The 70,767-nt window shown below is 44.5% G+C and overlaps 4 protein-coding genes across 4 annotated transcripts in view; all 4 read left to right on the top strand.

Annotated features, from left to right (window-relative positions):
• The window catches only part of LOC129343461 (phospholipase A2 inhibitor and Ly6/PLAUR domain-containing protein-like), a 22,096-nt gene extending 16,377 nt beyond the window's left edge, over positions 1-5,719 (top strand). The window contains exon 5 of the mRNA XM_054999661.1: positions 5,219-5,719. Coding sequence (XP_054855636.1) covers positions 5,219-5,355 — 137 coding nt within the window. The 3' untranslated portion in view covers positions 5,356-5,719. The remainder of the gene's footprint in view (positions 1-5,218) is intronic.
• Positions 5,720-13,894: 8,175 nt separating this feature from the next.
• On the top strand, positions 13,895-22,499 carry LOC129343553 (phospholipase A2 inhibitor and Ly6/PLAUR domain-containing protein-like). Its single transcript, XM_054999821.1, has 5 exons — positions 13,895-13,982; positions 17,272-17,388; positions 18,988-19,140; positions 19,782-19,910; positions 21,707-22,499. Exons 1-5 carry the CDS (start codon positions 13,922-13,924, stop codon positions 21,940-21,942), a joined length of 696 nt encoding a protein of 231 aa, XP_054855796.1. The 5' UTR covers positions 13,895-13,921; the 3' UTR covers positions 21,943-22,499.
• A 12,490-nt stretch (positions 22,500-34,989) lies between these two features.
• LOC129343454 (phospholipase A2 inhibitor and Ly6/PLAUR domain-containing protein-like) lies at positions 34,990-41,160 on the top strand. The gene is made up of 5 exons (XM_054999652.1): positions 34,990-35,095; positions 36,029-36,151; positions 36,731-36,883; positions 38,149-38,277; positions 40,667-41,160. Exons 1-5 carry the CDS (start codon positions 35,038-35,040, stop codon positions 40,801-40,803), a joined length of 600 nt encoding a protein of 199 aa, XP_054855627.1. The 5' UTR covers positions 34,990-35,037; the 3' UTR covers positions 40,804-41,160.
• A 4,961-nt stretch (positions 41,161-46,121) lies between these two features.
• On the top strand, positions 46,122-56,252 carry LOC129342820 (phospholipase A2 inhibitor and Ly6/PLAUR domain-containing protein-like). Its single transcript, XM_054998727.1, has 5 exons — positions 46,122-46,305; positions 50,272-50,388; positions 52,352-52,504; positions 53,854-54,009; positions 55,438-56,252. The coding sequence occupies exons 1-5, from the start codon at positions 46,257-46,259 to the stop codon at positions 55,689-55,691; spliced, it is 729 nt and encodes a 242-aa protein (XP_054854702.1). The 5' UTR covers positions 46,122-46,256; the 3' UTR covers positions 55,692-56,252.
• The last annotated feature ends 14,515 nt before the right edge of the window (positions 56,253-70,767 follow it).

Raw genomic sequence — 70,767 nt, 5'->3', positions numbered from 1 at the left:
CTAGATGGCAACAAGGGCTGTGTTTGCAATGCGGACAAGCCGGTCACTTTGCAGCACAATGCCCCTACAGGCCTGTGCAAAGACCTCCGCTTCAACTGCGGCGCCCAACCCTTGCTCCATTTCCTACTCTCCAACGCCCGATTCCCGCGCCACGCGCGAACAGAGGCCGCGGCGCTTCCCAAAGGCCCGCCTCAGAGAGAGGACTGGAAGCGGAAGAAGTTATGGAATACGACCCCGCTTCCCCAAACGCAGAAGTCAATCCAGAAAGCCCCCAGTCGGGAAACGAGATGGATCTGTCGTAAAAGGGCCCAAACGACAGATCCGCCCCAAGCCCGTCCCTGCACGGAACCGGCCGCCTGGGTCCATCTTATTCATGCCAGTAACTCTAATCAACCCAGAGAGAAAAATGCACATCCGAGTGCAAGCCCTGATTGACTCGGGCTGTTCGAGAGACATCATCACCCCAGCTTTAGTCAATGGACTAGTCTTACCAACCCGGGAATTACAAAATCCAGTAATCTTTGAACAAATGGATGGCACCAATATGAACCCCGTTACCACTGAGACCATCCCAGTGATCACAGGCATGGGACAACATTGGGAAAAGAGGTCTTTTGTCATCAGCTCCACTGCCAAATACCCGTTAATTCTAGGCAGCAAGTGGCTATGTGATCACAATCCCTACATAGACTGGGCACAAGGATGTATCACCTTCAGTCATGCCAACTGCAAAAATCACCGTTGGAACCAAAACTGGGGCAATGATCCAACTCATACTGAAAAGGCCCTTCTTACTCAAGAAGAAATCAACCAAATACCCGAACCGTATTGGCCTTTTCTAAACGCTTTTTCCGAGGAGGAAGCTGATACTCTACCCCCGCACCGACGAACGGACTGTGCGGTGGAAATTTTACCCGGAGCCTCACTGCCCAAAGGACGACTCTATCCCATGAGTCTCCATGAACGAGAAGAGCTCCGGAAATTCATCGACACCAACCCCCAACGAGGGTTCATCCGCCCAGCCAACAGCCCCCACGCCGCTCCGGTTCTCTTCGTGAAAAAGAAGGATGGGGGACTACGACTGTGCACGGACTTTCGAGGACTTAATGCAGTGTCCACCAACAACGCCTATCCTATACCACTCATCCGAGACCTTCTCAACGTCGTGGCCCAAGGTAAGATCTTTACAAAATTAGACTTAAAAGATGCTTACTTCCACGTCCGTATCAAGGCAGGGGATGAGTGGAAAACCGCGTTTAATACGCCCCTCGGACAATATGAATACCTAGTTATGCCTTTTGGATTAACGGGAGCCCCGTCTGTATTTATGTCCATGATAAACGAAGTTCTGCACGAATTTCTGTACAAAGGGGTGGTGGTGTACCTTGATGATGTCTTAATTTATTCAGACACAGAGGAAGAACATATTCAAATGGTACAAAAGGTCCTGGCCACCTTGATGAATAATAAACTACCCATCAAGTTGTCCAAATGTGAATTCCATAAAACCGAACTCACTTACCTTGGGTATTGCATCTCCCAAGAGGGTTTAAAAATGGATCCAACCAAAATACAAGCGATTCAAGAATGGCAAACACCCACCACCCGTAAAGAACTACAATCCTTCCTGGGTTTTGCCAACTTCTATAGAGACTTTATAGCAAATTTCGCCCAAATCACGCTCCCCTTAACAGAATTGTTGAAAACAAAAGATAAAGGGGACCAAGCTAAAAAACCCTCCTCCAAACTACAATGGACCTCCAATTGCCAAACTGCTTTCGAATGCCTGAAAAGGCAATTTGTAACGGAACCCATCCTCGCCCACCCCGACGAACAGTCCCCTTTCGTAGTGCAAGTCGACGCCAGCGATACGGCAATAGGGGGAGTTTTACTGCAGAAGGGGGAGGATGGAAAGTTGCGGCCTTGTGCGTTCTTGTCTAGAAAATTTTCGGAGGCGGAAAGGAATTGGAATGTGTGGGAGAAGGAGGCTTTTGCAGTAAAAGCAGCCCTTACTAATTGGAGACATTGGCTGGAGGGGGCGCGATACCCCTTCGAGGTTTGGACAGATCATAAAAATCTGGAGGCCCTCCGAAGCCCACGCAGACTGAATGCCAAACAATTGCGATGGGCGGAATTCTTTTCCAAATTCAACTTCACCCTAAATTATCTCCCGGGCAAGACTAACTTTTTGGCGGATGCCCTATCGCGCATGCCCCAACACAGGAGCAAACGGGAGGAGACTGTCGACACGGTCTTCTCGCCTACGCAACTTGGGGGCGTGGTGACTACTCGCAGTCGAGCCAAACAGCCCCTCCCGGCCAACCAGGAGTGGAAATCGAAACTTAAAACTGAGGTGGAAAAGGAGGGGGATAAAGCTCCGCGAAACAAGCTGATCCAATCCCCACAGGGGGATTGGCTAGCGGGGAACAAGTTTTATGTCCCAGACAGCCTCCGGCTGGAGGTTTTGCAGCGCTGTCATGATGCTCCCACTGCTGGTCATTATGGGTATCTGAAAACATTGCATCTAATCCAAAGGCAGTTCTGGTGGCCGGGCATGCGCAAAGACATTTCCCAATATGTTAGTTCCTGCCCCGTTTGCCTCAGCGCCAAAACCAGAAAAGGAAAACCTCCGGGTCTCCTGCAACCATTGGAAACACCCAACAGACCTTGGGAAATAATATCTATGGACTTTATCACTGATCTACCTGTTTCAAAAGGACATAATTGCATTTTAGTCGTGGTAGATCTGTTCTCCAAACAAGCTCATTTTATTCCCTGTACTGCTATACCCACCGCTCGAAAACTAGCAGATTTATTTTTAAAACACATCGTAAAATTACATTCTTTTCCGTCCAAGGTGATTTCGGATCGCGGCGGACAGTTCGTTGCCAACTTCTGGCGGGAGCTTTTGAGAATGTTGAATATTGAGCAAGGCATCAGTTCAAGCCACCACCCACAAACCGACGGACAATCCGAAAAAACAAACCAGATACTAGAACAGTTTCTTCGTTGCTACATTAATTTCCAACAAGATAATTGGGTGGACCTTCTCCCTCTGGCCGAATTCTCATATAACAACAGTGTACACGCTTCAACTGGAGAGGCCCCTTTCAAAATTGTCTATGGAGCTCACTTCAATCCCTTCCCGTTGGACGCTCCCCCTCTCCATTCCTCTAATTTGCCAGATGTATCTTCGTGGTGGGGGGAGGCGGCGCAACAATGGACTCTTATTAAGAAACATCTTGAAAAAGCCAAACTGGATTACAAAAAATACGCAGATCGCCATCGTGCGGCCGAATGGGATTTACAACCTGGAGATCATGTGTATATTTCCACAAAGAACCTGAAACTAGCTCAGACAAGCCGCAAACTCGCTCTGAAATTCCTAGGACCTTTCCCTGTGCGCAAAATAATAAATAAAGTGACTGTTGCTGTAACTTTGCCCAAGAACTTACACCACGTACACGATACGTTCCATGTCAGTCTTTTAAAAAGAGCTCCTACCGATGACAAGTGGCACATCAAAGCTCCACCCATTCCAACTTTGATTGACGACCAAATACACTATGAGGTGCAACAAATTTTGGACTCTAAACTCAAACGAAATCAGCTTTTTTACCTCATTAGATGGAAGGACTTTGATTCTGGGTACGATGAGTGGGTGAACTCTGTACATGTGCATGCTCCTAAGTTAACCAAAGCTTTTCATTCTCGCTACCCATATAAACCAGGGGGGGATCTGTTTTAAGGGGGGCAGAATGTCAGGTCCAGTGTATATCTAAACTGTACTGACTCCATTTTCTAATGCTTCTAGTGTTTAAGTGCTTTCTTCCCAGGTGCACCAGTTCCCAGGCAGCATTCCCATCGGAGGCGACTGTTTTGTCTAACACCGTTCCACCAAGCATTGGCCTTGAAGGAGAGCAGCTTCCCAGGACTGAGAGATGTTGTTATGAGAACTGTGGGGGGAGGCAAATCCAGATGGGTATTGTTACTTTGTACCTCATGCTTTGCCCTTCATTGGTAACAATGACTGTGTACCATCCTGAGTCTCCTATTCAGGACTGTGGACTATAATGGACCTTTTCTGCAGTAAAGTTTCCTTATTCAATCAATGGACTCCTGTTTGCTTTTGAAAGGGAACCTGTAGGAAGAGCCTTATCTAGCCACAAGCTGACACAGAGGAACTGATCTCTATAGTGTGGAGCACAGGTCATTTTGTAGAAAAAGAGCTGGAGGAACTCATTAGCGTAACTCATTAGCATATGCCACGCCTCTTGCCATCACCAGAAGTGTATCATTGGTATAACTGATTTGCATATGCCACACCCCCTGACATCACCTATTCTGGCTGTTTTGGACCCAATCCTGGCCATTCGGGGCCGAAATTGGCCCCAAAATGGCAAAAAGGGGCTGAAAATGGCTGAAAAGGGGCACAAAATGGTCAGGATCGGGCCGTTGATGAGCAGGAGAGTGATCCACCACCCATCAGAGGCCCAATCCGGGCCATTTCGGCCCCAATCCAGGCCAAAACAGGCCCCAAATGGCCAAGAGTCAGGTGGGTGGGGCCACCTGACATGTGACCTCTTTGGGGAACTGCCGGAACTGCATTCCTGTGCGTTCCCCCTCAAAATGAGTCCTGCTCTGGAGAATTCTGGGAGAACAGGCTTCTGGAGGTTGGCAACTCTTTATACATTGGCAGGCACCATTTGGGGGAGCACTGGATTAGGGAGATGGGAGTGGTGTGAGTAGAGATCCCATTTCCCTGGTGGGGGCAGGGATCCCCTATCCCAGTGTTGCCCCCCCCTGCCAATATTACCAGGCCAGTAGTGAGAAAAAGGTGCGAGGAATGGACTTGAGAGCTCTGGAGCGATCCCCTGTGCATTCCGGAGGTCTTTCTTTTCATGCTGGGAATGATGTCATTCTCGGTGCAACACGGAAGTGAAGGCCCCAACACTAGTTCCCCCCATGTGCACCCCTCTACCATCCCCTGATTTGGGCCCTGAGGGACCAGGCAACCCTAGCTGTGAGGATAGGCTCAGGAAGAGACCAGATGGGTAAAGAGAGTGCGAGAAAGAAGGGATGAAAAAAGGAAACCTGAAGAAACTGTAGTTGCTAGAAATATACAGAACTTCGATTCTTTTGCTGTTTTATGCTTGCTAACTTGATGTCCAACGGGGCTTCATAGCTCTCCTAAGAAACTCTCAACTATTTCTTGTAGGTCCCATTATCCACATGGGCTGTGCCACTGAATCTTTCTGCAATAATTCCGTACAAACCGGGATCACCATTACGGACTCGCTCGGGGTGCTGCTGAGCAGTCAGCACGTAGAATGCGTACCGGCACACAGAGGTTAACGTTGGAGTTGAAAATGCAGTTCCTGATAAACACAAGAAGAAGCCGAAACGATTTGTAAAGCTTTTATAGTTGCTGCCTAGTTGAGAGATGTGGTACATCTGGCCAAATAAAATGCCACTGAAATCGATTCCAACCAGCTTACCAAAACGCTCGTGTTAATTTGTACCATTGAATGGAGAGACAACCATCTACAATATATAGAAGGGCTCGGTCTTCATGCTGATAATTTTGCCACTTTATGCATGTCTGCATTCTTTTCTTCTTGCACAATTTTGAAATCCTTTTTCTTTGATCTCAAAGCTTCTGTCTTTTTGTGACTTGTACAATCATTTAATGCAAATAAATATATTATGCAAAAGCAGGCGAGAGAGCTCTAGAGAGTTATGGTGTTCCGGTTACCTTTTTAAAATTTACAAATATAATAGTGTATACAACTGTCTCAAGACTGCACATATGAGGAGTAGACAGAGACGCCTTCCACTGGCAGCAAATACTCCACAGCTAAGGTTGCCAACCTCTAGGTGGAAAGTGGAGATTTCCTGGAATTAAAACTGATATCCAGATGGCAGAGATCCATCTCCCTGCAGAAAGGGGCTGCTTAGGAGGGTAGACTCTGTGGGCCAAGTGACGAATGACACTTGAACGGCAAGTGGATTGAGTGGAGAGCAAGTGAACAGGGAGAAATACACTTGCCGTTCAAGTGTCATTCGTCACTTGTAGCTTCGCCCTATGACATTATACCCCATTGAGGTATTTGACTCCTAAGAAACTAGCAATCAACAACAATCAAATGTCGGATAAATGCTGGAAATGTAAGCAGCACGAAGGTTCCTTCTATCATATGTGGTGGACTTGCGATAAAGCTAAGGCTTGGGGGAAAGTTAAAAACTACTTAGAGAAAAAATGGGACCTAAGGGGAAAGCTATGGTCTTTGGAGAATTATTAAAATGGGAAGCTATAAATATCTTTACCTGTGGATAAGGGGGAGTATAAAGATAAAAGTGGTAGGGGATATAAGTAAACAAAGAGTAGCCAGGGGGGATACAATGCTGTTGGAAGTCTAATATGAAAAGGGAGGTTAGTGTAGGAAAATATAGCAGAATTTGTGCAAAGATTGCGCATTGGAAGTAATGAGAATAGATTCACACACACACTCCAGTGTAGCTCTGTAAAATTACTAAAGGATAAAAATTAGGGTTACATTTGGAGAAAATAATAAATTGCTAAGCTGACTACATCTTGCTAGATAAGTGACTTAGAGTAGAGATGAAGTGAAGAGGAGCGAACAAAGAGCAATAAAACTTCAGTATATAGCATCAATTAATTGCCCCTAATAAAATGGGACCTAAGGGGAAAGCTATGGTCTTTGGAGAATTATTAAAATGGGAAGCTATAAATATCTTTACCTGTGGATAAGGGGGTGCTAACTTGTATTCTGTATCTATCTCTATAATGTGAGGATAGGGGGACCTGGTTTGGGGGGCCATAACATGGCCCCCCAAAGTCCAATCGGTCTGAAACTTGGGGGGTTGTTAGAGAGGAAGGTCCCCACCAATTTTGGCTTGATTCGGTGGGAAAATGCCTCCCCCAGGCGTCTGGGAAGATGGAGGCATTTTCCCATTGAAAAAACCAGAAACAACCTGAAACGTTTTGGGTTATTTTGTTTCGGATAACCCGAAATGTTTCGGGTTTCCCAAAATGTTTCAGAAACCCGAATTGCACATCCCTAGTTTTGGGGTTTAGGATTCTGTACCCTCTTTTGCATAACCCACAAGGATTCCCAGTTCTGCTCCGGGTTCCAACTTGCCCCTTCTTTCCCTAGGGATGAATGAATAAGCTTTAGCACCAAATGATTTAATATGCTTTAATCCTGGATTTTCCCCATACCAGTGGAAAAATGGAGTTTGTCCAGTTACTCTGTGTAGTGTTCTGTTATACAAGTAAGCTGCAGTCATTACTGCTTCTGACTAGCACAAGTCAGGGATCTTTGATTGAAATAAAAGACTTCTGCCCATGTTTTGCAGAGACCTATTAAATCTCTCTATTGCCCCATTTTGGTATGGGCTAAATGGAACAGTTCTCTCATGTTTTATTCCTTCTTGCTCTAGAAATTTCGGGAATTCAGTATTTACAGTATTCACTTCCATTATCAGTATGCAAGATTTCTGGAGCTTTCCCAAATTGATTTCTCACAGTAGCCACAAAGTTCATAAATTTATCTATTGTTTGATCTTTAGTTTTTAACAGGTAAACACTTGCAAAACAACTGTGGTCATCCAAAAAGGTTAAAATATATCTGTGTCCATCTATTGAACTCTTAAATGGACCAATTAAGTCTGAATGAACTCTCTGTAGGTGTCTGGTAGTCTCAATTTTCTGATGAGGTTTGCTCTTTGGCTTGGTAGCCTTTGCCTGTAGGCAAATCTCACAGGTTTCCTCAATAGCCTTGCAATCATCGTATACAATTCCATTGTTCTCTAATAGCCTTTGAATAGAGTTAACATTCTTATGGGCGAAACGATGATGCCAACCAAAAATGCAGTTTCTATGCTGACAATCTTTCTCTTTCAGGCTTGCAACTTTATCAACTTCTGTTCTCAAGTACAAACAATTTTTCAATTTCACAATAGGAATCTCAGCATCATGTCCCTTTAAAATGACCTTTGAGGTTCCGGTACTGTTTGTTTCTATCCGGATCCCGGCATTGAGCATCTTGCCAAGGGAAATTATTCGCTCGGTAGCTTTGGGCACATATAGGCAGTCTTTGAGAGTTAGGAAATTAACATGCCCATTAAGATCAATTAGCTTTAAATTCACCGTACCAGTGCCTTCCACTTGGAGCGCACTTCCATCAACTTGGTGGAGACTAACTTTAGGTTGATTATTAAAATTAATAAAGCAATCAAAGTCTGGACATAAGTGATATCCAGATCCACTGTTGAGTGACCAAAAATGATTCAAATCTGCATCATATTCATCATTAATCATACAAACATTGTGTCTAGAATTAGAATTCCATCTTTCTTTGCTCATAGAAAAGCTTTCTCTGCTTGTCCCTCTGCCAGCACTGCGACTTCTAGCTCTGAACAACCCCCGACCACGTGGTCCTTTGTGGTGATAATGGCTGCCTCTTTGTTCTCTGGGCGCATCTTGGCCTCTGGGCAAATTGTCTCTCATCCTGCATTCTCTTGCAAAATGCCCTTTTCTTTTGCAGACATTACAAATTACATCACCTGTTTCCTCTCTCTGATACTCTGAAAGCACGAAAACTTTCGCTCAAGCTACTAGCTTCTTTTTTCCTTGCTGCATCCATCAGACTCTTAGTAAGAGATGGAATGGTCAAATTTGGAATACTTTTCAAGACTGTAATATGGCTCTCATATGATTCAGGGAGACTTCCCATTATAGCTGCAAAAATTTCAGATTTAGGCACAGTACTACCCGCAGATTGGAGCTGACTGACAATTTGGAGTATTCTGTTAATATGTGACTCCATGTCTTCTCCATGTTTATATCTGATCGTGTACAAACTTAATCTCAGGTCTCTAATTTGATCATCAGTTTTGCCAAGATTTTTCTCTCGGATTGCTTCATACAGCTCTTTTGCAGTTTCATACTGATCAACCAATGGACTGTAAGTCTCATTTAGGGAGGTAACAATCATAAACATCACTTTTGCATTTTGCGTTGAGTATTGCGTTGGTTCAGATCTCGACGCAAAGAATTGTTGCTTTGGCAGAGCTGAGCAATAGATCGTCTGCTGCAATCTGAAGTCACCAAGAGACCTCTCAAGCTAGTGGGGTGGAGAGAGAATGAGACAAGCGCAGAAAGAAACGGAGAAGATTATTGGAATTACTGAGCAACTCCTCTAACAACTCTCTGGGTGATATATAAATCACAATAAAAATGTGTGACTTTTCATTCTCTGTGGAGCCTGTTCCTTTATGGAATAGTCTGCCTGGGGCTATTAGCCCCCCCCCCCCAATGCTTCCATCATTTTTCAAGATGTGCAAAACAGAATCGTTCAGAAGGGATTTCTTGTAGAGGGAGCAAAGCTGGGGTTTAATGGATCAGCTAAGAAGGTGACATGAGGGATAAAGTCTTGCCTGCACTGATAGTTTGGTTGCTTGAAACAGACATGGTTAGATTAAGAGCCAAGCTACAAGTGACGCCTTACACAGGTTGGACACTTGTCAGCTTCCCTCAAGTTTTGATGGGAAATGTAGGCGTCCTGGTTTTACAGCTTGGCTCTTCATTACAGCTTCAAGACCAGAGGCTCTGACACTCTAACCGCAACACCACACTGGCTCTCACTCAGTTGATTCTCTTTTCTTCTTTGAACAGGCACGGAGGCATCTTTGGGCATCTTGAAGTCCTGTACGGAATACAGAGCTTGCAAAGCTGGCGTCAGGACTATGACTGTTGGGGCTCAGGTAACGCTGAGGAGGAGTGCCTTGTGCTGTCAAGGAGAGAGGTGCAGAAATGAATCGGTTATATGTGCGTATCTCATATTGACATTTGGCCTCCAGGCACTGTATTTAATGACATGGCTGCTGTAGAGTTATGGGTCTCTAGAGACAGAAGACTAGAGTGACGTATGCATGATGTGTGCCTTAGCATCCATCCCCAAATTCAAAGCTAGTGTTTGAAGGAGAGCCACAGTGTCTCCTTATCTCTCTGTTTCTCAGCCTTTTTTGCTTAGTCTGCAGCAGATCCTTCCACTGTCGCTGCGGCTGAAGCTTCACTGACGCGGCTGCTTTCTCCAGAGATCTCTACTGATACTCCTGGGCTGTAAAGGTAACTGTGAAGACAGATGCTGGCCACTAGGGGGATGCTGTCACTTATAGTTAAAACCAATGATGCTCAATTGTGGTTTCAGGGCCTGTCCCGGAATTGCATTTCCTGTACAGTTTGCCACTTCCCCATCTGACATCACATCAATGATAATAATATTTTTAAAATGGTACTTCTCAAATGCAAGGACGGAAAGACAAGAGTCATGCATACTGCCCGGTTGCATTTCATTTCATGCTTAATGCAAGTAAGAGAAAAGGCAGGCGAAGAAGAGGAGCAGGGGGTTAATCAGACATCCCATCTGGCTATATCAGCCTTCTGCCAAAGAGTCTGATAACCTAGCAGTAATCTAGAGACTACATTTTATCCCATCTTTCCTCCAATGAGCTCTGAGAAGCACAAGTGGATCTCTTTTCCTCTGTAAGGTAGGTTAGGCTGCAAGTGTACGACTTGCCCATGGGCCCTCTACAAATTTCATAGCAGAATGAGGAACTGACACTCAGATCTTAGTCTGAGAGCCAGGCTACAAGTGACGCCTTACACAGGTTGGACACTTGTCAGCTTACATCAAGTTTTGATGGGAAATGTAGGCGTGCTGGTTTTACTGACTGTCTTGCTGCCCAGTGGTGAGGGCAGATGCCCATGTGGGGAAACCCCTGGGCAAGCCAGTCCTCCCCCAGCTTTGTGGTGGTGGTGGGAGCTTTGTGGTGGGGGGAGCTTTAAAGGGGTGAACCACATCGCCTGGCTGGGGCACAACAATATGATGAATGGCTTACACCCGTAGCAGAGGGTGGCTCGCCCAGACAGGTCAGGGCGCAGGTCCAAGAACAACCCCAGAGCCTGACAAATTATGTTGTCGTTATTCAATAAACGGCCCTGTATATCCCAACTCTGGAGTCTGCCTCTTCATTCTGACGGGGGCGGGGGAAGACTCAGCTCCCTCCCTTCCCCGTTACACATAGCAGCTGGATATTCCCTCTACACAACCCAACAAACCTTCGCTGTCAGTCACAGAGAGAACTGTGCTTGCATTTCCATTCCCCACTGAAAGGTTCTCAGTTCAGGGTGATTTCATTTGGATGGTTGGAATTTCCCACTTAAACCCCAGCTTGAAGAAGAAACCAACCCCATCTCTTCCTCATCAAGAGACCTCCCTTTGCCTCCCCTCTTTTGAAAATTTTCCCCAGAATTGCTTTCTTTCCCTTCTTCCACCAGTCCAGTGACTTTACTTGATCCGCCTTCTCTCCACACTTGGAGACAGAAGTGCCTTTTGTGCAACTTGAGCACGGGCCACCTGATATTATGGTCTTATTCAGGGCTTTTTTTTCTGGGAAAAGAGGTGGTGGAACTCAGTGGTGGAACTCAGGACCGCACAATGATATCACTTTGGGTCAGCAGGAACAAGGGGGGAGTTTTTTAAAGTTTAAATCGCCCTTGGTGAAAAGGGTCATATGGCCGGTGGCCCCGCCCCCTGATCTCCAGACAGAGGGGAGTTGAGATTGCCCTCTGCTCCAGTGGCGCAGAGGGCAATCTAAACTCCCCTCTGTCTGGAGATCAGGGGGCGGGGCCACTGGCCATGTGACCATTTTCAGAGGTGCCAGAACTCCGTTCCACCGTGTTCCTGCTGGAAAAAAACACTGGTCTTATTTGTTTGTTTGTTTGTTTGTTTACTTACTTATGTCATTTACAGTCCACCTTTTTCACTAAGATACAAGGCTGATGGGGCAGTGTGAGTCACCACAGTCAATATCAAAGACATTTCAATAAACATGTAGATACATGCAAACTTGCAAAGATTAAAAACCAGCAAAAATCCAATACAGAGCTGAAGTAATGTTGGGATGAAGCATAAGCAATTCCATGACTGGCATATTAAACAATGTAGGAACTCCTCGGTAGGATCATAGTTCTAGAAGTCTATGGTCCTTTAATGTTTACAGCAATAGTAATAAAATCTGTGTTCCCTCCCTTTTCCTTTACTTATGAATTCCTATTCCTGTACTGATGGATCTTTTGAGACCACTTCCTTACAGTAGAGCCCTCCTATCTGAGCAAAAAGTCCTCTTGAATAATTCAGTCTTGCATTGTTTGTAGAAGGCCAGGAGACTGGGAAGTTTTCTAACCTCCTCAGATAGACGATTCCATAAAGTGGGGGCCACCACAGAGAATGCCTGTGTACATGAAGCAGGATTGTTTTTAATGCTGCCACTGCCCCGTTACCCTTTTGCCCATTACCTTCTTCAGATCCAGCCATGATGTGCACCCGCTGATACCCGCCTTCTTCAGAGTCCATTGTGAAAAGGATTCTGGGAATAACATCTGCCACAAGGCTTAAGCCAATGCAGTTTTCATGTGAAAGCAGCATCAGCATTCTTTACTTTCTGTGCATCAGCAGAAGTTGCTGTTCTTGTCAAGTATAGTAACAGAAGCTTCAGTATAACAGAACTTCTATATTATTTGAGTGTGAAAAGGTACCTGCTGCTGTTTTTCTTCTATAAAACCTGTGTTAAAACATGGCTCGAGCAGTTCACCTTCACAAAGGGGGGAACTCTAGCTACAGCTGTCTGTTTTTAAAAATAAACTTGCCATTTTTACTTTTCCAAAATTACCTTGTTGGAGTTTTCCTTAACAGCTGTTATTTGTTTGTGTAGTACAACTGAAGAAAAACTCCGAGGACCGATGGCTTAGAGGAAGGGTTGTTTTCTTTGCTATTTTGGTGCCGTCCAGTGCAAAAAACAGCTCCCCCAAAGAGCCTGGGACTCTGGGAGTCCTCATCGCAAAAAACAGGGTTGTCATGACAACAACAACAACAATAACAAATCCCAAACAGATTAGATCAGAGCTAGCAACGCCCCATCTGGAAGAAAACAATAATGGTGCATAGTTCCTTCAGAAACCCCAGATCCAAAACTGAAAATGGAAATTTTTTCAGCGCACCTTCCTACTGGCTTGCTTTTCCACTGAAGTTCACTTAATTCCCTTCCCTTCTTCAGACTACCCCATAATATTTTATACCTGCAGTTCCAAAATTCCCTGCTAGCTTTTGTGGGTGGTCAAAAGGGATCACTCCAATTTCCTTTCTTAACAGCAGAATAGGAGCTGGATCCAACCTGAAGTATCTTTCTCACACAGGGTCCCCTCAGATTTATACTGCCACCACTAGTTTAAGGGCCCTTTCAAATCTCCTTCAAGGAAAGCCTCATGTAGAATGTGTGACAGGGGTCTAATCTGGCATTTTCTAAAGCAAGTGTGATGATTATGGCTGTCAAGTTCCAACTGGGAGTGGGGGATCTCCTGCCCCCAGTTGACCCTTCCTGCCGCCACTCAGGTGGGCAGCAGGAGAAAAATAAAATGGAAAGGGGGGGGGGTCATTAGCATTCTGACACATTAGTGTTATTTCAAACATGACCTGAAGCCAGAAATAATGGGGTGGTGGTGGTAGACCTCATCTTAAAATAATAGGGATGCTTCTAATATTAATGATTTAATGATATCCCTTCAATGGGGCCCCTTCTTCAACTATGCTACATTGTTTGGATTTGTGCAGGGTTTGTCTATAAGGTTACTAAGGCACATTGCTGTGGTTATTTGTACCAATAAAAATGCCTTCTACAATAGGCAGGCCTTTATTTTCAAATAGGCACCCAGTACCTTTATTGACTCACACCCACCTAGCACAGATCTTCACCTGCATATAAAATCCCTTCACTGAAAAGATCTCAAGATTAGAGAATCTAGCCTAGCCTGACTCCATCTCATACTGTTAGTGGCATGATGAGAACTTCCGTCACCCTTTTCATCTTTGCTGTTCTACTTGCTGTCGCTAAGCCAGGTACGTTTGCACAGTTTTCATTCAATTTTTTTTAATTTCATTTTTTGTTTCCAAAATGTCATTCATATATCTCTATCTTGGAACTGAGAGAAACGTAGGTGTGATTTCATGGAAACGATGGATCAAAAAAGATGTTTTATTTTTCAATCACTTGAATAATTTTCAGGATGAATTCTGCATCTCAGGCAGTGGTCCCAGGGAAGGCAGCTCCTAGGCTAGCCTGTGCAAACTAGGCGCAGAACTCGGGCAGAACTGGGGGTCTAGATTGCTCCTTCTCCTTCTGCTCCTCTGTTGACCGGGGGGGGGGGGCTTTTTTCTCTGCAAGTATGATGGCAGAGGGCACCTTGTTCGGGAGCCTGTAAAATTGGACCCCTTGGTCTAATTTACTTGAAACTAGTGGACAGGCAGCACTAGAACCCCTGCAATTTTTGTGATGCTTGATCGAAGAACAGTCACTCCAGCTTCTCCCCCACCCCCTGCAAGTTCCTTATAGGGAATAATGGCAGATCTGTGGGATGGGATTTTTTCTGCAAAGAAAGCCTTTCATCTATAAAAAGCCTTTCTACATGAAAGGAAGCAAATAACAGACTAAAACAAGGAAGAATTGCAAATGCAGAGTTTTCAGCAGAAAGGTAAAAACCTTTTATTATCAGTCAGTCACTGTAGGGGTAGGGAAATGAAATGCAGGAAGCTTTTTGGTAAAACCTGGTGGGTGGACAGTACTTTCCTCTATGCAGCTGCTTGATCGTCATTCCCCCTCCCATAGGAATTAGTAGAGAGAAGTGCTCCTGGAATTACAGCTGATCTCCAGGTGACAGAAATAAGTTCCCTTGGAGAAAATTGCCGCTTTGGAAGGTGGACTCTATAGCATTATACCCTGTTGAGGTCTCTCCCTTCTCCAAATCCTGCCCTCCTCAGGCTCCACCCCTCAATCTCCAGGAATTTCCCAGCCTGGATCTGGCAACCCAAGAGGGAGGGCATGAAGGGTTACATCAGTGCTTAGTTCTTGTGGCCCCTTCTTACACGCGCAGGGTAATGCTGATCACCACTTTGGGGTCAGGAAGCAATGTTCCCCAGACCAGTTTGGCTAGGGATCCTGATGGTATTTTGCCATCTTCTAGGCATGGAGCAGGGGGCGCTGGGCATGTGGTGGGGGGGAGATAGTTGTGTACAGGGGGTTGGACTAGATGACCCTGGAGGTCCCTCCCAACTCTATGATTCTATGAGTTACTTGCAAATTCATTTAAGACCTCCACCTAGAGAGCTGCCTGGTCTAGATGCATTTGGGGTCACCCAGATCCTAATCCAGCACTCTAACCACTACGCAACACTGTGAAGTCCACAAGATCTCCGCACACAATGAAAATAAAACCTCGATATGGATCTTTAAAAATAAATGCATTCACGGGGGAAAACCATTTCTCTTATAATTCCTTCTTGTAATTATTTTTCATGAGCAAAGTTCAGATCCAGTAGCACCTTAAAAACCAACCAGGTTTCCAGGGGATGAGCTTTCGAGAGCTCCGACAAAGGGAGCTCTGACTCTCAAAAGCTCATGCCCAGGAAATCATAACCCGAAGCTATCTTTTTTCATGGAATCCCTTCTCCTGCAGATGCTATGTTATTTCATCTCCAGCAGCCCCCTCTGCTTTTGTCTAGACTAGCATTTATTGTTGGAAGATGTTAACTTTACTTTATTGTAAGGCTCACGTTACTGAACATGTATGAAATGTATTGTCGAAGGCTTTCACGGCCGGAGAACGATGGTTGTTGTGGGTTTTCCGGGCTGTACTGCCGTGGTCTTGGCATTGTAGTTCCTGACGTTCCGCCAGCCGCTGTGGCTGGCATCTTCAGAGGTGTAGCACCAAAAGACAGAGATCTCTCAGTGTCACAGTATGACATCTCAGGCAGATGTGAGGAAGAGATCTCTGTCTTTTGGTGCTACACCTCTGAAGATGCCAGCCACAGCTGCTGGCAAAACGTCAGGAACTACAATGCCAAGACCACGGCAATACAGCCCGGAAAACCCACAACCACCATGTATGAAATGTTTGCCGTTTTTTCAAAGAAAAAATTTAAATGGGAAACTGTAAAACCCACGGCTTTAGGAGTACAGAATGCATTTTCATTAAACCATTGAGGGCAACCCCCTTGAAAAACTGATTTTTTCCCCTCACAAAATAAAAATCAGTGAAAATGAAGGTAGATTTGGGACCTGCGAAACAATTTGCATCGATTTCATATGTTCAATAAGAGCCCCATGGCGCAGAGTGATAAGCTGCAGTACTTCAGCCCAAGCTCTGCTCACAAGTCAACCTGATCTCTGCAGAAGCTGGGTTCAGGTAGCCAGCTCAAGGTTGACTTAGGGCCAAGCTACAAGTGACAAATGACACTTGAACGGCAAGTGTATTTCTCCCTGTTCACTTGCCCTCCACTCAATTCACTTGCTGTTCAAGTGTCATTCATCACTTGTAGCTTGGCCCTCAGCCTTCCATCCTTCCAAGGTCAGTAAAATGAGTAGCCAGTTTCCTGGGGGTAAAGTGTAGATGACCGGGGAAGGCAATGGCAAACCACCCCGTAAAAAGTCTGCCAAGAAAATGTCCAGATGTGACGTCCCCCCATGGGTCAGTAATGACTCGATGCTTGCACAGGGGACTGACTACCTTTACCTACCACATGTTCAATATCAAGGCATTTTTTCTAATCCTACATCTGAAATCATTTACATTTTGCTTTGCCTGAAATTTAATTAGATTATCCCTCTCTCTGGCTAAGTATGATTCCCATGTACCTGTTGTTTCCTTCCTTAAAAAAACTGCCAGAGAGAGCTGTGACTGGATCTCCTAGGGTCATGTCTAGTCTGGCCCTTAATGTGCAAGTATAAGAATTACTCGCCAGCTCTTGAACCAGGGTAGACTGGCCATTTAACTTGCAGAGAAATTTTCCAGTGGGACACTGCCCTATAGGGCCACTGGTAGCCAGGAGAAAGCATAGCCAAGCTCTAGCAACTCTATCTGAGCCTCAGGCATTGTTTGGTTCGGACCTTCATCAACCATGGCTGTTTGGGTCTGCTCACCAGCTGTCTCCTCTTGAGCTTCTTCCAGCTGGGAGGGAGGATACATTAAGAAAGCTGATGCCTACTGCCAGCCCTATTGAGCACAGCAGCCCTGCAATACTGGCTTGTAGCACAACAGGGGCTGCTCTGCTTGACTTGCTCCAGGGCCATTTTCACCTCACCCCTGCAGATGAGTTTCTCTTTCTCTCAACCTCTTTCTGTGTGCTCCTTCAGGGTTTGCCATTCAGTGCCGGACCTGCACAGGCATAAATCTAGACTGTTTCGGCTCCCTCATGAACTGCGCCTCTGAATATGATATCTGTGGTTCACTTTTCATTGAAGCTACACTGTGTAAGTAACAACAGCTCAAGTTCACAACTCACACTCACCCACGAACTTGTTAGGCATTCCATTAGTGCATCAGTAAAGAAGGAAATTCAACAGTTGCCTTTATAGTTTTGTGACTGTTACAGCCATGCACAGTGAAAAAATAAATAAATTCTAACAACAAGGGGAGGGAAATCCTGTTTCCATTAGCAAAACAGAGTGGAGGTGGAAGGGTTAAACTTCTTCCCCTTTCCCCACGTGGCTCCAATGCAAATTGAGGCTGCAAGAACTTTAACATTTCCATTTTAAGGTCTGGAGGAAAAATGACATGCATGTCATGTCTGGGCTGTTTCCACACGTCTCATCTGCCTGCGGAACATCACGTGAAAGACCCGGAAGGCACCATCTTCTCGCATGAAATCGTGCCAGGAAGACGCTGTTAACCGGGAGCTTTGTGCGAAAATCGCATAAAACTCCCGGATAACAGCATCTCCCTGGCACGATTTCGTGCGAGAAGATAGTGCCTTCCGGGTCTTTCACGTGATGTTCTGCAGACAGGTAAGATGTGTGGAAACAGCCCTGGTTTGGCCTAAGTAAAATTTAACGTGTTTATTTTCAATTTTTTTTTTAAGAATGGGGGAGCCACTCATTGAAAAGTGATAGAATTTGGAGTAACTCTGTTATCAGGAAAGGCTTTTCTGTGGAATTTCTCTGTTGCTGAACAAGGAATACGAAGCAGGAAGAAAATTCCCTGGGCATGTGCTGAATATCCCTTTTGGAAATGAGTGGGTTAGATTCTGAGGATTAATTCTTCTAGTAAGGGCAATTTGTTCCAGTGGAAGGAGACTTTCCCAGATGCCGGATTCTCTTCTAAGTTATCTTACTTCAAGTGAAGGCCCCTTCCAAAGGAGGAAAGTGCCTCTACTAGGAGAATGGCTCTGCAGAGGCTTACTTGCATTTTCTCTCAAATATTCAAAACGTTTCTCAAGTTTAAAGTTTGTATTTTTATAGGACACGTTTGCTTCTAACATTTAAATATTAATTGCTTTAGTTTAGAATTATTTCTTCACGGTTTAGGGCTAGGTTTTCCAGTCCCTACCTGGTGGCTGGAGATCTCCCAGAATTGCAATCTAACTCCAGATGAAAAAGATCAGAAAATGGCAGCTTCAGAAGGCGGAGTCTATGGCATTGTACCCTGATGATGTCTCTTTCATTCCCAAACCCTGCCCTCTCCAGGCTCTACCACTAAAATCTCCAGGAATTTCACAGCTTGGACCTGGCAACCCTATTGGGCAGGCTTCAAACACCACATGTCACGCTCACCACATGTCACAAACACTGAATGCCATTGACTGCCATCTATTAAATATTGTCAGATAGCAAAACTTGAAAGGAAGCGTCAGCAGTTGCCTTTTTAAAAAATGAGTATCTGAACGGCAGAGCAGAATTTTGGGGAGCTAGTTGATGCTAGTTGATAGGACATTTTGGAGGGCTTTCATTCATAGGTCGGAGGTGACTTAATGGCACACAATACACACACACGCAGTTGATGCCAATTCTAGTGGATTCTTTGTGAAAATTCTGTTTCACACTAATGACTTCCCATTTTATTCTAATGTACAGTAGGAAAGACAGTGACAACTACAAAAAGATCATGTACGACACAAAAGAGCTGTGTTCCTGGGGATATATTTATGCATCTTGCAAATGGATATCTGGAGACTGGGAGCAGCATTTGCTGTACAACCGATGACTGCAACGCAGCAAATCTTACAGGTACTTGTCCTGTGGGCATATAAAGGTGACTTATACTAAGTAGCGCATTGATTTGTGTGGTCACCTAATGTCTTTCCTACTAGGAAATGGCTCTTCCTAAACTCAGCTAGTAGAAAGCCGTTTTCACAGTCCCTAACCCTCCAGAACATCACGCAAAACTCACGGCATGAAGGGTCTTCCTAGCGCGATTTCCCGACACGATCCTGTTTAATGGCACAACTTCTGACATCATCACACCATTAAAAGGGATCATGTCAGGAAATCGCACTAGGAAGACGCTTCATGCCGTGAGTTTTGCACGATTTTCCAGAGTGTTATGGGGATGAGTGAAGATGGCCGAAGTCCTTTTAGCTGAAGAGCAGAGATCAGACTCTTATACATAAAAAAGCAGATTACATCCATGCATTTTTTTGATCTGGGACTGTCTCATCTGAGACTAGAAACCAATGTTTCAAGTTAGATAATTTTAAACTCTGGCCTTTTGCTCCCTTTGTAGGGCAATATATACTTTAAATGCTCTGGGGTCCCGGTCAGACTTCAAAACAAATTTCAGTCTAAAATACAGAATTTGTTCAGTGCCCCTTCTTTACTTTCTTATTAGTCTTAGCCCTCAAATCTTTACAATTTTTTCTTGGTCCTAGTACCAGCACGGAATGAAACCCTGAACGGAATACAGTGCCCTTACTGTGTCGCTGAGGGCTCCCAGACATGCAAAGACGAGACCATCAATTGCACTGGGTTGGAAACTCAATGCTTCACCAGGCAGATCGGTAATTATGATTCGTCCACTCTTTTGTCCTATCAGAAGTTCAGGTGCAGGCCTGTGGTTCATTTCTAAAGAGACATTTCTGACAGATTTGAAAACCAGCACCAAGAACTGAATAGTCTATGTGTTCTTACTGGAGAGCAGCAAATTTTCTTTATATACTCCAAATAACTCTTTTTCTAACATTACTCCCCATGGTCCAGAGCTAATCTTGCTCATATTAAGAAGCAAAGGGGTCCTAAAATATGCAGGTCTAGATTCCTATTGTATGACATGCTGAACAGTGAGTTTCCCAGTAATAAGGAAGCCAATGTGTGGAGCGCCCAGTAAGGCCACAGAGAGGCAAGCTGGGGCCCGGGACATAACATAGATTTGAAGACCCTCTTCCTAATCCCCCCTGCCCATAAACACTATCAGTAGATAGAACAGTGCATTGAAGTATATGGAATCTCAACATCATAAAGTTTTATATAGTTCAATATAATTTTTTTAAATAATAAAAGTTTTATTTAAAAAGAAAAGATTGAAATGACAGTAGAAGATGGAGGAGCCGGCCTGCGGGCCCTTCTGAGGCTGCAGAGGCTCACCCTGACTGCGCCTGCTCCAGTGAGTCGTCAGAAACGCGCTTACTGAATTATGTTATAGGATACAAAGCGCTGCATTTGAGTTACATTTGAGCTACAACAAAAAGTATATTCAAAATATGTAACTTCACAACTAGCTTATATACTAATTCTCTTCCCCTCTCCTTGATTGTTTATACGCAGACTTTAATATCAATAATTTTTAATCAGTCATCTCTTCCATATTTTATCTCTATGATTACCTTAATATCTTAGTTTTGACCTAAGTAATCAAAGAAATCTTTCAATTTTTTCTGGAATTCCAATATTGGTCTATTGTGCACATAGGAAGTTACATTAATGCGTATTCATACAGAATATAAAATCTTTAATGACCATAAATGCTGATGCACTAGATAGGAAAATATTAGACTTCTGTTGCCCTGAGGGTCAAAAGCGAAAGCACAAATGTGATGAGCACAAATGTGGATGGCCGTTAACCTTACCCAATAGGAATCAATATGTTGGAGGTTTTCAACATCATGGGACCCCAGGGCGTTTTGCCCTCCAGGTGCAAGGTGGGTGAGGTGGAGCAGAGTAGGAAATGGACTTGAGAAAGAAGAACATAAAAGAAAGGGTAGGTGGAAGAGAATGAGAAGGAGATTTGTGGAGTGGACAAGTAGGAGAAGAAAATGGGGTGATTGGTCTCAAAAGAAACCTTACAGCCCTTAAGGTCCAGAGGGGATATATACTATGGAAATGAGGGAGGGCGAACAGAATGCTGAAGAGATTGGTGAGGAGAAAGCTAAATATATGTGTGGTAGAGCTGTGTGTTTTATGTATGAGAAGGAAGGAGCATCTCTTCCCTTCTTCTGATGTTACCAGGCATCCTTAAAAAAAGGTGAAGGTAGTCCTCTGTGCAAGCACTGAGTCATTACTGACCCATGGGGGATGTTGCATCACAACATTTTCTTGGCAGACTTTTTACGGGGTGGTTTGCCATTGCCTTCCCCAGTCATCTACACTTTACCCCCAGGAAACTGTGGGTACTCATTTTACCAACCTCAGAAGGGTGGAAGGTTGAGTCAGCCTTGAGCCAGCTACCTAAACCCAGGTGGCATAATGTCTGCAGTGTACATAGGCTATCTATGCACAGTTGATTTCCTGGATTTAATGCTAATCTCATTGATATCTGGTTGGGGTTTTGTCTTATTTAATTCTGTACTGGCTTGTGTAGGTTCCATCACCCACAAGGGCTGCGCCTCCAAATCTTTCTGTGCTAATAGTCAATCAATTGTCATTACTGAAAAGCTTTATACGGTAATATCTTCTCAATGGATAAGCTGTAAAGCAGCTTCTGAAGAACAAGATGTCCCAGGAAGAGCAAGTAAAGTGCTGCAATCAACCCAGATCTACCTCCAAATCTTTGTTGGATTTCTGATCGCAAATAGTTTCTTCCAGTGTCTTTTTTAGTGTCTGTTACCATGAGGACCTTTTGCAAACCTTGTGTGTTTCTCATTTGATTTTCCTTTGTTTTAGATGGCCCCTTCTTCCCTTCTTTTGGGGGTTTGCTAAAGTCTGAATCCGTGCCTTTTCTGGAAATATTCTGAGGGTATCTTTAAGTAATACTGAAAGATTTTTTAAAAAAATTCTGTAGATTTAATAAGAATGTAAAATGTAATTTGGCTAGACTATGCATTCTCAATTCCCATTTTTATCTTGCCCTAAAACAATGGGTGAAAAATGACCACCCCGATTGCACTTTCGGGCGCAGAATGCAGAGAAGCATTCTTCCAGGAGAACAACTTCTTCCTGTACATTCTTCCTGTATATTGTCACCCGCACATTATTACATAGCTTCCTCAAAATAACAGCCACTTACAGTTTAGTTTTCTTTGGATGAGAGACCGCAGAAAAATTGCCTTCCAAACATGGCAGCTTCCTCTATCCATTTCAATTAATTTATAACATGAAATGAAACTTGTCATATATATAATGGATTAACTGTTTACAATAATAAACGTGCATGATTGGACATCACTTAAACTTTCTGTATATGTCTGTATTCTTTTTGTACACAAGATTAATCCCCCTGCCCCAGTCTGGGATCATCCTCTATTTCTCATGCACACCTATGCCAAGCATTCGTTTTAGATGCCAGTTATAAAAGAAATATTATTATAGATTTCCTACTAGGTAGAGCTGACAACAGCTTTCCTAGACCCTGCAAAAAGATTCTCTCTGTCTGCTACTGCACGCATTTGGGGGGGGGGGGAGATCGACTTCAGCAATATTTAACAGGTCTGAAGAGCAGAAGAATGCCTTTTAGGAACCCCCACAATCTCTCACTAAAATCTTTCACTTCACCAGAAAACAGAGCAAGTGTTCTCTTTCGTATCAAGCAGGGATCACACCTGTTTGCTTCCTTGCCCTTGCAAATGAATAATCTAAGGAGTATTTAACTTGTATTCTTGTACTATTCATTGTCAGCAAAATGGTTCAGCTATCCTAGTCTGCAATCTGCATGCCCCGGAAGAACATGTCCTTCTCTTTCTCACACAGCCATCCAGTGGCTAAAAAATGCACAGCTGTCTATCCAAGGAAAACAATCATGCTTTATTGGCAGACAGCTTTCTCCAAAAGGATCCCAGGATGCACACAGGTTTTGTACACTCAGATAAAGTCCAAAACCCAGGTGGGTTGCCTAACATTTCTGGTATGGCCTCTACACATTATTACACAAGCTTGCAAATGTTTTTGCAAGCCCAGACTGACAGTTAAACAGTTTGTGGAGTGGTAATGCCCACTAGGGGTGTGCATTGAGAAAATTTTCGCTGTGCTTTTGGACCTGGTGCTGTTGAGTGCAATGTTCAATGGGGTTTGGTAGTTTTTCATTGGGGTATTGTTGGCCTGAGGCTGAAATTTGTTAGTTCCCCCCCCCCATTCTTATGATTTTTGTAGTTGTTCTTTTTCTATGGGGAAGGGGGACCAGCTAGAGGGTCTGGACACTATTTTTTCACTTAACAGCATCAAAATTGCACAGAACACAGTCTTTCCTATAATCTACAGAAGTGCTAAGTTTCAAGCAGATTGAACAAAAGGGGGTGATTTTGTAGAGCTCCCAAAGTAGGTCCCTCTCTGCACAGGTGCTAGGGTTGCTAGGTCCCCTTGCCCTCCAGGTGGGAGGGGGAACTGGCACTCACCTTAATCTTTCTCTTTGTATGTGTGCAAAGCATGTGCATGCTTCCAGGGCTGTGTGATGAGGTCACTTCCAGGAAGTGATGTCATCACCACTCAGGTTTGGGACTGTGCATGAGCGCTTCACAGTGGGCTGATATGGGCCTCAACTGGACCCGATTTGGCCCATTTGGGGCCCAAACCAGACTACTGCGAAGCAAGGGAGCGCTCTTGGGTCAGCGCAATGAGGAGTGATGTCATCCTGCCACCCCAGGAGGGTGCTCAGGATGCCTATTCCCCTGCCTTTCCCCCTTGCCAGCCAGGTGAGTGATGGCGGAGGTGGAGGATGGCACAGGGGATCTCTCACCCCCACCAGGGGAACAGCAATCCTAACAGCTGCACTAAGAGCCAAACTTACAAGTGATGCCTGACACAGGTTGGACACTTGTCAGCTTCCCTCAAGTTCTGATGGGAAATGTAGGCAGCTTGGCATAATGTTGGACAAGTGGCAGTTGAAAAGTCTATTGGACAGCAGTTGGAGAGCCAAGCTGCAAGACCAGGATGCCTACATTTCCCATCAAAACTTGAGGGAAGCTGACAAACGTCCAGCCTGTGTCAGGCATCACTGTAGTTTGGCTCTAAGTTCTCTTTACTAATTCCTAAAATGACTGTCAAGCAACAACCAGCCGCCAGCATTTAAAACAACAAAGCCCTGTCTTCATTCACTTCATTTCTGTACTCTTACAGTGACTTTTTTTTAAACCTTTTAACTGAAAAATTTGTGTTTTTGTTCCTTTCTTGTAGTGTTTTTTTGCTAGTTTCCTTTCAAAAAGTAAGCAAGGTTTCTTCACCATGGTTGTTGTGGATTTTCCGGGCTGTATTGCCATGGTCGTGCCAAGACCACGGCAATACAGCCCAGAAAATCCACAACAACCATCGTTCTCCAGCCGTGAAAGCCTTCGACAATATTTCTTCACCATCTTTGCACTGTCATTATTTTCTATGGAGACTTTCGGGGGGTGGGGGGAGCTGGAGTTGACATCTTTCAACCAAATGTCACCAAAATTGCAGTGAAGTATGTTTTGCCCATCCTTCAAAGAAACCCCTGGTTGCAAGCAAATTGGACAAAGTGTTTGAATTTTACAGGTCTCTGAGCAAGCCCCCCCCCCCGCACTATTAGGCTTTCCAACTTTCACAAGAAAAAACATTTCTTTCTATGAGAAGGGGTGAAAGGGGGATGGAGGAGAATGGGAGCGATCTTTGGGATTGGTTAGGAGTGCTCTTTGCTCCTCCCTTGCAACAAACCATGTTCAGAGGCAGAGTACCACTGAATACCAGGTCCTGTGGAGAATTTCTGGGGGAGACTTTAGCACCCATGTTCTGCTGATAGGCCTCATTGACAACATAAGATTGACTCTTGACCAACAGAAAGCTCAAACATCAACGGTGGCAGATAAGCATTAAAAAAATATCCCGTAGGGCTCATCTTATGTTCTTAATAAGTGTCACCAACATTTTTGTGTCTTTGATGAGAAGGAGTATTTTCTACTACACACAAAATGACATTAACTACGTGCTGAATATAAAATGTTGTGGAGATGTTAGTGCCTGACTGTTACATCCCACCGTCCATTTGGTAAGAGGCATTCCTAGCGACCTCTACTATTTGTTTATCTGAGAATAGCCCAGAAAAATCTGTGAACTGGGTCTTTCTGAGAGAGTATAACTCCTCCAGAGGAGTTTGTCCTCCTTGTGATGCCATTACATCTGATCCCCAATAGATTAGTTGCCTCTGTATATATTGACATTTGGCTCTCACAGCGGCTATCAAATTCTTAAGGTGCTTCCCCACTGTACCAGCATCAGGAAGTTGGCACACAAATAACTGGAGATATCTTGATTACTAGAAAAGCCTGGCATGGTGACATTTGGAGCAGATTTGCATGTTCACTGTAGAGTTGTCATCATTTCCTTTCCAAATGCCGCTGCTGGAGCTGATTTTGGGAAACGACCATGAGATTGAGTGGAGGGTCTCTTTAACTCTTTCTACCCCTGTCATTTCCCCACCCAATGCCATCCCTAAGACACTTCCTCTCCTCTGGAGAAAATCTTTCAGGTATCTATTTTACTTCTGACTTTTACATATCTCCCTCAAAACTGGGGACATGAAGAGTATTCCCAAATAGTTAAAGTACTTCCAGGTCACTTGGATAGTGGAATTTTGGTACAATCATGGAGCAGAGTGGTAAGCTGCAGTACTACAGCCCAAGCTCTGCTCCCGACCTGAGTTCAATCCTGGTGGAAGCTGGGTTCAGGTAGCTGGCTCAAGGTTGACTCAGCCTTCCATCCTTCCAAGGTTGGTAAAACGAGTACCCAGTTTCCTGGGGGTAAAGTGTAGATGACTGGGGAAGGCAATGGCAAACTACCCTGTAAAAAGTCTGCCAAGAAAATGTGATGCGACGTCCCCCCATGGGTCAGTAATGATGACTCATTGCTTGCACAGGGGACTACCTTTACCTTTACCTTACATGGCTCAGGATACATAATAAGGAAGCTATAGAATAAAACTGTAGACCTAGTAATAATCTAGCCAAAATGAGTTACAACGAAGTCCCAATAAAAGCAACAGGGCCTAAATTACTCATGATTGTCCCATTAGTTTCAGGAGGGCGTTAGTCATGAGCAACTTTAGCTGGATCAGGGCCATTCCATTTATTTCAACCCAGAGACTCATGAATTTGAAAAGCATGTCCATTGTGGGGGAGATATTTCCTGGACAAGGAGGAGAATCCCAAGCCAGGAGTATTAACCTGAAAACAGGACAATGCATATGAGATAGAATGTGAAGACAGGTTTAGCAGTTTCCCTTCACTCACTTAAGGCAGCCCTGGAATGGAGGGTGGTGGTCAATGACAACCAATCTATGCTTAAAGACTGCAAGATTCTGCCACAGCACAGTGAAATCCTAAAAAGAGTTACTCCAATCGAAGCCAATTGAAATCAATGGGCTTAGACTGGAGTTACTCTGGTTAGGATTACACTGTTAGCTTCTAAGTACTCCAGTCCTGTTCATTTTGTCTGATTTCCAAAACGGAGTGCATTTGTAGCAATGCAATAATGTCCTACATTGGATCGCAAATGCTTTTTGTGTTCTCATGCTGCTACCCTGGAAGTGTAGTTCAATTCTGCAAAATTTCGAGCATACACGAACATCCCAGTTAATTCTGTACATGCACACAATGCCTCTAACTGCACAGGTGCAAATACGGTACATGCACTGAAAATGTAGCTGATTTTAAATGATGTGGATCCTGCCAATAAGAGTCAGGCATAATCCAAGAAAGCTCACAAATAGCGAGCACGCACCCACGATAGCCATACAGAATGCCATTAACTGCTCAGATTTGAAACGACTTGAAATATGGACCATATTAAGTTGTGAGTAAGTGATCAGCGCAATTGTATCATGTGCTCAATGTCGGGGAAATGGGCATGGCAAGCAGGGTGAATTTGATTTTCAAATGTCTCCTTTGTGAAAATGGAATAATCTCATTTCACAAGTGAGCCAGAAAAGAGCTTCTATGATCATGGGCCTTTGCTTAGAGACAAACTGAACTATCATTTAAAGAAAGGGTTCATGAACTAATTAAAACGTCTGAATGTTCTTTTCCAGCCTGCACATTTCTGATGCTAGCAGCAATGCCTGTGTATTAAAATAAATATCCCTCTGTTTGGATTTTCTTTTAATAGGTTCATAAAGGGCCATGTCAGTCGCTAGTAAATTTCTGGTACTCATTTCATTGCTTTTAAATGACACCAAGAAATTTGATAGCCCAAGAAAGAGAAGAAGGCGGCCTATAGCCTATTCCATCCCATTACATTTTCCATGGCTGTGAAGTTTCAGAGATCTGAGTATCTAGGGGGTTGAGTCAGGTCCCTGCCGACCGAATAGGGTAGAACGGAGCCCTCCCTATCAAAACATCCACCTCCAGAGAAACTTTAGTGACAGTGGAAATGGTTCAACTGAATTAATTTAGCGTTGCGCTGCATTTGTATTTTAAATATTTATATTGTATTTATTGTGTTTTTAACTGTAAATTTTTAATGTGCATAAATGTAATCTGCCGCGAGCCTGTTAATGTGGGGAGGGCGGAATAGAAATACAAACAAACAAACAAAACAAATAGGCCCAACTTCATGACAAACTCTGGATAGCATCGTGACAGCTCCCGGTGCCCTCTTTCTCTTTGCCGTTCTGTTTGCCTTAGCTAGAATAAGTAGCTTATAGGACTGCATTGTTTCTCTTTCCTGTATTTCATTGTGTTTTGCATTAATTTATCCTCCATCAGTTTCATTAATCCACTGTATTACTAATAGTAACTTTGACTTTTGGTAATGTTTGGTAATAGCTCATGCAGCTTGTTTTCCTTTGGTGATCCATGGTTAAGAAGATGTGGAAGACCCACAAGGACCCATGTGAAGAGAATTTTTCTGCAAACTCAGAGTTTCCCCGAAGCTTGAAAAACCCCTCCCCACCCTGGCCAAATTTAGTGGATTTTTAGATGAATAGATTATGTCGCATCTGCCAACCAGTACCTTACCTCAGTTCTAAGTTATGACACAGCCATGAGCCCCCTTCTTCAACTGTACGACACTGTTTGGATTTGTGCAGGTAATTGTTTTGCCTGAAGGGTTTGTCAATAAGGCTTCTGAGGCACATTGTTGTGGTTATTTGTACAAATACATCTTAGAAAAACGTCTTCTACAATAGGCTGGCCTTTATTTACTCACAGGCACCTAGCACAGGTCTCTCTCTGCCTTTAAAACTTCTTCACTGAAAAGCTCTCAAGATTAGTGTATCTAGCCTGGCCTGACTCCATCTCCTTCTGTTGGTGGCGTGATGAGAACTTCTGTTGCCCTTTTCATCTTTGCTGTTCTACTCATTATACCTAGTCCAGGTATGTTTGTACATTTTTCATTTAATTTTTTTTTCATTTTTGTTTTTGTATCTCTGTCTTGGAAATGACTAGAGCCCCGTGGCACAGAGTGGTAAGCGGCAGTACTGCAGCCCAAGCTCTGCTCATGACCTGAGTTCGATCCTGGCAGAAGCCGGGTTCAGGTAGCCAGCTCAAGGTTGACTCCGCCTTCCATCCTTCCGAGGTCAGTAAAATGAGTACCCAGTTTCCTGGGGGTAAAATGTAGATGACTGGGGAAGGCAAAGCAAACCACCCCATAAAAAGTCTGCCAAGAAAACATCAGGATGCGATGTCCCCCCATGGGTCAGTAATGACTCGGTGCTTGCACAGGGGACTACCTTTACCTTTACCTATCTTGGAAATGAGAGAAATGTAGGTATGATTTCATGGAAACAATAGATCAGAAAAGGTGTTTTGTTTTAATAAAAGTATAACTCTAATAACTTTCAGGATGAATTCTGTATCTCTGAAGAACTCAGGCGAAAATAGGAACTTACAGCTCAGTGAATTCCTGGGGTCCCCAACCTTTTTGAAACTGGCACATTTGGAATTCTGACAAAGTGTGGTGGGTGCAGTCACAAAGTGGCTGCCACAAAATGGATGCTGCAGGAGTCGGAACCAGCCACAAAATGGCCGCTACTGCTTACCTTCAATCACACAGTGCAGGTCCTTATGCTGTGGAAGCAGCAATGTTTTTAAAAATCTGCACAGCCAATCAATACTCCAATGGCCAGTCAGAAAACTTGCTGGGCAAAAGCTCCACCTGGACCCACCCACTTTCTAAAAACACTTGGTCGACAGCACAATGGTGCCCATAGGTACCATGTTGGGGACCCCTGGTATGTGCAACTAAGACTTGAACGTACCGCATGGCTTGGTCTGAATGTAATTGTGGCACTACAGGTGTCCATTACAAAATCCCCTGAGCCGAAACTATACATGAAAATTACTGGTTTGGGTTGTTAATGTGATTTTCCAAAACAGCAACACAAATCTAGGATTCTTGGGAATTAAGAATAAGAAGAGCCCTGCTGGATCAGACCAGAGGTCCATCTAGTCTAACATCCTGTCTCACACAGTAGCCAACCAGTTGCTATGGAGAGCCAATGACAGGGCATAGAGGCCGAGGCCTACTCCTGATGTTGCCTCCTGCCAGCGGTATTCAGAGGCTGACTGCCTCTGAATGTGAAGGTTCCCTTTAGTCACCGTGGCTAGTAGCAGACATGGGCACGGAAAAAAAAAATACGAACCACGAACCGAGGAACTGGACCAGTTACGAACCAGTTCGTGGTTCGTGATTCATGGGGTTTAAATGCCCCTTTCTGGCCTTAACATTAGCAGGGGAAGGGGCATTTAACAGTTTAAAGGGCCCTTTCCTGCCTTGCAAGCAACAGGTCCCTTTAAACTGCCCAAACCCCAGCTCCCCTACCCTCTACCCCCCCAGGCCCAGACCCACACTTACCTTATCCTGCAACGCAGTCCTTCCTCTCCTCCCAGGAGGGGCGAGAAGGCCATTTTCGGCCTCTTCCGCTGCCCTAGGGGCCTGCAGGGCGACGGAAGAGGCTGAAAATGGCCTTCCTGCCCTTCAAATGGCTGCTGCTAGTAGCCACTGATAGAGCTATCCTCCATGACTCCGTCTAATCCCATTTTAAAGCTTTCTATGCCTATGGCCTCTACATCCCCCCCTCAAAATGATGTTCCTGAAATGAATTTCTGAAATGCAGGGCTGGCCTTAGTGATTCTGGCGCCCTGGGCAAAATTCAAGGATGGGAAACCAGAATCATTGCACATCGGCTGTCTGCTACTGCATCGCTGAACCACTGCAATCAAAGCTGTGGGGCAGACCTGCACTTCTGGGGCTGCTTCCTCCTCCTCCCCTCTAGCCCCCGACCAGTGGCATGATTCAATGTCACTTATATATCTGTATTCCTCTTGTTCAACTAAGATTAATTACGCCCCCCCTCTGGTCCTGGAACACCCTCCATTTCTCATATGCATCTCTGCCAAGTGTTTGTCTAAGATGACATTTCTTGCCCATTCAGGAAAAAAATCCAGTTATAAAAGAATATTATTATGGCTTTCTGGTTAGGTTGGGCAGCCAACAGCTTTCCTGGACCCCTGCAAAAAGATTCCCTCTCTCTGTTACTTCATGCATTTAGAGGGGGGTGGGAGGGAAAGATGGAATTCAGCATTACTTAATGGGACTGAAGAACAGAGGAAGGCCTTTTAGCAATCCCCACAACCTCTCACTATAATTCTTTACTTCACTGGAAAACAGAGCGAGTGTTTCGTTTCAAATCAAGCAGGAATCATGTTGGGTCGCTTCCTTGCCCTTCCAAAAGAATTATCTAAGGGCTAAGCTACAAGAGACAAATGACACTTGAACGGCAAGTGGATCGAGTGGAGAGCAAGTGGAGGGCTAATGAACAGGGAGGGATACACTTGCCGTTCAAGTGTCATTCGTCACTTGTCATTTGGCCCTGAGTCATCTGGTCCCAGGGAATTTAACTTGTATCCCTGTCCTATTCAATGTCAACTGAATGGTTCAGCTATCCTGTTCTGCAATCTGCATCCCCCCAAAGGATGTGCTCTTTTCTTTCTCAGACAGCCATCTAGTGGATTAAAACAACAACAGCATCGGCTGTCTATCCAACAAAGAACAATCATGCTTTACTGGCAGAGAGCTTTCTCCAAAAAGGATCCTAGCCTGCAGCCAGCTTCTGTACACTCAGATAAAGCCAAAAACCCCAGCTGGGTTGCCTAACATTTCGGGTAGGGCCTCTACACTTTATAATACAAGCTCACAAGGGTTTTTGTAACCTAAACAGACAGCTAAACAGTTTGTGGAGTAGCTGCTGTAGCACAGTGGTTAAGTGGTTTGGCTGTGAATCAGCACTCTACTGGTTCTACTCCCACTACTACCATGAGCTCCGTAGGTGGCCTTGAGTAAGTCACTCCTCTCAGCCCCAGCTTCCCAGCTGTATTGGGGGGATAATAATAACACTAACTTGTTCACCGCTCTGGGTGAGGAACTAATCTGTCTAGAACAGCGGTATATAAGCGCAGTTTATTATTGTCATCGTCATTAATGCCCACACCTCTAGGCATTACGCTCTACATGGTGTCTGTTATGATCCAAGATTCAGCACCTACCATAGAAGGAAAGGCTAAAGAACTCTGGGGAAAATAAAGTATTTCCTCACAAGACAAGTGGGGTAGACTGAGTTTTCTAAAATTACGCATGCGTGTCGTTTTTTATGTGCCATCAAGTCGCTTCTGACCTATGGCGACCCTATGAATGAAAGACCTCCAAAACATCCTATCATTAGCAGCCTTGCCCAGATCCTACAAACTGGAGAACGTGGCTTCTTTTATTGAGTTAAACCATATCGTTTTAGGTCTTCTTCTTTTCCTACTGCCTTCCACTTCTCCTGGCATTATTGACTTTTCCAGAGAATCTTGTCTTCTCATGATGTGACCAAAGTACGACATCCTCAGTTTTGTCATTTTAGCTTCTAGGGAGAATTCAGGCTTGATGTAATCTAGAACCCATTTATTTGTCTTTTTGGCTGTTCAGGGTATCCACAAAACTCTCCTCCAGCACCACATTTCAAATGAATCTTTTTTCTTCCTGTCAGCTTTCTTCACCGTCCAACTTTCACATCTATACATGGCAATGGGGAATACCATAGTTTGGATTATCTTGATCTTGGTTCCCAGAGAGACATCATTATCTTTAAGGATCTTTTCTAGGTCCCTCACAGCTGCTCTTCCAAGTCTCAATCGTCTTAGCGAGGGGAAAGTGCATAAAGACAATTTTCTCTGTCTTCTGTAACAGGAGACAGGAAGCGCAGGCAGAAAACTTGGAAGAGAACCCTTGAAATGCCACATTGAAATCTGAAGGGGAAGTTATTTGTCTGGAATTTGGCAGAAAACCTGAAAAGGTATGTGTCCAAAAGTGGCAAAAATTGCCCATGCAAAAAAGGCCTAACAGTAGATACAGGACGGAGAAAATAAAGTATTTCCTCACACATTGCATAACGGTTTGTACATGGCAACAAATTGTACTGATGGCTGTAGCTAGGAAGGCTTTAAAAGGAGTCTGGACAAAATCATGGCACTTGGCCCATCAATGTCTATTACGGAGCCTCCGTATCCAGAGGCAGTATACCTCTGAATACAATGTGAAGGTGCAACGTCAGGGGGAGGCTTTAGCATCCATGTTCCTCTGGTAGGCCTTTGGGTGGTGGGCATCTGGTGAAAACCAGAACACATGGCTAGACAACTGGTGTTATGCAGCAGGGCTTGTCTTGTGTTCTTAACAGGTGTCACTCACCACACATTTGCATCTTTTACAAGAAGAGATATTAACTACCTCACACAAAATGACATGGGAATTAACTATGTGCTGAATATAAAATGCCGTGGAGATGTTAGTGCCTGACTGTTACATCCTATCTCCCATTTGTCAAGAGGCAACCTCTACTATTTCTCTGTTCAAGTATAGCCCAGAAAAATCCTCCTGCTGTGAACTTCTTCTTTCTGTGGAGGTGTAACGCCTGGTAGAGGAGTTCGGCCCTCCTTGTGGTACAACTCCTGACCTCCAGTGGAGTAAGTGCCAGCCTACATAATGACATTTGGCTTGTACAATGGGTATCAAATTTATAATGGGCTTTCCCACCACACTAACATCAGGAAATTGGCACAGAATTGGCACACAAATTATCGGAGATGTCTTGATTACTGGAAAAGCTTGACGGGGAAATTTCATATTCTCTGTAGTTCTGGGATCATTTCGTTTCCAAATGCAGCTGCTTTCGGGAGACCGCTATGGGGATGGCTGCCATTTTCCCACCCAATGCCACCCCTAAGACACTTCTTTTCATGAGGAGAATATTCAAGTACCCGTTTTTCTTTCAGCCTTTTACATCTCTCCCTGAAAACTGGGGACATGAAGAGTATTCCTAAATAGTGAAGGTACTGCAAGGTTACTTGGATAGTTGAAATTTGGTACAAGCCCACGCTTGTTAAGACACATAATAAGGAAGCCATAAAATAAAACTATAAGAGCCCCGTGGTGCAGAGTGGTGAGCTGCAGTACTGCAGCCCAACCTCTGCTCATGACCTGGTGGAAGCCAGATTCAGGTAGCCGGCTCAAGGTTGACTCAGCCTTCCATCCTTCCTAGGTTGGTAAAATGAGTACCCAGGTTCCTGGGGGTAAAGTGTAGATGACTGGGGAAGGCAAAGGCAAACCACCCAGTAACGAAAAGTCTGCCAAGAAAAAAGTCATGATGCGTGATCAAGTGGAGCGCAAGTGGAGTGCAAGTGAACAGTGAGGAATACACGTGAGTCTGTTCACTTGCCGTTCAAGTGTCATTCGTCACTGGTAGCTTGGCCCTTAGCTTCTCAGAGCCAAGCTACAAGTGATGAATTACACTTGAATGGCAAGTGAACAGACTCGCATGTATTCCCCCCTGTTCATTTGCCATTCACTTGTGCTCCACTTGACCATATACTTATCTAAATTGTACTGTTCTACAATGTTAGTGTTCTACAATAATAGTGTTCTAAATTGTATCGCAAATCCTTTTCATGTTCTCACGCTGCCACCGTGGAACTGTAGCTTAATTCAGAAAAATTCCAAGCATACACCAACATCTGAGCATGCACAGAATTTCTGAGTAAATTCTGAGCATACGCTGAACGCCTCTGACTGCTCAAGCGCAAACACAACACAGGCACTCAAAATATAGCTGATTTTAAATGATACAGACCCTGCATGTGATGAGTGTGCGTTATGCATATTCCAAGGAAGCTAGCAAAATTGCAAGCATGCGCCAGTGCTAGCCATGCTGCATGCCATTAACTGCACAGACACAAAGCTATTCGATATATGGACCACGTTAAGCTGTAAATGGTCAGTGGAATCACAGCATGCGCCCGACTCGGTAGGAAATGAGCATAGCACAGCGGGGTAAATTTGATTTTCAATGTTTCCTTTGAGAAAGTGGAATAATCCCCAGTCTTATTCCACAAGTGATCCCGAAAATAGCTTCTATCTTGATTATGGACAGTTGCTAAAAGACAGATTGAAGTATCATTTAAAGAAAGGGTTCATTATGTAGTTAAAACTTCTGAATGTTTTTTTTCCCCCAGCCTGTGCCTTTCTGAGGCTAACAATGCCCAGGTAGTAAAATAAACATCCATCTGTTTGGGTTTTGTTTTAAGAGGATCACCAAAGGTCAAGTTGGTTATTGGGAAATCATTGCTTTGAAATGATTCCAAGAAATGTGATAGCCCGACCAAGAGGAGAAGGTGGAGATAGCCCATCCTCTCTCTATAAATCTCCCCTGGATGAAAAGCTCTGGATAGCAGAGAATCCAGCAGGACGGCATCACACACTTTGGACGGCACCATGACATCTCCCGGCGTCCTCTTCCTCTTCACTGTTTTATTTGCCATAGCTAGAACAGGTAGGTTATAGGGCTACGCAACAAATAAAAAAAATTAATTTCATTTTTGTTTCCATCATTCTTTTGACTTTCGCAATGATTTATTCTCCATTGGTTTCATTAATCCACCACATTTCTAATTGTAACTGTGATGTCTTCCATTCCACTGGGATGAAATTTCCAAGGATTGTATCTCTCATCCAGAGAGATACATATCTATTGGAGCGGAAATGAGTTCGGGGAAAATCCTTTGAAGGCCACAGTTCCTGAACATTTCATCCACTAGGATGGAAAACAAAAAACATAGCAGACAGAAGTATATTTTAACTTTAATTGCCTGTTAAACTGAAGCTGTTTCTACAGTCACTCTGAAGTTTGGCAAATATGGGATTGGAGCCAACCAGCATTTCCGTTACCAAGAAGGAGAGGACAAAATGCTATGCTGGGGCTCCTGGGATCTGTGTGAACAGATATAATGTGGTACGGAGGCTGTAATAAGGAGGAGATGTGAGGAAGAGTGAAAAAGATGGCTGGAGCTAGCCATTGGCCCCAAAAGAAAGGTTACAACCCCTAAGCAAAATTAAGAAAAATCAATTGATGGAGCACCCCAAGATTCTCTCTATGGGGGAAAAAATATACACACTTCGCTATCTGAACTAAATTTTGTGCAGATTGCCCTGAGTAGTATCAAAACATCATTTTACAGTAGAAGATTTATTTTTTAAGGAAATTTTATGGGGGACTAAACCTTAAAGGGAATGAATGAGAATAATCCTCTCTTATCTCCCCCCCCCCTGGAGCTCTCCCAGACTCACAGCCTACCTATGTGCCCCAGGATAAATAAAATCAAGAAAAGAATGCGGGAAGAGGGAGTTTGAAGTAGGAACTCTTTGGAGCACTGTCTTCAACAGGTTTTGCCTCTTTCTTCTAAATGCTTTCTCTCTGATCCTGCAGGATCTCCTATTCAGTGTGAGGTATCCCACAGCATCAAAACATTAAGCAAGCGGAGCACCTATCTCAAGACCTGTGACCCTGAGTTTGACGCCTGCAGAGTGTTGGTGATCGAAGCAACACGGTGTAAGTGACTGGGATCTCAAACTTACCCACAAATTGGTCTGATGGTTAGAGTTTTGGTTGCACTCCAGCAGAGAAGTCAGCTCTTGCCCTTGAAATGTTACTGATAACTATTCTGCCAAGGGTGGAAAGGGTCCAAATTGGAAACCCCCTCACCGCAGATGCTTTCAAGGACAATTAAAGTCATTGAAAGATACAGTCATCATGAATCTCTCACTTCTAACCTGGTTTAGTCCTGTTGTCTTTCTCTCTGTGTATATAATTCATTACACACATTATTGAGAAGAAGCTGCCTGCTGGCATCCAGGGGCAAATGCAAGGAAAACACTGGCCTCTGACTACCTGGCCCATACTGCAGGAGCGTAGGGGAAGCATAACATATCTCTCTGTTCTCCCCACACCCTAGTTTGTTGCAAGCAATCAATATAATCTTTTATGGTGGCAAGATTTGTGTAACTCTGCTGGTTGGAAAATGTCCCTGTCAGTTACATATTTGCTGAGTCCATTTAACTCCAGGTTTTAATTTGTCAATGTTTGAACACATAAACCTACAATGAATCTCTATTTCATCCTGATATACAGCTGGAAAGACAGTGAGAACTGTTAAAAAGTCATGCACAAAGAGAGAAATCTGTGTTCCTGGTCCTGTGTTTATGCATCTTGATAATGGACTGAGGGAGACGGGGTATAGCACTTGCTGTTTCACTGATGGCTGCAACTCAAAAGTTCCTGCATGTATGTATCATTTGCATATATGATGCTGCCTTATACTGAGTATAGCATTAATTCTTTTTGTAAACAATTAATTCTTTTTGTAAAAAATTAATTAGTATTTATGTGACAGATTAAAAAGACAAAGTACAGAACAAAACCATAAAGTAGAAACATAAAAACAGCCTTTTATTCTATTACTGTAGATGATTTCATATCTACAAATGATCTAAGCAAGCAATAAAGCAAGACTGCAATGATTCAAACCAACTTATACATCTTCCTAGTTGCAAATAAGTTAATTTGGTCATTTAAAAAACTGTCTTTTACTTTTGTTTTCCAGTTTTGTAATCAGGAAATTTGCTGTGATTTCCAGAAGCAAGCAAAATTAATTCTAGCTAATGTAATTATATATAGTAAAATTTCTTGCTACCCTTTTGGAATTAATTTAAAAATTATTTCACAGCAAAACATCAGGAGAATTAGGAATTACAGCTCAATGTGTGTCAATATGTCAAAGATTCTCATACCGTAAGCGGTTGCACAAGTAGAGGCTGGATGAATACTTGTCAGAGATGCTTTAGGCTGATCCTGCACTGGGCAGGGGGTTGGACTAGATGGTCTGTATGGCCCCTTCTAACTCTATCATTCTATGATTCTATAAGGGCAAAACAGGGATTTGAACCAGAAACCTTCTATACGCAAAGAGTATGATATCTGTCACTGAGTAGTGCATCCTCCATGCCCTCCTCACCCTCTCCTCTTTCTGTTGATGACTAGCATCATTTCCAGCCTCATCAGAGATCAGAAATCAGTGATTCTCCAAATGGCATGAAGTTGCTTCTGAGGCTTTTAATATGAATATTATGATGCCGAACAAAAACAGGGGAGACTTTCTAATTCAAATGAGGATCCTGGCCAATCAGGGTTTCCCAACCCCAATTGGAGCAAGAATCACATCAAGCTTGTTGGAAGATAAGTCTGTTAACAGCTCCTAGCCATAATAGCAGTAAAACAAAACCTCCACTGTCAGAGGCAGTCTACCTCTGAATAGCTGGATGGTGAGGATGAGAATGAAAAGGACAGCCTTCTTTCAAGCAAGGCACTTTTTCTTCCAGCAGAGCTCTTTTTAGGTGTAAAAAACATTCTGATCCATTTCTGAGAAATCCTGAACTTTACACGATCCTTTGAACAGGTCACCATATTTATAATCCAATTTGAAACTGTCTGCAATTTAAAAGATAGATGCGGCTTTTGTTTGACACTCGTTCTTGATGGTTTGCTTCCAGTACCAACTTGGAATGAGACCCCAAATGGGTTCTGGTGCCCCTCCTGTAGCGTTAAACACCCTGAACCATGCAAACGGGAGATCATCCGTTGCAAAGGATCGACGAACAAGTGTTTCTTCAGAGTGATTGGTAATTCTGATTTATCCATTGATGGGTGATGTTTCTAACAATATGTTAAACATTGATATGTGGAGCATTGCTTAATTTCTAAGGTGAAGTTTGTGATTGATTACAGCGCCCATCGTCGCTGTGGCTCTGTATTGTAGAGCTGGTGCTCTGTTCACACTTAGATATTCCAACCATTATTCCACATAGTGTTTGTTTGTTTATTGCACTTGTATCCCACTCTCTCTGTAAAACAGCTCTAACGAATCTTTGTCTCACTCAAAATCTAAAGGGCATGGGGGGATATATAGTATAGAGATACCCCCAGCCTTGCAATTCTTGGGAGCCCTTACGGAATTCTGAGAAGGCACATTAGTTCCCCCTCTCCAAATAATTGGCCATACAGTATTGTAATCTCAATGTCAGGAGAGTCCATGCCCAGAACTGTCCTAGGACAAAAGCTGCTGCTTCCAAAGGAGGCTTCCATGTTGACACAAAGGTGAAGCCTTCTGGTCTTTTCTGAAGCACTTCCTGTACTGAGGAGGAGGAGGGAAGCCTAGATTCCTTAGGAAACTATTTATTTACTTGATTGATTTACTTCATTTATACCCCACCTTTCTCCCCAGTGGAGATCCAAAGTAGCAGCCGTTGTTCTCCACTTCCTTCGTTTTGTCCTGACAACAATACTGTGAGCTCAGTTAGGTTGAAAGTGTGACTGGCCCAAGGTCACCCAGCGAGTTTCTATGGCAGAGCGGGGATTCGAACCTGATCCTGATACAAAACGCTAACCACTACACCACACTGACTCTAGCTAGGGTAAGGATTAGGGGAAAGTGCTGTGTGGGTACAGTTTTCAAAGAAAAGGGAGGGGGTTGCTTCTTGCACGACTACAGGGAGAGGTGTCCCAGCCCAGGCACATAAGAAAGCCTGGGCAACCATGCAGCTGCCCAGGTTGAACTTAGTACTGGGCTGTTTCCACATGGCTTACCTTCCCATGGAACGACCAGGAACATCGTGCAAAACCCCCGGAAGATCGCGTTTTCTCATGAGAGAAAACGCAATCTTCTGCATTTTTTGCGCGATGTTCCGGGTCATTCTGAGGGAAGGTAAGCCATGTGGAAACGGCCCTGGAGTTCAGCAGCCTGAAGCGCCCCCTTTTTTCCCTGTTTCACTGAAGACCATCTGGGTTTTATCTCCAAGACTCAAGAAGGGAGAGCCAGGAAACACATTAGGCTTGCCAAATTAGGCACGGGAAATTCCTGGTGATATCGAGGCAGTGCCTGCAGGGTGGGGGGAGTTTAGGGAGGAATTTCACCTAGAATCCATGGTATCTGGCACTTCAGAGTCTGTCCTCTGAAGTGCCCTTTTTCTTCAGAGGAACTGATCTCTATAGTGTGGAGTAGAGGTCATTTTGTAGAAAAAGAGCTGGAGGAACTCATTAGCGTAACTCATTAGCATATGCCACGCCTCTTGCCATCACCAGAAATGTATCATTGGTATAACTGATTTGCATATGCCACACCCCCTGACATCACCTATTCTAGCTGTTTTGGACCCAATCCTGGCCATTCAGGGCCAAAATTGGACCCAAAATGGCAAAAAGGGGCTGAAAATGGCTGAAAAGGGGCCCAAAATGGTAAGGATTGGGCCGCTGATGAGCAGGAGAGTGATCCACCACCCATCATAGGCCCAATCTGGGCCTTTTCGGCCCCAATCCAGGCCAAAACAGGCCCCAAATGGCCAAGAGTCAGGTGGGTGGGGCGACCTGACATGTGACCTCTTTGGGGAACTGCCGGAACTGCATTCCTGTGCGTTCCCCCTCAAAATGAGTCCTGCTCTGGAGAATTCTGGGAGAACAGGCTTCTGGAGGTTGGCAACTCTATATACATTGGCAGGCACCATTTGGGGGAGCACTGGATTAGGGAGATGGGAGTGGTGTGAGTAGAGATCCCATTTCCCTGGTGGGGGCAGGGATCCCCTATCCCAGTGTTGCCCCCCCTGCCAATATTACCAGGCCAGTAGTGAGAAAAAGGTGCGAGGAATGGACCTGAGAGCTCTGGAGCGATCCCCTGTGCATTCCGGAGGTCTTTCTTTTCATGCTGGGAATGATGTCATTCTTGGTGCAACACGGAAGTGAAGGCCCCAACACTAGTTCCCCCCATGTGCACCCCTCTACCATCCCCTGATTTGGGCCCTGAGGGACCAGGCAACCCTAGCTGTGAGGAGAGGCTCAGGAAGAGACCAGATGGGTAAAGAGAGTGCGAGAAAGAAGGGATGAAAAAAGGAAACCTGAAGAAACCGTAGTTGCTAGAAATATACAGAACTGCGATTCTTTTGCTGTTTTATGCTTGCTAACTTGATGTCCAACGGGGCTTCATAGCTCTCCTAAGAAACTCTCAACTATTTCTTGTAGGTCCCATTATCCACATGGGCTGTGCCACTGAATCTTTCTGCACTAATTCCGTACAAACCGGGATCACCATTACGGACTCGCTCGGGGTGCTGCTGAGCAGTCAGCACGTAGAATGCGTACCGGCACACAGAGGTTAACGTTGGAGTTGAAAATGCAGTTCCTGATAAACACAAGAAGAAGCCGAAACGATTTGTAAAGCTTTTATAGTTGCTGCCTAGTTGAGAGATGTGGTACATCTGGCCAAATAAAATGCCACTGAAATCGATTCCAACCAGCTTACCAAAACACTCGTGTTAATTTGTACCATTGAATGGAGAGACGACCATCTACAATATACAGAAGGGCTTGGTTTTCATGCTGATAATTTTGCCACTTTATGCATGTCTGCATTCTTTTCTTTTTGCACAATTTTGAAATCCTTTTGATCTCAAAGCTTCTGTCTTTTTGTGACTTGTACAATCATTTAATGCAAATAAATATATTATGCAAAAGCAGGCGAGAGAGCTCTAGAGAGTTATGGTGTTCCGGTTACCTTTTTAAAATTTACAAGTATAATAGTGTATACAACTGTCTCAAGACTGCACATATGAGGAGTAGACAGAGACGCCTTCCACTGGCAGCAAATACTCCACAGCTAAGGTTGCCAACTTCTAGGTGGAAAGTGGAGATTTCCTGGAATTAAAAATGATATCCAGATGGCAGAGATCCATCCCCCTGCAGAAAGGGGCTGCTTAGGAGGGTAGACTCTGTGGGCCAAGTGACGAATGACACTTGAACGGCAAGTGGATTGAGTGGAGAGCAAGTGAACAGGGAGAACGGCAAGTGGATTGAGTGGAGAGCAAGTGAACAGGGAGAAATACACTTGCCGTTCAAGTGTCATTCGTCACTTGTAGCTTCGCCCTATGACATTATACCCCATTGAGGTTACTCTCCTCTCCAAACTCCACCCTCCCCAGACTCTACCCCTAAATCTCCAGGAATCCCAAGCCAGAATTGGCAACCCTATCCACAGCAATTTTTGTACTCTCCCAAGCCTGCACATATATTTGGCTCTGGGACTTAATAACAGCTTAGTTTTTCCCTTTGTTATGAGAAAAAAGAATATAGACTCACATACAGCATTTTGTCTCTCTCCTTACATTATTTTGCATGTGCAAACTTACCAGAGCCAAATGCTAGAAAGAGAGGAAAAACCCTTTTACCAATCTGAACTGCAAATAGTTTTTAAAGCAATTAAATCTTTCCTTGTATGAATCCCTAAAATTTCATAGCTGTTTGCCGAGCTTGGCACCGAACAATACTTAGCAATTGAGCATACAGGGGCATGTGGGTGCCCCATTTATTCCCTGCAAAGTTTTACTGCAAAGTCTTTGCAGCCAACGCAGCGGCTCTCAGCAGCTGGCCAGTCTTGCTGGCACCTCCCAATTAAGGAACCTGAACTCAACCCTTTCTAAATGGTTCAGATCTCGACACAAAGAATTGTTGCTTTGGCAGAGCTGAGCAATAGATCGTCTGCTGCAATCTGAAGTCACCAAGAGACCTCTCAAGCTAGTGGGGTGGAGAGAGAATGAGACAAGCGCAGAAAGAAACGGAGAAGATTATTGGAATTACTGAGCAACTCCTCTAACAACTCTCTGGGTGATATATAAATCACAATAAAAATGTGTGACTTTTCATTCTCTGTGGAGCCTGTTCCTTTATGGAATAGTCTGCCTGGGGCTATTAGCCCCCCCCCCCCCCAATGCTTCCATCATTTTTCAAGATGTGCAAAACAGAATCGTTCAGAAGGGATTTCTTGTAGAGGGAGCAGAGCTGGGGTTTAAGAACATAAGAACATAAGCAAAGCCATGTTGGATCAGGCCAGTGGCCCATCCAGTCCAACATTCTGTCACACACAGTGGCTAGAAATCCAGTGCCATCTAAAGGACTGTCAGTGAGGCCAGGACACCAGAAGCCCTCCCACTGCCTTCCTTCCAGCACCAAGACAACAGAGCACCACCTCCCCACAAAGAGAATACCATCTATCTCCTGTGGCTAATAGCCACTGATGGACCTCTGCTCCATATATTTGTCCAGTCCCCTCTTGAAGCTGGCAATGCTTGTAGCTGCCACCACCTCCTGTGGCAACGAATTCCATGTGTTTATCACCCTTTGTGTAAAGTAGTATTTTCTTCTATCTGTTCTAACCCGACTGCTCAATAATTTCATAGAGTGCCCACGAGTTCTTGTATTGTGAGAAAGGGAGAAAAACACATCTTTCTCTACCTTCTCTAACCCGTGCATTATCTTGTAAACCTCTATCATGTCTCCCCTCAGTCGTCTTTTCTCCAGGCTAAAGAGCCCCAAGCGCCTCAATCTTTCCTCATAGGGAAAGTGTTCCAACCCTTTAATCATTTTAGTTGCCCTTCTCTGTACTTTTTCCAGTGCTATGATATCTTTTTTAAGGTGTGGCGACCAGAACTGTACACAGTACTCCAAATGAGGCCTCACCATCGATTTATACAGAGGCATTATGATACCGGCTGATTTGTTTTCAATCCCTTTCCTAATAACCCCTAGCATAGCATTAGCTTTTTTTATGGCAGTCGCACACTGTGCTGACGTTTTTAGTGAGTTATCTATCATGACTCCAAGATCTCTCTCTTGGTCAGTCTCCGCCAGTTCAGACCCCATCAACTTGTATTTATATTTTGGATTTTTGGTTCCAATGTGCATTACTTTGCACTTGGCTACATTGAACCTCATTTGCCACATGGATGCCCACTCTTCTAGCCTCGACAGATCCCTTTGGAGTGCCTCACAATCCTCTCTGGCTTTCACCACCCTGAACAATTTCGTGTCATCTGCAAATTTAGCCACTTCACTGCTTAATCCCAATTCCAAATCATTAATAAACAAGATAAAAAGCATTGGACCCAATACCGACCCCTGTGGCACCCCACTGCTCACCACCCTCCACTGTGAGAAGTGCCCGTTTATACTCACTCTCTGTTTCCTATTAATTAGCCAGTTTTCGATCCACAAGAGGACTTGGCCCTTTATCCCATAGCTACTGAGCTTACTTAGGAGCCTTTGATGAGGGTTTAATGGATCAGCTAAGAAGGTGACATGAGGGATAAAGTCTTGCCTGCACTGATAGTTTGGTTGCTTGAAACAGACATGGTTAGATTCAGATGTTGTTATTGTATGTTGTAATCTGTTTACAGAGTAACGTTATCATTTTTGCAGTCTGTTTACTGATTGACTGGTCATACTTGCAATCTGTCTTGAGTCTCAGAGTCTTTCTGCACAAGACATCTTAAACAGGGATGCTCAAATGTAGGGAGAAGCAATGTTAGCTGGGAAGTGTAGTTTTAAAAGACAGAGCCTGCAGAGATCATTCCTCAGAGAGTTTGTTAATTTCATCTTCGCCTCCCAAGCTCTGTTTTTTGAAACAACCCTCCTGTAGAGAGGTGAAATTGTCAGAGTCCTGGGGAGGCGAAAATGAAATTTACAAACTTTCTGAGGAGCAATCTCGGCCAGCTCTATCTTTTTAAACTATGCTTTCCAGCTAACATTGCATCTCCCTACACTTGAGTATCCCATGTAAGATGTCTTGGTGAGAAAGGCAGATGAAGGAGGAGGAAGAAGAGGAGGAGGAGAATTGTGTTGGCTACTGTGGGTGTTCTTCAGTTTACAAGTTTTGCTACAGTCCATTCTTTCACAGTTAAGATTTAATAGAAGTTTAATAACTGGTGAGGTCCATTTTATCCTTATACTATTTGGTAACTGTATTCCAGAAATGTATTGCCCCCCCTTGCCTTTTGCTTATATTCTATCCCTATACTACCAAAGCTAAATACTTAGAAATGTCTGATAATGAAATTTTGAGCTTATGGGTTTTGATAACCTTTAGCTAACAAGTGTTAACGCTTGTCAGTGTTTTTCAGGCCAAAAGCTGTGAAACATGTAAAAGCAGAAGTTCGGAATGCATTTTCCATGCCAATATGCAGTGAATGGCTCAGACGGCCTGTTTGAGTCAGCTTCCTGTTGCAGGAGCCAAAAAAACGAATTCACAGTGCGGCTGGCAGTGCGGCTGGCAGATTGAGAAATATTTCTATGCACCCCACCCATGCAATCTTGTTCCGGTGTAGATGAGAGAGAATGAACGAGACAGAGGATGAGAATGCAAGGGTGGGCTGAAGGCCTGGGACAACAGAAATAAAAGGTACCAGCAGTAAGAAGGTTCCCAGATGATCTTTACTCTAGCGACTAGAAAAGTTCCATTTCCAGCTCTCTACAGGAAAAAAGGGCAAGTCTCAAAGGCCGGGAGCAAGATGCAGGTTAACCAAGTTCCAAAACATCTACATGTCAAGATCACCCCATTCTGTTACTAGGCTGGGAGACAAGATCACCACCCTGAGCCACTGGGCCTGGACTGATGGAAGCCAAGAGGACCATTAAAGCAAGACCACAAAGACCCCCTTTGACAAGGACGCAGAGGCAGAAAAAAAAAGAAGTATGGACTATAAAAGTTAGAAATTCCTGAGGAGGGGCAGAAAACATCCGTTCAAGATCAGCACCAAAGGGGTGGGCCAGCCATTTGGATTCTTATCGGAGATTTTTCTTATGCTCTTTCCTGAACGGTCAGTGCCGAAGAGCCTGGCTAGCCATTTGGGTGACTGTGTGTGTGTGTGTGTGTGTGTTGCTAAAGCATTTTGTAATCAATAACAGATGCAGTTTGTTTCCAAAGATCTCTGAAGTCACGTCTCCTTTCTGGTTCTTGTGGCTTGATAAAAGAACCTGTCTTAAATTTGGCACAAGGGACAAGGGAGCCTGATCAGCTCTCGCTGTCCCTAGTCTTAATAGAATTTATTTCTAACAGAAAGGGGTTGATTCCCCCCCCCCTTTTGTGGCTCCACAAGGCAGTTCCCAAGGGTTTCCTTTTTCTATGACGTACTGTTCCAACCCCCACACCAGGTGGCTTGTATTGGCAAGGATTATAATACTTAAGACAGTGTGGGGTAGTGGTTAGAATGCCAGACTGGGATCTGGGAGACCCAGGTTCGAATGCTGTGGAAGCTCACTGGGTAACTTTGATCCAGTCATACACTCTCAGCTTAACCTACCTCGAAGGGTTTTTGCGAGGATAACATGGAGGCGAGGATGATGTAAGCTCTTTGGATCGTCATGGGGAAGAAAAGTGGGAGCTCAGCAGAGATGTGATGCTATAAAGCCTGTCCTTCGAAGCTGCTATTTCCTCCAGGGGAACTGGTCTCCATGTTTTGGAGAGCAAGTGGAAATCAGGGAGGGCTCCAGGCCCCAATTTAAGCAAGAAACAGCTGCTGGGGCAGAGGGAAACTCTCAGTATTCTATTTCTTGTCTAAAGGGCGTAGCTCACCTTTGCCTTCAAAGCCCCGCCTTGCCATGCAAGGACCGTTCAGAGTTCAATGTTTGCATTAGTATTCCGGCTGGATACAGTCACTACAGCAGTGAAAAAACAGTTGTAGATACATTCCACCTAGAAGTCCCTTCCCCTTGAACTGAGAACGCGCTTGCTTCTCACTGTAGGAAGCCCCACGCTCTGCCTCTGAAATCAGACACTGCCACCATGCAAACCTGCCTGATCTTCTCCATTCTCTCTGCTTTGGTTGATGCAGGTAAGCGTTTAGTTCCTGTTTGGATTGGTTGACTGGGGAGAGAATGTCGAAACAGGGAAGTCAAACAAATGCAAGAGTTTTGGGTAACATGGGAGAAAGTGAGGCGTGGGAGGAAGGAGAGAGAAAGTGCAAGAAGCAGGACAAATTGTTCAGGTGATTTTGAGCTTCATTAAGATAGTTTCAGGTGGGTAGCCATGTTGGGTAGAGAGATTAGAGTCCAGTAGCACCCTAAAGACCAACTAGATTTCCAGGATAGGAGCTTTTGAGAGTCAGATCTCCCTTCATCAGATACAAAGATCTGACCTCTTACTTTAGAAAGCTCACACTCTGGAAATCTAGTTGGTCTTTAAGGTACTACTGGACCCGAATTGGGATCCATTATCACTGATGTGAGAAATCTGTAGAGATCTGTACCAGATGGGGGTTTGTATGGTTGCATGCATATAAAAAGGAACCACAGCTGACAGCGAGATGAATTCTATCCTAACTTTCCCCCTGACGTGCTGGGTTCTTATCTGTAGGGATTTGGGGATAGCATTTAATTGAGAGCCTATGTCGTTCATACCTTTTGGGTACAGGCCGTGGCCTAGAAGTAGAACATCTGTTTCTCAGAGCCAAGCTACAAGTGACGCCTGACAGAGGTTGGACACTTGTCAGCTTCCCTCAAGTTTTGATGGGAAATGTAGGCTTCCTGGTCTTGCAGCTGCTGTCCAATGGACTTTTCAACTGTCACTTGTCCAACATTCTGCCAAGCTGCCTACATTTCCCATCAAAACTTGAGGGAAGCTGACAAGTGTCCAACCTGTGTCAGGCGTCACTTGTAGTTTAGCTCTCAGACAGAAGGTCCCAGGATCAATTCGTAGCATCTCTATTTAAAAGGATCAGGTTGCAGATGCGTGTCTGGGGGGTCGCCACCCTCCTGCCCACCGTTCCAAGTGCTGATCACAGCCGCTCAGACTCCTAGCAGGCCTCCTGGGAGGGTGGACCGCCCGTTTCACTTTGAGACCCACCAGTCTCCGGGTTCTTTTCTCTAGGTGATCTTGCACACAGTAGGTCAGACACTCAAGACACAAGACTTATATATAATAGATGTTTTATTAACTTAGAAGAGTGTGTGCAGGGTGCAGGAACCACTCTATTAAGGCACAAGCAAAAGGCATTAAAACAACAAACAACTTGCCTGTTCTTTACTAAAGCTGACTAAAAAGATAAGCTTGCTAACGTGCATTTCTCTGAAGAGGCTTGAGGCTCATACTCACAGAGTCCATTATCCATGCCAGGCAGGTACGGGCATCTCAGGCCTGGCACAGAGCAAAGTCTCTCACGTGCTGATGGAATAAGGTAGCATAGGAGGATCCAACGACGTCTCAGTGAGAGTGTGAAGTGTGGTGGTGAGAGCAGAGAGGAGCCGTCTTTTCTATGATTGTCAGCCAATCAAAGGCACACTTGCAATCAGCGTTACTGGCCTGAGAACTGAGAAGGAGTACGTGTGGAGCCGAGACTCCCTCTTCTCCCAAGGATGCCTTCCCTGGGCAAAAACTCACAGGTGCAATCAACCAACTGAGCTGCACATTCCACTCCCAGGGTGTCAGGCCAAACCTGGGCCTGTAGGATCTTAGAAGCCCGAACCAATGTAGGCAATTGGGCTCAATGTGGCTCCGCTAGACAATGAAGTGAAATACCTCTTCGTGAGATCCTGGAGAACCACTGCCTGTCTAAGTAGACAATACTGACCTCGATGGACCAACAGTCTGATATAGAATAAGGCAGGGCTTTTTTTCTGGGAAAAGAGGTGGCAGAACTCATTGGGTTGCCCTTGGAGAAAATGGTCACATGGCCGGTGGCCCCGCCCCCTGATCTCCAGACAGAGGGGAGTTTAGATTGCCCTCCGCACGGTGTGTAGGGCAATCTAAACTCCCCTCTGTCTGGAGATCAGGGGGCGGGGCCACCAGCCATGTGACCATTTTCAAGAGATTCCAGAACTCCGTTCCACCATGTTCCTGCTGAAAAAAAGCCCTGGAATAAGGCAATTTCAAGTGTATATATATGTGAGCTCTCAAATGAATATAAAGTGGTACAGCCCAGATGTCCTTTTATCACCTCAAGTGAGAAGTAGCTAGCCATTGCTGGATGAATCTGTCTAATCCCCTTTTAAATCTGTCTGTACCAGTGGCCATCACTGGCAGTTAGGGATCCCAGATCCCAGGGTTTTGTTTTTTTTCTGGGAAAAGAGGTGGCTGAACTCCCAAGAGGGAAATGAGGAAGAAACACACGGGATTCTTTGAAATAATATTATTTTCATGCACTATTGCTGAGCATTTTCAAGAGGTGCCAGCACTCTGTTTCCCCGCATTCCCACTGAAAAAAAGCCCTGCCTGGTCCTCCGGTGGGGGATCCCCTACTCCCACCCTCTGCCCCCTGCCACCACTCATCTGGCCAATGGAAGGGGTGGAAAGGTGGGGGAACAGGCTCCCCGGGCATGCTATCGGGACGGCGCTACAACGTCACTCATCACACAGGGCCCAGGAACGCTCATGCACTTCACAGTGGGCTGATTTGGGCACTGCAAAGTGCAGGAGCGCTCCTGGGCCCTGTGGGATGATGTCACTTTTGTTTCCTTCATTCTATTGGCTTTTGCAATGATTTATTCCCCATTGGTTTCATTAATCTCCTGGAAGTGATATCTTCACACCACTTCAGGAGTGCGTGCATGTGAGACCAAAGAACAAAATGAGTGCTGGGTCACCCCCTCCTGCAGAGAGGGTAAGGGAACCTGGCAACCCTACGACAGGGAATGTCATCAAATAAAGAAGTATTTCCCTCTGAGCGTCCTGAATCTATTTCCCATCAACTTCATGGGGTGCCCCTGAGTTCTGGTATTATGGGACAAGCTCTTTTCATCCAATTTCACCACCTCATGCAAATGAACCTCTATTATGTCTCCCCTTGCCCTTAGTCATATTTTTCTCTAACCTGTAAAAGCCTTTTTAGCTAGGGTTGCCAGGTCAGAGTTAGGACATTCCTGGAGATTTGGGTGGTGGAGCCTGAGGAGGGCAGGGTTTGGGGAGGAAAAAGACCTCAATTGGGAATAATGCCATACAGTCTGCCCTCCTAAGCAGCCATTTTCTCCAGGGGAACATTTCCATTGCCTGGAGATCAGGTGTAATTCTGGGAGCTCTCCAGGCTCCACCTGGAGGTTGGCAACCCTATTTTTAGCTCTTCTTCACTGAAACGGTGCTCCAACCCCTTAGTTGTCTTGGTTACCCTACATCATAATCAGGATCAGGGCTCATTTTGAGGGGGAATGCACAAGAATGCAGTTCTGGCAGTTCTCCAAAGAGGTCGCATATCAGGTGGCCCCGCCCACCTAACTCTCGACCATTTTGGACCTGTTTCGGCCTGGATTGGGCCCGAAATGGCCTGGATCAGGCCTCTGACGGGTGGTGGATCACTCTCCCACTCAGCAGTGGCCCAATCCTGACCATTCTGTGCCCCTTTTCAGCCATTTTCAGCCCTTTTGCCATTTGGGGCCCAATTTCGGCCCTGAATGGCCAGGACTGGATCCAAAACAGCCAGAATATATGATAGGGGGTGTGGCATATGAAAATCAGTTATACCAATGACACATTTCTGGTGGTGGCCAGGGGCGTGGCATATGCTAATGAGTTATGCTAATGAGTTCCTCCAGCTCTTTTTCTACGAAGTGACCCCTGATCAGGAGTATCACTGAAAATTAAGACAACAAAGCCTTTCCCATCAGTGAACTGCCTTGCCAGGAAAAGCTAAAGTTCTGTGAGTCAGGCTGTGGTTAAAGGCGCAAAAGCAATATTAGACCCAAACAAAAACAAAACCTGCCACACTGAGAAGAGAAGAGAGTGTTTAGAGAGAACGAAACCAATCGGTGACTAATGTGACGGCTGTAGGAACTGAGGTCTGCCTGGAATTGTTTCTTATTTCTCCTTCCAGTGGACCTGCTGGCCTGTGAAGACTGTAGCAGACCGGGGCAGGTCTGTGATGGAGAGATGAGGCCTTGCTTCCTGGGTGAAGATACTTGCGGTAGCATCCTAGGAGAGACCAATCTCGGTAGGCGAACCAAACAAACAGAAATCCACTAGCACGTTAATGCCTAGCAACATCTATCCTAGCATGAGCTTTTGTGAGTCAGAGCTCACTTCTACAGGTACCAAAGCAAGCCATCACTGGGTCCGAATTTAACCATAGTGAGCTATCTTTTTGGGGGTGGGGGGAATCCACAATCAACATACTTTAAAGAAGAGCAGGCTTGCATAGTTGCCTCTGAGTCGCTCTACACAAGAAGACATCTTACACAGGGACACTCAAGTGTCTTAGAGCAGAATCACAAGTGACAAAAGGCACAGATTGGACACTAGTCAGCTTCCCTCAAGTTTTGATGGGAAATGTAGGCATCCTGGTCTCGCAGCTTGGCTCTCTGACTGCTGTCCAATGGACTTTTCAACTGTCACTTGTCCAACATTCCGCCAAGCTGCCTACATTTCCCATCAAAACTTGAGGGAAGCTGACAAGTGTCCAATCTGTGCCTTTTGTCACTTGTGGTCCTGCTCTTACTTTCTGGGTGTTCTTATATTCAAATGTACTCTGTCTCCCTACTGGTGCATGTATATCCACAATGGGAGAACAAGTGTAAGATCTTTCATTTGATCTTATTCATGTAAGAGCCTCTCTACACGAGATCTCTTACACAAGGATGCTCAACGGTAGGAAGACGCAATGTTAGCCGGGAAGTGTAGTTTAAAAAGAGAGAGCCAGAGACCTCTCTACAGGAGGGTAGTTTTAAAAGACAGAACCGACAGAGATTGCTCCTCAAAGAGTTTGTTAAGTTCATCTTCACCTCCCTGAAGGCTCTGTCACTTTCACCCCCACTTCGTAGGTTTTTTTTATTATTTTATTTATTTTATCTGTTTTCGATTTTTATTCCGCCCTCCCTGCAAATGAGCTTAGGGCGGATTGCAACGATTTTAAAACACATTGAATAACTTATACGGTATAAAACAATAAAAACCATTTAAAACCATCAATCATACAATATACAATAATATAAAATTAGCTAATATATACAATAATATAAAATTAGATTATTAAACATTCTATTTCATAATATAAACTACGCTTCCCAGCTAACATTACGTCTCCCTACGCTTGAGCATCCTCATGCAGGAGGTCTCGTGTAGAGAAACTCTAAGAGCCAAGCTACAAGTGACACCTTACACAGGTTGGACACTTGTCAGCTTCCCTCAAGTTTTGATGGGAAATGTAGGCGTGCTGGTTTTACAGCTTGGCTCTCCATTACAGCTTCAAGACCAGGACGCCTACATTTCCCATCAAAACTTGAGGGAAACTGACAAGTGTCCAACCTGTGTCAGGCGTCATTAGTAGCTTGGCTCTTAAGATGTCTTGTACAGAGATCTCTACTGATATTCCTGGGCTGTAAAGGTAACTGTGAAGACAGATGCTGGCCACTAGGGGGATGCTGTCACTTATAGTTAAAACCAATGATGCTCAATTGTGGTTTCAGGGCCTGTCCCGGAATTGCATTTCCTGTACAGTTTGCCACTTCCCCATCTGACATCACATCAATGATAATAATATTTTTAAAATGGTACTTCTCAAATGCAAGGACGGAAAGACAAGAGTCATGCATACTGCCCGGTTGCATTTCATTTCATGCTTAATGCAAGTAAGAGAAAAGGCAGGCGAAGAAGAGGAGCAGGGGGTTAATCGGACACCCCATCTGGCTATATCAGCCTTCCGCCAAAGAGTCTGATAACCTAGCAGTAATCTAGAGACTACATTTTATCCCATCTTTCCTCCAATGAGCTCTGAGAAGCACAAGTGGATCTCTTTTCCTCTGTAAGGTAGGTTAAGCTGCGAGCGTACGACTTGCCCGTGGGCCCTCTACAAATTTCATAGCAGAATGAGGAACTGACCCTCAGATCTTAGTCTGACACTCTAACCGCAACACCACACTGGCTCTCACTCAGTTGATTCTCTTTTCTTCTTTGAACAGGCACGGAGGCATCTTTGGGCATCTTGAAGTCCTGTACGGAATACAGAGCGTGCAAAGCTGGCGTCAGGACTATGACTGTTGGGGCTCAGGTAACGCTGAGGAGGAGTGCCTTGTGCTGTCAAGGAGAGAGCTGCAGAAATGAATCGGTTATATGTGCGTATCTCATATTGACATTTGGCCTCCAGGCACTGGATTTAATGACATGGCTGCTGTAGAGTTATGGATCTCTAGAGACAGAAGACTAGAGTGACGTATGCATGACATGTGCCTTAGCATCCATCCCCAAATTCAAAGCTAGTGTTTGATGGAGAGCCACGGTTTCTCCTATCGCTGTTTCTCGGCTTTGTTTGCTTAGTCTTGGTTACTCCAGATGTGGCCACGGGCCACTTATGATCAGTTGGCAGTCCTGGGGTCTGCTTGACCTTTTGTTTCATGTTGTTACAGGCTGTACAAAGATCTCTGTGATCATCCATGCAACCAACAATAGGCACGTCTGCAATGTCAATTAATGATTTTATCATGGCTAAATTCTAGGAGTAGCAGATCCATGAAAATTAAGAACTATTGACAGATAATTCTTCGCAATCACACACACGCACACGCACACATATATATACAGGGCTTTTTTTCAGGGGGAACGCAGGGGAACGGAGTCCCGGAACCTCTAGAAAATGGTCACATGGCTGGTGGCCCCGCCTCCTGATCTCCAGACAGAGGGGAGTTGAGATTGCCCTCGGCGTGGAGGGCAACCTCAACTCCCCTCTGTCTGAAGATCGGGGGCGGGGCCACCAGCCATGTGGCCATTTTCTCTGAGGGCAACCCACTGAGTTCCGCTACTTCTTTTCCCAGAAAAAAAGCCCTGCATATATATATTTAATTAGGGGGAACATTGATGGAACTCCACAAAAGTGACTGAATGTGATGGCCACATCGTTTCAATTTGGAAATTTCCAAGTTTCTAATCTGCGTCCTCCCCCCCATTCCCCCAACAGTGTTCGCAGATGAAACTTCAGCCATCTTTTCTTCTGACCATACTAGAAATATGACAGATGTCTTTTTAGCCACCCGTTGTGTGTAAATGTATAGAATGTATGTGGTGGTGGAGCCTGCTCATAGCGGCAACCCCTGGTGGGGGTTGCCCACAAGAGGCAAACAAAGGTGGTTTGCCATTGCCTGCCTCTGCAACCCTGCTCTTCCTTGGAAGTCTCCCATCCAAATAATAATGAAGGCCGACCTGGCTTAGTTTCCAAGAGCTGGCGAAATCAGGCTCACCTGAGCTATCCAGGTCAGGGCGTAGAATGATTAAATGGTGCCATAAAAGAAAGAAACAGATCAGAGGAAAGGAAAATGGGTAAACTGGGAAGACTCATGATGACAGAAACAGAATGTTTGGCCATGTTTGGGTGAGACAAAATGCTGGGTTAGATAGAAGACTGCGCTGCCCCTTCAGGGCTGTTCTCATGTTCTTATTACTGTGCTTATATCAATGATTTTCTTCTCAGTGCCACAAGAAAATACCGTGCTAAACGGGTTCAGCTGCCCAGCTTGCTATGTAAAAGATTCTGATTCATGTGTTGCTGAAAGCATGCTGGTTTGTACTGGATCAGAGAATCACTGCATCTATGTGACAGGCACGCTGGAGAAATTGCAAGGCATTAGTAAGTCTATGAAGAGCGGTTCAAAAGAAAACTGGGGAGAACGGTGAATTAAGTGGATGTGGCTTGACTTAAGTAGACCTCAGAAAGACTTAAAGAAAACCTGGAGTGGCTGGGGGCTCAGTGTGGGGGCTCAGTGAGGGTCGCCGGGTCCCCTGGAGCTCACGGTGGGGGACAGAGGGGTCACGGGGGGACGAGATGGGAGCACTTACCTCTGGAACACTTCCGCATCATTCTGGGAATATTATCATTCCTGGCACAATGTGGAAGCAATGAGTCAGGCCAAGGGCTGATTTGGTAAAAATCAGCCCTCAGTCTAGTGTTGGGGGTGGATTTTTATCAAATCAGCCCTTTGCACAACTCTGCACTTCTGTGTTGTACCAGGAATGATGTCATTTCAAGTGTGACATGGAAGCATTCCGGAGAGCGCTTCTTCTTGACGCCATTCCTAAACCTCTCCCCCCTCCCCCCCGCAACCACAGCCAGTCAGGTGAGAGGTGATGGTGGGGGGGCAGAGGCTGGGAACAGGGGATCCACTGCCCCCACTGGGGGGCTGGTAACCCTAGGCAGAGCATAGGTCTCAAGTGCCATCTCCAGCAATTGTAGTTAAAAGGATCAGGTAGTAGGTAATGTGAAAAACCTTCATCTGAGACCCTAGAAAACTGTGGCCAGTTTGAGTAGACAATACTGACCTTAATGGACCAATAGTTTGGTAAGGCAGTTTTGTGTGTTCATGAGTATTTTACACCTGCTCATGGGTTACATAGTCGTCTCAAGGGTAAATCCAGGGGGATCTCAGTAGCTTTCAATGGGTTTGCAGCCCTAACGTACGTCAGAAGTGGTTCAGTTCATTGATTCTTGGGGGAGAAAATGGGAATAAATGTGCAATAGTTGCAATGAGTTTAGACTTGGGAATGCTCAAGAATGTCTTGATTCGGACTCAGTAGGATTTCCGATTGGGAATGAAGCCTGCCGAAGAACAAAACATTTATTCTGGGGGTAACTCAAGATGGATCCCTCCAAAAGTGACTTGGTAACTTTGTACATGGTTTAGTGGTTAGAGTGCTGGAGCACGTCTGGAAGATCAAGGTCTGAATCCTTGCACTGCTATGGAAGCTTGCAGGGTCACCTTGGGCCAGTCTTGGCATAACCTACCTCACTGGGTTGTTGTAAGGATAAAGTGGATGACAAGGGGACTTATGTAATCTACTTTGGTTCCCCATTGAGGAGACAAGCATGGTATAAACAAACAAAGAAATATAAATGGCTTTATGATAGTATAAAATAGGACAAACTCCACAGGAAAGCAGTGAGTATATACTGAGATATTGCACTAGAGTTTTATGGAGTTGAGATTAGAACATCACATACTTAAGAACCTATGGAACATGATGGGGTCTCCTTAGGAATGAAATGCCTTTCTCTTTGTAGCTGCCACCAGCACAACATTTGCCGCCAAGGGCTGTGCGACAAAAAGTGCCTGTGAGTCTAGACAGGGAATGTCTGCATATTCCGGTGGTTACTCCTACACCATCTCCACCATCAAGGAATGCTACCCAGCCCCCATCTCAACTAATTCAGCCTACGCTCACGACGACTCTTGGATGGAACCCGTTTCTCTGGACCTCATCACCATTTCTGTCATGTCCACATTCTACTTCCTGTTCTGCGCCGCCTTTGTATAGGTGAAGCCATCGGCTGGCCCGTCTTCTCTGCACTTCTGTTATAAGGCTAACTTCTGGCCCTTTCACAAACACAGGGCCATGGGAGATGCTGGTTTGTGTCACTTAATCTCCTCCAAGGAAGTCAAGCAACAGAACTGATAACAAAATATCGGGATATTAGAAACGAAGGACGATGTGAGGATCTCACTGCAGGAAAACGAGTCACATGAACAAGGACCTTGAGATCCTCAGGCTGTGAAATTCTATTACCTTAAAAGTTTGGATAATATCTCACATCCTTCCTGGCACAGCCCTGGGACTGCTGGAAGAGCCCTTCTCACCCTCAGCAATTTTGATTATTAAAATAGGTGGTGCCCCTAAGCTGAGATAAGAGGCATGGGTAAGTGATGGAGGAGGACTAGAAAAGGGAGGGGACACTGGGAAAGCTGGGCAGACATAGTGGGGAAAGAGGTAGGGGAAAGAGGGACACGCATCTGCTGAGAGGCAGGGCTGTGTAGTGGTTAGAGTGTCAGACTAGTAACTGGGAGACCAAGGCCGATTCCAGACAGCCCCCCGCATCGCGAAACGTCGCGCGTCGTTGCGCGTCGTCGCGCAGAAAACGTGAAATATCGCGTTTTCTCGCGCGAGTTTTGCACGACATCGCGTAAAACTCGCGCGAGAAAATGCGATATTTTGCGTTTTCTGTGCGACGACGTGCGACGTTTCGCGAGGCGGGGGGCCGTCTGGAATCGGCCCAAGGTTCGAATCCTTACTCTGCCATGGAAGTTTGCCAGGTGATCTTGGGTCATTCACACACACTCAGCCTAATCTACCCCACGGGGTTGTTGTGAGGATAAAATAGAGGAGAATGATATAAGCCGTTTTAAATCTCCTTGAGGAAGAAAGGTGGGATGTAAGTGAAGTAAATAATAAATAAATAATACTGGCACTTGCTTCTGGTTGAGAATGTGGACTTTTGTGGAGTGAGGCAGTTATATGACAAAGAAGAAAAGGCAGGCGAAAGCAGGAAGGAACAGGGGGAAGAAAAAACATATTCTAGGGCCTGATTCCAACCAACACTAGATGAAAAAAAACCTGTCATGGCTACAACTTGGAAGAGATGCTACTTGGGGTCTTTCGTATGACCTAAAAATGAGCAGTCCATTCCTTTGTCAAACAATAAAAACATTAATGTAAATATTTAAGAAAATTACAGCATACTCTCTGAGGTTAAAGATATTCAGTTTACCTACACATTTGTGAGCACTTTTACCTAATAATAACGATGCATTTCCATTTATATAGCCTGGAGGTGGGGTGGAATGGAGGGTCTTTGTTGGTGGATAAAGTTGCAAAGTTTAATATTAGCACAATGGAAATAAGTAGACAGACTTCTGTGGTTTTAGCTCAAAAATACTTTTACTACATATCATGGAAAAGAGTACATTTGGTGAGAAAATAAAGAATAGCTCTCTCTCTACATCTTGATGGTTAAGTAGAACAGGATAGACTGAAGTAAGACTGAGAGTGAACAAAGAGCAATAAAAACTTTAGTATATGTTGCTAGTTAATTGTCCCCCAATAAACTGGCTCATCCAATAGACAATCCTAGATCTCTTCATTAAGACTAAAGACTCCCCTTTCTATGGCGGGAACTTTTACTAGGGAACTTTTACTCGACAGCTAAGTGGTCCTATGATAACTAGCTATCTAACTAAACAAACCAAATAACAATTTGACCCTTTCATGACTGAACGTAGGACACTTGCTAAAATCCCTGCAGTCTTGGTGATTGAAATTGCTGCAGCGTGATTCACGGCAAAGGAAGAAAAGGTTCTTTCCCATTTCGATAATACTAAACAGAGTGCTATGGGTTTTTTAAATGTGTTTATTGGCACACGCGCTAATAAAACACTCTAGTTTCTCATCAGCTCTCCTGGGCAATGCTTTTAGCCACTGAACAAAAGCCAGGTTGTTATTCCACAAGCAGCCTGCCAATGATACACTGGATCAACATTTCAAGAATCCCAATTTTGATTAAAATCAGCTGTGAATGGGTGGGGCATGTGTGTTATCTGCGGAGTTTGTAAAACATTATTACTGCTTTGCATATTCTAGGGTGGCGCATTGGAAGTTGTGGGGAAATTTGGGGGCAGCTGTCCTCAAAATCCCCTTGCCTCTTACTCTTTCCCTATTCTTTCTAGTTTCATACAGGTCTGGTATCTCTGAGGCTTACCACGAGAACCAAAAGCCAGGAATAATCTATCATGGTTTGAAACCTATCCAGATTCTGTTAGGGTTTGGCCAGCAGCAAGGCACTTGCAATTTCCCGCAGAATTTTGCAAAGGGTAGAACAACATAATTTCTTTCAGAACTCAATATGCTCTTTGATAATTTCTGATGCTTCTGTACCTCATGTTGTAACAAACATAAAAAGAAGAGGTGGATTTAACCGTAAAGCACTCTTTCAAAACAATTGCCTAAGCAGAGTCTTTTTGAAAATCAGGAAGGAACGCCCTCTGAATATTTCTCTCCTATAGGAGACATCTACACACAGGTCATCTTTCCCTCCCTTCTCCACTTCTGAGGGGAAACAAGCCTTCACCCCATGAACTGAATTTTCTTTAAAAGTTTAAATGAATGCCTCATTAAACTGAGCCTGTTAGTAAGCACTGATGGGGTAAGGTAGGAGCCACTCAAGGCAAGGTACACAGGAAACGAAAATGAAATGATTATATTTTAAATGGCTCAGGAAGGATACAGCAACTATATTTCAATGTTGTTTCTTTTCAACTTGACTTCCGAAAGGATAGCATTCAAACTCAAATTTGTTCATGTCAGAGTATAAAGCTCTGGCAGAGTTGGACTTTCCCTTTTCAGGCTAGGGGGAAAAGCGGGAAAGACAGCAAGCTGCCCTTGAAGACAACCTGGAAACTACCGAGTGGTACATATCTTGACTGTTCTAAAATGGCTACATCAGCTGCCAATTTATTTCTGAGTCCAATTCGAGGTGCTGGGATTTTGTTCGTTGTCTCTGCTTCATTATATCCAGGTGGGGCATGGATGGTGCTTACTTACTGATTTATAAGATCGGTCCCTCCTCTATAACTGGGTTCTCCCAAAGGGTTTGCAGTATTTGTAAAATGTAACATCCCATTTTTCACGAAGGGTGGACACCAGAGGTAAGAAAGACAGATGAGAAAGTGTAAGCCCATTTCATATTTGTGCCCTCTAGACACCTTTCGGACTCCAGTAACAACCTTGATATTCTTAGATAGCAGTTTGCATGAGATATGAAGATGTGAAAATATGGAGACCATCAGTCTGGGAACTGAAGATCCCGTTTGCCACCCAGTGTAGAACTATGAGCAGAAAGAGTGAAAGATTTGCTGTGAAATAAATGCAAGGTTAGTGAATTCTGATAACTCCCATAAGTCATGAATGGGAGCAGGAGACCAAGGGGAGCGGGGGGAGAGATGGTGGGGGAGCCGGCTCAGTCCCTGGACCAACACGGCTGTTGATTTTGGGAGAACCATCTCAGTGTATACAATGACAGATGCACCGACGTATTGCATTTACTGAATCTACCAAATTAATGCCTAGAAATTGGTGCTGAGTCAATGAGCAGATTGTGCAAAAGTTTTGGGAAGGCTGCCTAATCATCAAACAGCTTATGCAACGGAGCGGTGCAGAATTTTTTTTTAAAATATATAATTGAGGGTTTTTTGAAACCTCTCCACGAGAGCCTCATTGGACGATCCACTTAGTCATATCGATCTGTGTGGAGTTCTTAAAGCATTAAGTCCATTAGTTGTTCCCCCCCACACACACACCAGCTGCATCCAGCCAATTCCCTTTTGCTAAACTGAAAGTCCGTTCTGCTCACCTTCCTCTGACAGAGAAAACTTCAATTGGAGAAAGTGTTCTGGAACAGATTGGCCAGCCTTCAGTGGGGCCTGAAGATCTCCCGGAATTACAAATAATCTCCAGATTATAGACTATCAGTTCTAGGGTTGCCAGATCCCCTGATCCCGCCCCCCCCCACCAGCAGGAGATCTGGGGCCTGGCTCTTACTTTCTCCTTTTCATGTGTGTGCATGTGTGCTCCCAGGTCTCCCTGGGAGTGTTCCCGCACCCCACTGCAGCCCTATTCGGGCCGAATTGGGCCTGAATCAGGCTGAAATGGGCCCCATTTCCCCTCTACTGACCAGGTAAGTGGGAGCGGGGCGTGGATGATGGGAGCGGGGGATCCCCCACCCTAGGTGGGGGACTGGCATCCCTAACCAGTTCCCCTGGAGGAAATGGCAGCTGCAGAGGGCGGACACTAGGGCATCACACCACTGCTGAGCTCCCTCTCCAAGCTCCACCCTCCCCGGGAACCACTTGCAAATCTCCTAGAATTTCCTAAATTGGATTTGGCTTCCTTATTTAAGAAACTTTTCTCTGAAGATGACTTAACAAAAAAAGAGTCCTCAGGTTGGATCCTGCCAGCTTCCTCACTCAATCTCGGCCAATTCCCCCCTTTACTACAACCCCCATCCTCCAGGTGGAGCCTGGAGATCTTCTGGAATAACAACTGATCTCCAGATGACAGAGATCAGTTCCCCTGGAGAAGATGGCTGCTTTGGAGGGTGAGCTCTATACCTCACCACGGTCCCTCCCCTCTCCAAATCCCATCCTCCCCAGGCTCCACCCCCAAATCTTCAGGAATTTCCTAACTCAGAATATGCAACCCAACCTATCCAACATGGTATCTCCATGCAGATCCCATGATCTCCAGCACAGCCTTTTGGTTATCCTTTTGTCATTGGTGGAAAAGTTACCTGGACCCAACCCTTAGGTCCAATGCGCTTCCAACAGGATTGCTTCACCTCTGCTTTTCATTTGACAATTTTTGGAAGACATATTCTACAGGCGTGCAATTGGGTAATGAGACTCTTTGAAGTTAATACTCTCATGCCCTCTCACCACTTTAGATGCTGATGTATCCTTCAAATATGAGCCTGTAACCTATTTTAGGGCCCCTCCTACTGAACCCAGGAGCAGCCTCTCTTGAGCCATAACAATGAAGGGAAAGACAAACTTCTTTAAATGTAGTCGTATTCTTCATTAGAATGCCTATTGAGGGTTAACAATTTTTTAAAAGAAATAATTCTCACATTCAAGGATGAGGTGAGGGAAAAGCAGAAAACAGAAACGGAGATCCTCTCTCTGCGGTGGGAAAAAGAGGGAATAGCAGCCCTCCTCCTGGGCATGCAATGTTTTTGACGGGAAAGTGCCAAAAGGAGGGGTGCTCTTAGTCTTCTAGAAAGCTCTGGAAATCTTCACCATGGCTTGCCTGTGTGTGAGCCATAACGATGAAGGGAAAGAAACTTTTATTCTTTAAATGTGTCATGTTTGTCTGTGCCCATCCACCCATGCCAATATTAATTTTGCTATGTATATGCTTAGGTGCCTGGTGTAACTCCGTTTCCTTCCTGTTGCTCCATTTCCTGTTGCTAGTGTTCTAGTGAGGTCTCAAACGTTCCCAGGTGTCTGTTTACAACTTTGAGCCTCTCTTCCAGACTATGATATGTCTTCTTCTCTCTTCGTGGCGTGATAGCACAAATATGCACAATGTTCTCACACAGAAAAAGCAACAATGGATTGTTTGGGCATTGGGAGGGGGAAGGAAAGTCAGGTAGAAAAGGGATGTGTTTTTCCCATGTTGCCATTCTTGTCAAACTTCTACTAGAACTACTTAGTTGCTTACCTTACTCCTAAGTAGACCTTTGGAACTGAATATGGAAAAGAGCTTATTTCTGAATAAAAGTCATTTAACCAAGGACCTGTGTCTTGCTATAATGAACCGGGGATCTGTCTGCTGTATTCTGTCATCCAGAGCCTGACAAAATGTAGTTGTATTCTTCACTAGAATCTCTACTGAGGGTTAAAAAACTTTTAAAAGAACTAATTCTCCTCAGTCTCATGGATGAGGTAAGCAAAAGCAGAGAACAGCAATGGAGATCCTTGCTCCATGGAGGCAAAAAGAGAACTGAAGGAATAGCACTCTTCTTTCTGGTCATTTGATGTTTTTGGCAGGAATTTGCCAAAGGGCAGAGGGGTGGTTCTAGTCTTTTAGAAAGCTCTGGAAATATTGTCCATGGTTTGCCTGTGTGTGAGCAATAATAATGAAGGGAAAGAAAGAAACTTTTCTTCTTTAAATGTAGCTGTATCCATCACTACAATGTCTGTTGAGGGTTAAAAAAAACTTTTAAAAGAAATAATTCTCCTCAGCCTCAAGGATAAGGTGAGGGGAAAGGAGAGAAAAGCAATGGAGATCCTCTCTCTGTGGCGGCATAAAGAGAACTGAGGGAATAGCGCCCCTTCTCCTGGTCATGTGATGTTTTTGGCAGGAAAGCACCAAAGGGAGGAGAGGCGCTCCTAGTCTTCTGGAAAGTTCTGGAAATCTTCTCCAGGGTTGGCCTGCATGTGGGCCATAACAACAAAGCAAAAGATAGAAACTTTTCTTCTTTAAATGTAGCTGTATTCATCACTACAATGTCTATTGAGGGTTAAAAAAAACTTTAAAAAGAAATCATTCTCCTCAGCTTCAAGGATGAAGTGAGGGAAAAGCAGAAAAAAATGGAGATCCTCTCTCTGTGGTGGCACACAGAGAACTGAGGGAATAGTGCCCCTCCTCCTTGTGCATGTGATGTTTCTGGTGGGAAAGCACCAAAGGGAGGAGAGGCGCTCCTAGTCTTCTGGAAGGCTCTGGAAATATTCTCCATGCCTGACCTGCATGTACGCCATCTCTGACAAACAGCCATGCTCAGCCAGAGGGAAGGCTCAGGCTATTCCCCCCGCTCTTCCTTCTCCCTGGACCTTCCAGGAATTTGTCACAAAAACAAAGTTATTCTCCCCCCACCCAATCTAACCTGCCTCCTCTTCTTGTTATACAACTAATTCTTTCTGCCTGTCCTCCGCTGCCCCCAACTTAATTGGTGCCAGGCGCTCAATGTTTTTAATACAAGGGCTGGATCTTGAAATCTGAGCCGGAGCTTTAAGCATATTCAAAGAGGCTTTCCTTCACCACCGAACAACTGCAAACTCCTGTCTCTCCAGATTAAATTCATTGAGGAGGCTGTTTCCTCTGAGGCCACCGTTGGGCAAGTTTCCCATATAAGGGCTTAGCGCACAATAGTTTCACCTCCATAAAAATGCTGGGAGTGCGTCTCCCTTTTTCCTTTTGTGCTGGCAGCTTCATTCACTAAATAAAGATGCACATATTTCTGACTTTCTATACTTACTAGAACAGTGCAACATAAGGTTGCCAGCTTCCAGGTGGTGGCTGGAGATCTCCCGGAATTACAACTGACCTCCAGGTCATAGAGATCAGTTCCCCTGGAGAAAATGGCTGATTTGGAATATGGACTGTATAGCATTATACCCTGCTGATATTCCTTGCTTCCCCAAACTGTGCCCTCTCCCGGCTCTACCCCCTAAAAATCCAGGAATTTCCCGGTCTGCAGCTGGCAACCCACAAGACATGTTCAATCTGTCCCTCTGGCTACTCTATCTTTCCTTGTGACCGGCAACTGATAGATCAACAAAGAAAACCCTGTCTAGGCCAGCATCCTGCATATATCATAGTCAAACCGATGCCTCACGAAAAGCCTACAGGCATAGCACAGAAAGCCAAGGCCTTGCTGTGGCCCACCAATACTGCTATTTAGAGGCCTGCTGCCTATGACTGTGGAGTTTCTAACGGTCAATGGCTCATAGCCAATTGTAAAAACTTCTAACTTGTATTTTACAGTGGGGCTTTGAGCAGGAATTTCCAGCAGGGGGGAAAGCCTTCAGCAATAAACACCGATATACATTTAATACTCTTAAGTGAGAAATTTCTTAAGTGAGAAATTACAGTTATGTGATAATGAATTGTCATTTTGGGCATCACCTCAATGTAATGAAAACACAGTTTTATCTGCCGCTTTGGTTAGCAGCTTTCTTTTAATGATATATATTCTGGATGTTAGCCATAGTTAGGCTTCCCAATTGCTTAAGACCAGCAGGGAATTCCCTTTCCCCAGCCCCAATCTCCTACCTAAGAGAAACTGAGGAGAAAAAAATGGCCTCCATGACGATGCTTTAGGAATTTTCCTGCATCTGAGCCTGAAGTTGCTTCTCTAATGTACCTCTCGCACTGACGCAACACTGAAAAAGGCTTTTCTTACTTCTTGGCTACCAACTCAAGATCCTTTCCTGTGGCCCTTTTGAAGGATTTGTCTTTTATTGCTGTTCACATTACAATGCATACCGAATGAAATTCATACCGGAAATATAAAACGACCACTACAAAAAAAGAGGATGCAAGCAAGTCAGCATAGCATAGTACCACAAAAACAACTGAAAGCATTCTTAGACCTCAAAAGCTCATACCCTGAAGATCTAGTTGGTCTTTAGGGTGCTACTGGATCCAAATCTTGCTGCTCATAGGCCACTGTCATCTTTCCAGAAATCGATAAACAATTGCAAGCTACCTAAGTGCTTCGTCATATGTTATCTGCTGTCTTTGAAAGTCACTGTTTCACCTAATTCGAGAAGTTTTAGCCATTGGTCATTGTTTGTTCATTCCTTTGTTGCAAGAACATTGGAGTTGAACTAATTCTTTGCAGTCAACAGTTTCCTACCTTCCTCTAGCTTGCAGTTCAAGCTGGAATAAATTTCACAACAATGTGAGTGTTATATGCTGTCAAGTCGTCTCTGACCTATGGCGACCCTATGAACGAAAGACCTCCAAAACATCCTATCTTTAACAGACTTACTCAGATCCTGTAAACTGGAGGACGTAGCTTCTTTTATTGAGTCAAGCCTGGTCAATAGAAAATGTAATCATAAATGGGTCTCAATGTTTCATTTATTATTGGATGGCTCAATGGACACCAACGAGTGCATTGTTGGCCAGTCCTATTGCCAAGATGGTACTCCCTCTGCATCTCTCGGGCAACGGAGTTCTTAGTAGAACCTCTTAAAGAGCTGGATGTAGGCTAGTAAATAAATAAATAATGCAGTCCTAAACAGAGATTTTAATGGGTTTAGACTGGAGTAACTGCTTGGAATTGCACTGAAAGTTACTAGGGATGTGCTTGAATTGGGATTTTTTTTTTGTATGTGCTCAATTTCAGATCTCAGGATGACTCAGAAAGCTTGTGATTTTCCTAGCTGGGAGTGCCAAAAGCATTCCAACCCTCACCCTTCCTCCAACTTTTCTTATGTAACCTAAAGCAAACTAAGTTTCCCACCAATTCGGATTATCCACATACGTATCTCTGACTTGGGACATTCCTGGAGATTTAGAGGCACAGCCTGGGGAGGGCAGAGTTTGGGGAAGAGAGGAAGCTCAACAGGGTTAGCATGCCATGATGAGTCCACTCTGCGATGCTGCCATTTCCTCCAGGGGAACTGATGCTTGTAGCCTGAAGATCAGCTGTATCTCTGGGAGAACTTTAGGCCCCACATGGAGGGGACATAAGTGCCTTCATCTTATGCAAATCAGGGCTTTTTTTCAGCAGGAACGTGGTGGAACGGAGTTCCGGAACCTCTTGAAAATGGTCACATGGCCGGTGGCCCCGCCCCCTGATCTCCAGACAGAGGGGAGTTAACTCCCCTCTGTCTGGAGATCAGGGGGCGGGGCCACCGGCCATGTGACCATTTTCTCTGAGGGCAACCCATTGAGTTCTACCACCTCTTTTCCCAGAAAAAAAGCCCTGATACAAATAAAGTATTTCCGTCTTTTGACACAGCTCTAGACCCAATTTTCTTGACTACCAAGGCAAACTGTGCCACTCTATAAGAAACAGATAGGTCCTGATCAGAAAGACAGAAAATTAGCTTCTCTGCATCGGGAAAATAATTTATAGTATCAGCAAGAAACGTCTTTCTAGGCTCTAATTATAAAGGGCAAAACAGGATATAACGTGGAAGATCTTCAGGGACTAAGGCTCCACAGATGCATAGACCTGCCGCAATTCGTTTATGTGTGTTGTGAGCATGACCCTCTAGAATAGTAGAAGGGATGGTATGAAAAAAACGCACAGATGTTAGTACCATTCTAAGGTAAGGGAAGTAATGCTGGACAGATAAGAAGCTCTGCCTTACTCCTTTTTAAACAGTTTGGATCGGGGGCGGGGGGAGTGGAATCTGAAATTGCCATATAAAAATGTGGCAAGCCCAACTGGCCTTGTGGGTTGAGCTCACTTCTGACTGATTTTGCAAGACGGATAGGATAACCTCATTTCATGTTTCAACCTGCACTTTTCTGGATTTTACATTGATTCTGCTTGGCCTACCAAACAACAGTCCGGAGTGGCCTTCACCCACTGTGAGCAACTGATTACTCTTCTGATTGCATCTTGTTTTAAACTGGCCTCTGTTTGTAACCTCTCCACCCCGCCTGGTTCTGCTGTTATTCATCTAAATGCATAGTTTTAATGGATGGATGCTTCATGTACTTGATCAATAATAATAACAACAGCAACAATAACAACATTCAATTTATATACCGCCCTTCAAGACAACTTAACACCCGCTCAGAGCAGTTTACAAAGTGTGTTATTAATTATCCCCACAACAATCACCCTGTGAGGTGAGTGGGGCTGAGAGAGCTCTGGGAAGCTGTGACTGACCCAAGGTCAACCAGCTGGCTTCAAGTGGAGGAGTGGGGAATCAAACTTGGTTCTCCAGATTAGAGTCCTGCCACTCTTAACCACTGTACCAAACTGGCTCTCATTGAGTGAGCTCCATTTTTCAAATACTTATGCAAGAATAAATTCAGTTAATCTCTAAGGTGCCACTGGACTCCTTTTTATTTTGCTGCTTTACAAGATTCTCCTTGCGGATCTCCATGGAATAGGGTTACCAACTTCAAGGTAGTGATTTAGTAGCACAAGGCTGAGGGAGTTTGGGAATGTGACTGGTGTTTCTCTGTTTGGAAACATCGTTCTTTGGGGCCTACCTGAGTCTTTGCCACCCTATGTACAAAGTGAAATTTCTCCTTTATCCTGGAAGTAAAATTCAATACAAACAGTGGAGGGCAAGCCCCAAATTATCTCAGTTGGGAGTCTCTTTTCTGGGCCCCCATTTTCCTTAGGAGTCATGTTGAGATCACGTTTTTATCCCGTCCGTGATACCCTTGCCAACTCCAGCTTGGGGAATTTATGGCAATTTGAGGACAATGTCTGGAGAGGGCAAACTTTGGGCAGGAGAGGGAGCTCAGTGGAGTATAATGTCATAGGGTCCACCCTCCAAAGCAGTCATTTCCTCCAGAGGAGCTGATCTTGGTAATCTAGAGATCAGTTGTAATTCCAGGAGAATTCCAGGGTAGGGTTGTCAGCTCTGGGCTAGGAAATTCCTGGAGATTTAAGGAGTGGAGTCTGGAGAGGGTGAGATTTAAGGAGGGGAGGAGCCTCAGTGGGGTATAATGCCATAGACTCCACCCTCCAGAGCAGCCATTTTCCCTAGGGGAACTGATCTCTGATTTCTGGAAAGCGCTTGTAATTCCAGGAGATCTCCAGCCGCTACCTGGAGGCTGGCAACCGTAGTTCATGGAAGGCTCAGCACGCTTAAGAACTGAAGGAAGATGGTTGTTGTGGGTTTTCCGGGCTGTATTGCCGTGGTCTTGGCATTGTAGTTCCTGACGTTTCGCCAGCAGCTGTGGCTGGCATCTTCAGAGGTGTAGCACCAAAAGACAGAGATCTCTGTCTTTTGGTGCTACACCTCTGAAGATGCCAGCCACAGCTGCTGGCGAAACGTCAGGAACTACAATGCCAAGACCACGGCAATACAGCCCGGAAAACCCACAACAACCATCGTTCTCTGGCCGTGAAAGCCTTCGACAATACAACTGAAGGAAGATTTACAACTTAACCGGATTGGCAGCCCGTCCTTGACCTTTGGCAACAGATTTCCAAACTTCCTGGCAGCTTTGCCAACTTGGAGCTCTCTTATCCGCTTCCAAGTTTCCCAGTGTTTCAGGGCATCTATACATGAGTTGAGTCATTCCACCCCTCTAAGAGCACACTTACCTACTGCACTGCATGCTGCCAAACAATTCCCTCTCCTGGGATGGGCCGGTAGCAGTTCTTCCTGTGGAGCCTGGTGGAAGTTTTAAGGGCCTCCAGGTTTGGCAGTGGAACTAACATGGGTGAGAGGGAGATAATGGGATGGTCTTTCCCACCCCTGAGATCTCTAAGCAGAGGCCAGGCAGTCACTGCAGCGTTAGATTTCTGCACTGAAGCAGGAGGTCAGACGAGATAGACTCTAAGTGTAATTCCATTCTATGAAAATGCCGGAAGTGCCGGGAATCTGTAGAATCATTATCACGACATCACTGGTACTCTAAGCTATTGCAAATAGCTACAGCAGAAAAATTGACACATCAGCTTCGAGTTGTTAAAGGTAATGCCAGCATGTCAGATTTTTATGAAACACGGCAAAAATTCATTTCATATACTCAGGGCTCATTTTGAGGGGGAACGCACAGGAACGCAGTCCCAGCAGTTCCCCAAAGAGGTCACATGTCAGGTGGCCCCTCCCACCCGACTCAGCCATTTTGGGCCCGCTTTGGCATGGATTGGGGCCGAAACGGCCTGGATCGGGCCTCTGATGGATGGTGGATCACTCTCCTGCTCATCAGCGGCCCGATCCTGACCATTTAGGGCCCCCTTTCAGCCATTTTCAGCCCCTTTTTGCCATTTTGGGCCCAATTTTGGCCCTGAATGACCAGGATTGGGTCCAAAACAGCCAGGACAGGTGATGTCAGGGGGTATGGCATATGCAAATCAGTTATACTAATGACACACTTCCGGTGATGGCAAGAGGTGTGGCATATGCTAATGAGTTATGCTAATGAGTTCCTCCAGCTCTTTTTCAACGAAATGACTAATACTAATCAGTACAGTCCCCAATACCATTTATCCTAACCCTTCCTCAAGTTATAGAAAAGAGATTAGATTCGTAGTATATAGAAATGTTTTTTAAAAAACCCTCCTATATGTCATTAAACATTTTCTCTATGTTTTATATTGTGCAAGATAAATTTGAAAAGTCCTCCATTAACAGTTTCATTCAACAATGCCTGTTTTTTTGTCATCTTTTTCTTCTTTCTCTCATTTTTCTTCCTGTTCTTATTTAATATTTTTTTGTTGTTGTAGTATATGCTCACTTCTTTATTCTTATATGTAATATTGTATGTTATGTATGTGCTTTAGATGGTGGGTTTTTTGTGTGTGTGTTTGAAAAATTAATAAAATTTAAAAATATTTTTTTAAAACAATGAAAAATAACACCTTTTTCTTTAGGGGAAGCCTTAATTTTTTTTTAGAAAAATTGCAAATACCCCTCCTCCATCTGTTTCTGGTACAAAATCCTTTATCAAAATGGGTTGTTAAGACAACTACAGTAGAATGTGAAGCATAACAGAACTGCAGAACAATAGGCCGAATCCACACGCACTCACCATCCGCTTTTCTTGCGCAGTCATGGCAGTTGGGTTCATTCCGCTACCATGCTGTGCATCATCACATTCACCCTCCCAGTGCGTCTTCGTGGCGCAATCAGTTCTCCACACGCCACTGAGTAAAGCATTATAATGGGTGGTTCCCTCCTCCATCATCAGCATTGACGGCGCACGTCACTTCCCTTAAAAAAAAAAAGTTAATTTTGCGCTATATCGATATTCCGACTCTTATGTAGGCAGAGCCAGGGAAAAGCCAGAGTATTTATAGGGGGGAACCAGGGTCCATTCAAAGCCAAGAACAGAAAGTAACTGATGATAAGATAAAGGACCATCATCTATTTCTTTTCCCGCGCAAACCGCTACTCACTAAAGTAGGTTTTGCGGTATACCGACCTTTCTTTATTGTGCAAATGCGCTATGAAAGCCCATTTTTTTAAAAAAAGGGCCGGGCAAAAACAGTTTTCCGCCATTATCACGTGGTACAGAAAGGAGGCACAATTGTGGCACGGTGATGGCAGGGAACACGCGGAATGGGAAAGCGTGTGAGTATCTGCTTGAACAGCGCCACGCTTGTGAAAAAGGCGCGGAAACGAAAAGGAAGTGTGGATTCGGCCAATAGTAGAATGGGACCAAAATAATCTCCTCACCGTTTCTTTATGTGCCTTATTTAAAAGGGGTGCATTTCTTTAGATTTAATTTTAAGGAGAGACAAAACATTTTCTAAAGATTTGTAAGGTCTTGCCTATACAGGTACATAAGAGCACCATAGCTGGCTTTAGAAAGATATCTCATGATCGAAAATCTGAAGAATCAGCTAATTCTAATCGTATTTTTATATTATTGTCACATGTATAGGATCTTAGAGATGTCTATATAGATAGCACATTTAGTATAAAAGAAATCATGCAGATAAGAAACGTCAGTTTTGATGAAGGAAATCTCATGCAGAAGATTTAGGCAAGAAATTTATCTCGGTGTGTGCGTCTATTGAAATTCTAATTTGTTTCATAGTAGGCTAAGTAGACCTAAGTTAAAATCATTCCTAGTTTTAATTGATAGGTATTAAGAGATTTACTTTTGATCGCATGCATTGGTTCATCAATTATTGGATTTATTTTAATATGCCTTTATACTTTAGTCCAGTAGCACTTTATAGACTAACAAGATTTCGAGGGCCTGAGTTTTTGAGAATCAGAGCTTCCTCCGTCAGATACTCAGATAATACATAAATAATTTGTGCTGAGAAGCAGTTTCACTGAAAAGAGAAGCCTGCTTTCAGACTTTATCTGAAGCTTACCCAGAATTTGAGATATAAATCTCCGAACTGAACAGCTTAGAAGCTCTAATGACCTATGGATAAATTAGTCCATTAGAGCAGGAGGGGGAAATGCAAATGGATTTTGTTCAAATGTACACAGCGCTGGCACCAGGCGTTTGGGGAGACCTGTGATACTCCCCTCACCTTCCCTCCCTGGTTGCATTCACACATGGGGAGCAATTGCTACAAACTCACACTTGAGCATGTATGCATTTAGCACTGTGGTGGCTGCTGGCTGCTTTGCTGCCCGGTCCTCTTTCCGGGCGGCCAGCTCAAGAGGAA

This window comes from Eublepharis macularius, chromosome 15 (assembly GCF_028583425.1).
Source record: "Eublepharis macularius isolate TG4126 chromosome 15, MPM_Emac_v1.0, whole genome shotgun sequence".
In the NCBI taxonomy this organism is placed as follows: domain Eukaryota; kingdom Metazoa; phylum Chordata; class Lepidosauria; order Squamata; family Eublepharidae; genus Eublepharis; species Eublepharis macularius.
Note: the sequence above shows the minus strand (reverse complement) of the source record. Positions and strands in the feature narration are given on the sequence as shown.

What these genes read in the sequence shown, in the direction of transcription:
- LOC129343553 (XM_054999821.1), top strand. Translation starts at nt 13,922, where the DNA reads ATGATGAGAACTTCCGTCACCCTTTTCATCTTTGCTGTTCTACTTGCT. An exon ending in TTTCATTGAAGCTACACTGT is followed by an intron (nt 17,389 to 18,987) that starts GTAAGTAACAAC and finishes TCTAATGTACAG; the next exon opens with TAGGAAAGACAGTGACAACT. An exon ending in ATGCTTCACCAGGCAGATCG is followed by an intron (nt 19,911 to 21,706) that starts GTAATTATGATT and finishes TGGCTTGTGTAG; the next exon opens with GTTCCATCACCCACAAGGGC.
- LOC129343454 (XM_054999652.1), top strand. Translation starts at nt 35,038, where the DNA reads ATGACATCTCCCGGCGTCCTCTTCCTCTTCACTGTTTTATTTGCCATA. An exon ending in GGTGATCGAAGCAACACGGT is followed by an intron (nt 36,152 to 36,730) that starts GTAAGTGACTGG and finishes CCTGATATACAG; the next exon opens with CTGGAAAGACAGTGAGAACT. An exon ending in CAACTCAAAAGTTCCTGCAT is followed by an intron (nt 36,884 to 38,148) that starts GTATGTATCATT and finishes GTTTGCTTCCAG; the next exon opens with TACCAACTTGGAATGAGACC.
- LOC129342820 (XM_054998727.1), top strand. Translation starts at nt 46,257, where the DNA reads ATGCAAACCTGCCTGATCTTCTCCATTCTCTCTGCTTTGGTTGATGCA. An exon ending in CAGAAATGAATCGGTTATAT is followed by an intron (nt 52,505 to 53,853) that starts GTGCGTATCTCA and finishes TTTTCTTCTCAG; the next exon opens with TGCCACAAGAAAATACCGTG. An exon ending in GGAGAAATTGCAAGGCATTA is followed by an intron (nt 54,010 to 55,437) that starts GTAAGTCTATGA and finishes TTCTCTTTGTAG; the next exon opens with CTGCCACCAGCACAACATTT.